Below are 72,089 nucleotides of genomic sequence, written 5' to 3'. Positions count from 1 at the left end.
CACAATATTCTGGAACTGTTTTATCCTTCAACGTTGACTAGACCAAGAACCATACATAGGAGTTCCCTCCTGCGAGGTTTTGGAGGATATAATAACCTTTCACCCACTCCAGACGTCTTTGGAGTATTTGAGAAAAGGGGTCTGAGTGAGAAAGCACGACTGAGTTACTCTAAATGTCTTACGTTAGTTTTATCGCCCTTTCCAAACACGTTGGGCGCCATGTAGTGTAGCTCCTATTTTCCCAATAGGCTCTGCGCATTGGAATAGTACCTACAGCAGTAAAGGCCTAGACCAGACGTTAACTAGGTCTACTACTGTCGATACTAGACTTAATTTTTGGGTTTGCCAGCTAAGCTCAGAGTTCGCTAGAAACTTTCTCGAATGTTCAAGGAAGGAATTAACTCCCCTGATTAGACAAGAAGGGATTTAGTTTCTGACAACCATAGAACATGACAACTTTGCTCTCCCCTAATCAAGAGTCAATCTCATGAGTCGTGTGAGCACAAGGCAATTATTTTACTCAGTCAGTACGTGCATTCTTAGTCTCATCAGAATGTAGAGAAAAGGAAGAGACGGGCGTGTTCAATAAAAGATGTTATTTATTGATCAGTCTCTTTTCTCGTACAAGAGAAATGGATCGATATTATTGCAATACTTATAGTTAAGTAAAGTGCATACATTAGAAGCAATAGTATAAAATAATACTGTAAAAACATTGATATGGTTTCTGAGCCATATGATGTTTAAAATGATTAAAATATATTTACATACACATATACATTTGACTAAACGTACTCAACTGGTGTTTCTAAATACGCCTACCCCGTGTACCTGACCTAAGTCTAATGCGTGGGCGGGAATAGAAAGTTACAGTTTAAGTTAAGTTTGTTTTTGCCAAGTGAATAACTAAAGAATTCTCTAGGAGGGGTTATTCAGTTCTGTACCTGGAATTTAGGATGAATGAGGAATGGTATCTCTTTCTCTGCTCTCGATATTCCAGGCTGCCTGCGAGGGCTGCCCAGAAGCGCCGGTGCTGGGTCTCTCGGCTTGAGATAGCAGCGCGTCTCTCAGCGCGTCAGGAAGGCGGGGCTGCTGCCTGCGGGGTCTGCTTCTGCTCTCGGCTTCGGCAAGTATGGCTGCTCCGTCTTGTCACCACGCGTGTGTTTGCATAGGGCAAGGTCGGCAATATTTATACCTTAAAGGTGCCGAGATTGACGCAAGGATGGACATAGGTACGTCAATAAAGATGTCATACGACTTGCTCGTTAGCACATTCTTTTGCAAAAGTTCTCTGTGAAATCAAAACAATGGCCGCACGGATTTTCCAGGTTGTCATAGGTTTGATTTGTTATGAGAACGTCGTATGCCTTATCAGGGGCTGGAGGAATGTCGCTTGTCTAATTAGATCTCAAGCGTTATGACCTAATCAGATAACACGTTCCTGTGCCGTAGTGTGACTGCGTCAGATAACGGTATCTGCATCATGGGGGATTTCTTGCCTCATGGGCTGACTGTTAGTTAACTTGATAGTTAGTTTAACCAGAATAGGGTCAGGAATAGGGGGATCGATTCAGAACCTATAGAAATACACGACAAGCCTTTCTCTGACCCAGTTACAATGCGAAAAAGGGGCTTCTACATTCACTCACTGTTAGACCTGGCACCATTGGCATTTTTTTGCTGTTGCCTCCTGTATTTTGCTATGTTTTTGCTGGTCTAGATGCTTTGGCCACTTTGCCACTGCTATTCAGTGCCAAAGTGCATGTAAATTGTTGTAATGGATGAGTGACTCCATGATTGGCTTATTTGATTTACTTGTCAGACCCTAGTACAGTGCACCATGTGTGCCCAGGGCCTGTACATCAAATGCTGCTGGTGGGCTTGCAGCGCTGGTTGTGCCACCCACAGAAGCAGCTTGTGAAGTGTGGCTCAGGCCTGCCATTGCAGAGCCTGTGTGCAGTCTGGGACTGCCATGTCGACTTGGCAAGTGCACCCACTTGCCAGTCCCTAAACATTCCATTTTCTACATATTAGTCACCCCTAAGGTAGGGCCAAGGTACTCCTGTGGGCAGGGTGCATTGTATGTATAAGGTAGGGCATGCCCTGATGTGTGTGGCATGTTCTGGTAGTGAATTACAGCCAATTCCGTTTTTCACTATTGCAGGGCTACCTACTCCCATAGGCCAGAATGAGCAGTTTGATTATAATATCTTATAATCCTAACTGACCCAGGGAAAAAGGTAGAAAAACGAATTTAGTATGCCTGAACTCAGAATGTTAAAATACATCTTTTAGTGTGGGTGATTTTTACATTCTGTGTTTGAAAATACCTCTTTTAGATAGTAGGTATTTTCTTGCCTAACCATCCAGTATACCTCTGCTAGGTTTGTATATTACATGTTTGGTTTGTGAGTGACAGGGGGATGGAGAGGGCTTTGGCTCCAGTAGTCTGATGAGCCAGGGCAGGGCTGAATAGGACCTGGGTTGAATAGAGAGTAGGGGGAGGAGATTTCCTTTCACTTGCCTGAGCCTTCATAGAATAGATAGTAGGGGGATGAGACTTCCTTTCCGCTACCTGGGCCAGGTCTGCTTTCAACAATGCTGTCTCCACCTCCTGCCAGGAAGCTGCACCACCAGGGAGGACAGAACTGGTTTTGGCTGGGCACCGACACTCTCTGTCTTCAGAGAACAAAGAATTTTGTAAGGCGAGACCTATTGGCTATGCCAATGCTTGTGTAAAATCGTATCTGTTTTTTAAATGTCTTCAATAGTGAAGCCAAATCGACATCCTAAGAACTCTTTGCACCCACAGCCACCACTAGTCTTCTTTTGATGTCACCGCTTAGTTTACTCCTTTACATCAGCGCTTTCATGTCCCATTCTGTGTTGCCAATTGACGATGTTCATTACAGCGGCCTGCTAGGTTCCGAAAGCAGCCTCTCTGGTTTTAAGTTCATGCTTGCAGGGTGCTGCTTGGAACAGTGACCATGGCGGCAGCCATCTCAGCCCCATCTTCGAACGTTGGTGGGAGGAAGGTGCTCATCCCCACCATTGGGCAGATCAATGCGGAGTTTGTTACCCAGGTACTTGTTTCTATTACAGACCACGTTAAGAGTGCTTATGTTACAATCTCACTGAGCATCAGTTATGAGTAGAGACTCCCATAGAACATAGATAGCTTGTATAAGATGAGGCAGACATTCAGTGAGGCGCAGGAACTCAAATGATGCACCTAAAGTAGCCCAAGATAGCTCTGTGGTGGACATAGGTGTTAATACTGCACTAATGTGCTAGAGCTATCTCCCCTCGATAACTCGCAGGCAGCATGTAAGTGCAGCCTGGCGCTGCTTAATTTGTGTTGGTACATTTGTCAACTTTCCATCCCTAATTTAATTAAGATGTGACAAAACACTTTAAAGGTCCCAAAGCCGAGAACTTTTGGCTATGACAATGCTTGTTCAATATGCATTTGACCGTGCGGCTCATGTTTTTAGGACAACAACAGCTGCAAATGGTCTCTGTGTGAAGTGTGGGTGCTTCACGATTGATATTGCGCACTCTGGGAAGATAAGGTGTCCCCACTCCCCACGTGCATGAACTACGGGGAACACTGGTAGTGACACCGTTGCGCACCGTTACAGTATGTATTTTCAAGGTCGCACTGTGGACGTGATTCCATCCTTTAAAAAAAAAAAAAAAAATAAGAATATATATAAGGCTAAGTCCATTCGAGACCAATTGGTACGTAGCCACTTAGAAAAAGCTACTCCCAAAGTTAACACCCTGAAAAGTATGAAAGGTTTCTTCCCCTGTCACAAATGTAAAGCGTGTTGTAACAGCAAAAGAGCGCTTACATATACCATCCAAGACACTGGTATGGTCAAGAAAATTAACAGGTTTATCACCTGTAGTACACCGTATGTGGTGTACTGTCTTGTCTGCCCATGCGGGCTGTGCTATATAGGCAGTACGGTGCATCCTTTTAAAATCCGGGTACTAGAGCACATGAGGGCAATAGACAAGGCAGACCAAGCATATCCGGTCGCAAGACATTTTGCGGAAAATCACAAGAGTGATCGGAACTAACTACTGTGCTATGGACTTGACTCAGTCCCTGACAATATCAGAGGAGGGGATAGGCTTAAGAAACTTCGAAGACTTGAATCGAGGTATATTATTGACCTCCACACCAAAGCACCTTGGGGTATGAATAGTGGCAAAGACCTGATGGTTCATATTGGTACATAAATGAATGGCAACATCATATGAAGTAGATCTGAAGGATTCATTTGTGTTACCACTATCTGTATAACTGTAGATATGTATATATGTGTATATATATGTATAGAATGACAAGTGTTTCAAGGCTAAATGGGATGAAATAATGTTTTCTTTGGATTTTGGTTTCTCGATTTTTGATTAATTTGTAACTTTGAAATTTATTTTGAAGTTATGAGATGTGCCTTGGTGGACTGGCAACCGTGAAACAATATGAATTTGATAAGATGAACTAGAAAACTATAAAGAAAGTATGAAATGTGATATGAGCTAGAAAAAAAATGATAACATATACAGTGAAGAAAATGCAAATGGTTGATTTGAGTTAAGAAACAGACTTGAATAACATCTAAGGAAGGATAATGGCCGATACACGGCTCAATTTTTTGTTCGAACATCAAGTAATCCAGTTTGGTTTAAAATCGAAAACTGTTTTGGTGGAATGATGGTTAAATTATTTACATTTCACAATTTTTGATTACTTGAATCAACGAGTGGTTTAAAATGTATGTTTTAATAAATAGCGTACATAGAGGTGATTACATCTATAAACAAACACACCACTCTAAGATGGCGCTGATGAATGTCAGCAAACCAGTAGTCCTTCCTTGATTGTGTGGAAAATGTTTAAAAACATGCCGATGTCTAGTGGCTACTGACATCGAGAAAGGCTGTGTGCCGAAACGCGAGGGCGTCTGTCTTGTCTGTGAAATAAAAGCAACCTTGGAAAAATCTGCCCCTTGAGTGCGGATAATTCTTTGTGAAACAGAAGATTTGGAGCATAATATATATATATATATATATATATATATATATGCGGTACGTAACGTCCTCAGCAGTACAGCAGTACAACTAACAACCAATTGAGGTAAAGACGAGACAAGACCCAACTCGTGGTGTTTAGAGTTTTATTGCGCCCAACACCAGTCTGCCACGACGCGTTTCGGCTCCCAAAAACCTTGATCACATGACGCAGTCATGGGGCATGGCCACCATTTTTAAAGTGCAAAGTGTGTGATAGACATGAAAAACATACTATATGCCTGAATGCATTGTAGTTCTAACACATTTTGAAATTAAAACCAACATAAAAAATCTGCCAGTAAAATACAGATCGGAATTCAAATTAGCTGTATGAATACATTTTATCAAGCTGATTAGCACTGATCCTGATACCAAAAACTGTTTGTGCACAAGATAGAAACAAATGAATATGAATAGAGGGGGCCACCAGGTTTGAGAACACATAAGTAAAAAACCCCAATTTCTTAACAATTTATATACATATGTTCATGATTCATATTTAACTCATTTTGCAAATATAATTGTAACATTTGCCAAATTCAAGCACATGTTAGAATTGTCAACCGTGTGTTTGATTAAAACAACAATAAAAACAATTTTAAGACATATGTAAAAAATATGATTTAAAATGAGTTCATAATAATTAAGACAGGTATAAATATATAGTTGATAATACCCATGTGGGCAATGCAATTACTTGTGCAAAAATCGCTAGTAGTTCAGTGCATGTTGGTTGAATGTGCATCATCACGCAGTAAAGTCTTAAAGTGCTACCAATGTGAATTAAAAAAGATAGTGCCCAAAGATAAAAAAGTGATAAAATATCAGAATGATCTACATAATGGCATGTGTGGAGGATAGGGGAATTACATTAAAAAGATAGTTGCTGAATAAGATGGTAATTAGTAAATGCAGAATTGGTTCAAGGTGGAAAAACTCATATTGTGACCTGGTTATAGATAGGTATGGCAATCTTCACTCTTGTTGAGCCCGTTAGGCATCTTGCTGTCCAGCAAGATGATATAACGGGTCTCAAGTTTACGAAGAAGCCCTTCCCTGTCACCTCCCCTGCGTTGGGGCGGGACCCAATCTATGACAAAGTAGGTAAGGCCTTGAGGGTTCTTGTTGTGTACCGTTTCAAAATGCCTGGCCACGGGATATGTGGGGTCTGCGTTGGTAATGGCCCTAAGGTGTTGCTAGATTCTTTTATGGACCTGGGGCCTTGTGCTACCCACATATCTGAGCCCGCAAGGACATTGCAAGACGTAAACAGCAAATTCTGTTTTGCAATTGAGTTTCTCTCCTATTTTTATTGGGACAGGAGAGAAGGGTATTGTATATTCAGATCTGCTGATACCATTTTTGCAGGCCTTGCAGGTTGCGCATTTCAAAAACCCTTTACTCCCTGCTAGCCACGTGCCTGTGGCTACCTCAGGGCTGCTAGAGACCAGACTATTCTCCATAGATCTCGCTTTTCTGTAGGTGATATTGGGCCTAATAGTTACCAAGTTGCCAATAACCGGGTCACTTCTAATGAGGAACCAATTGTACTTCACTATGTTACGGATAGTCTTGTGTTGGTTGCTGAAAGTCATGATAAGTCTTGTTTCATTACTAGCCTCAATGCGAGACACCTTGTCCTTGGCCTCAATGGAAGTAACATTCGCTGTCTGTCAAAAGAGTTAGCCCTCTTTTGTGCAGAGTCAATGGTATGCAGATCATAGCCTCTAGCCAGAAATCTAGATCTGCACTCTTCTTGTGCATTGAGGCAATCAAAATCATTACTACAGATATGTCTGATACGGAGCATTTCCCCGTAGGGGATGCTCTTTATCAGATGGGGTGGATGGTGACTGTAAGCATGTAGTATGGTGTTGCCTGCTGTCGGTTTTCTGTGGAGTTTGGTGTGTAGCTTACCTTGATCTATATAAATCTCCACATCAAGAAACACAATCGATTTAGGACTTACAGTACTGGTAAAGTGCAAGTTCAGGTTATTGGAATTCAAAAGATCAATGAATGCCGCGACATCAACCTCAGAACCATCCCAGATCATACAAAGGTCATCAATATACCTCCACCAGCCTTTGACCTTGGAGTTCATAGTAGCTGCAAAGTTGACCATGAGGACCTGCTCCTCCCAGAAGCCCATATGGAGGCAGGCATAGCTGGGGGAGAAGCAGGCCCCCATTGCCACGCCTCTAGTTTGCAGAAAATGTTGATTAGAAAATAGAAAAACATTGTTCTCTAAGCAGGCTAGGATCATTTCCACCAACATATTAGAATGTTCTGTACAATCACCAGTTCTTTTAGCAAGGTAATGTTTAACCGCCTTTATCCCATCCCTGTGGTGGATACTTGTGTAAAGGGATGTAACATCCAGTGATACTAAAAGAAAATTAGGTTGCCATACAAAGTTGGAAAGTTTGTTTAGAAGGTCCCCTGTATCAAGTATGAAAGATGGTAAGGTCCTAACAAAGTCTTGTAGAAAAAAGTCAATATATTTACTGGTATTTTCCAGGAGGCTATTCTTGGCCGAAATAATCGGTCTCCCTGGCGGTTGCTGTTGATTTTTGTGAATCTTAGGGATGAAATAGATAACAGGGGTGACAGGATGTTCATTTTTAAGGAATTTGAATTCATCCCAGGACAACAAACCCTTGCTCCTCCAGGCCATCAGTTTTGAATAATAGTCATTTTTTGCTGTTTGTACTTCCTGGGCATTTGTTCTCCTATAACAGTCCCTGTCATTCAGTTGTTTTAAAGCCTCTTCCATGTACATCTTTCTGGGCCAGAGCACAACATTCCCGCTCGTGTCGGACTGTCTAATAATCAATTGTTTTTGTACTCTCAGTTTTTTTATGAGTCTGTGATATTGAGTATCACGATGATTGTATTTTTTCTTTTTTGTCACCTTTGCATTTTTGATCTGGAGTTCTTTCAATTCGCTTGAGACTCTATCATGAAAGATATCTAGATTGTCTTTCAGTAAAATAGGGCAAAACTTAGATTTAGGTTTGAAGGTAGTCATAGATGTGGGGGGCACAGGTTCTCCGCCCAGGAATTGTTGTGGGATAGCTTCTTCCTCTTGTTGTATTTCAAAAAGCTCCTGAGTCAAAGATACCCCGAGTTGTGGGGGTCAGTGGGGGGTGAGTTTGGAGTGATTGAGGTAGTCATAGCATTTGATCTGCGTGAGTTATGATGTTTCTTAAGTTTGAGCTTGCGTACGTATTTAAACAAATCAATACGAGTACTGGCATAGTCAAAGTCACTTTTAGGGCTAAAGGATAGCCCCAATGATAATATAGCAGTTTCACTGTCTGTTAACTTTGTATCGCTCAAATTGACCACTGTTTTAGAATCACTTAATTGGTGGATTGATTGTGTTGCCACTTGGACCTCTGCCTCCTCTGTCGCCCTCCTGTGCCCCTTCCTTTTTGAGCATTTCCTCCTATCTGCGCGTTTGGCATTGATTTGTTTGCGCCTGTCCCTCGAATACCTGATCGAGGCGTTTGCTTGCGGTCTTGTTGTACAGCTGCCATTTCCTGAGCAGGAGTGAATTTGCGAAACCCCACTCTTCTCATTCGTGTGGCTTCATTATCTGATTCACTATCGACTTGTGAACTGTTGCCTGATACAGATGAAACCTCCAAAAGGCTGCTGGTATTGGGCTGACTAGATGTTGGTATTGAAATGTTATCATTGCTGTTGATTTGCTGTTGTTGTTTCAAATTATCGAATTTACGAGCAAAGGTGAAGATCTGTTCATGCTCGCAGTCGAGCCTGTCTTGTTGAAATTTATATGCTTTGCGCCGTTTGATGATTTCTTCCTCATGTTTCAAACGTGCTTGCATCTCCTCCCGATATTTAGTAGTGATCGGTGTGCAGGGGATTTTGGCTATTTCTGCTTCCAGCATTTCAATTTTAGTCATCAGTTTCTCCCTATTGCTTTCTGCATATTGTACTAAGATCTGCATAAGGCGTTTGGAAGAGTCAAGATTACAAAGTGCCCAGTCCGTAAGCATTTGGGGATCAGGATCCTCACATGATGGTGCTAACATCAATCGCAAACCTCGAGGTACCCTTCCTACCTCCAGGTAACCGGATAGGGAGCTGTGTTCCCACCATTTCGCCTGCTCGCCTTTGTAGCATTTTTCTAATGCCCTGTACAAATCCTTAACAGTTTTACTCGGTTCCGTCACCGAGGCTGCATTTGCAACTGTGGCGGGCCCCCCAGCCGGGGAGTCCGTAAACATTCCCTTCGAAGCGGCCCTGTACTGCGTCGGCAGACATGGTGTGTCTAACTCGGGGCAAGGTTAATATTGCAAAAAGGTCGTTGGTCTGTAAATCCTACCCGTCAATGCTGGGCAGTCGACCCTCTGCTCCACTCCACACAGGACTTACTGCGGGACTCCGGCGATGGCGATAGTACTCCCGGTGCAGTTCCAGCTCGCAGTCGACCGACGCCGACCTCCGACCCGGAACAGCTTCCGTTCTTCCCGTCGTCGTCACCGAACAGTCTCCGCCTCTCCTGGGGCTCCGGCGGCGTCTCCTTCACGGAGTTGCAGAAATGCTCCAAACAATGGAGCCGTAGCTTCAAGCCGCTCTAACCCAAGCGTGGAGGGGTCTTGTCAGCTCCAGGGAAGCAATCCTGGATATACTTGCGGTACGTAACGTCCTCAGCAGTACAACTAACAACCAATTGAGGTAAAGACGAGACGAGACCCAACTCGTGGTGTTTAGAGTTTTATTGCGCCCAACACCAGTCTGCGACGACGTGTTTCGGCTCCCAAAAGCCTTGATCACATGACGCAGTCATGGGGCATGGCCACCATTTTTAAAGTGCAAAGTGCGTGATAGACATGAAAAACATACTATATGCCTGAATGCATTGTAGTTCTAACACATTTTGAAATTAAAACCAACATAAAAAATCTGCCAGTAAAATACAGATTGGAATTCAAATTAGCATAAATATACATATATATATATATATATATATTTATATATATATATATATATATATCAATGCTCCCAGTCCCACTGGAGAATCAGGGCACTCAAAGGTGGGTGTGGTGTGCGGCGTGCGGTAATGGGTGCCCGCAGAAACACAGCGCTCAGCTTCCAAAATTCCACTTTAGAAGAACCGCACTCGTAAACCAAGGATCGATGCTCACACCATCATTTTATTTTGTTTATCAGAACCAACAGATGCGTTTCAGCATCAAGCCTTCGTCAGTGTTAGTCACGCTCTGCAGGTAAGCCTGGGTATTAACGCAATCACAGGTTTTACTAAACACTGTTGATGGACTATTGACATTGCAAGTAAAAGCGCGCCATCTTTAAACATGCAAATACATCGTTAAATCAGTATTATGGGTACATTTACCCCTCTTTTTGCACGCCAGCGCTCAGTTTAGATGCAGTAGGAGAATTAAACAAAAATCGCCGTGTATCAGCATTGCTCCCCGCATTGTTACCTTTACGGGGAGAATATAGGGGCACAGAAATCGTGCCACCTTCTCCAATTTCGCAACAGTTCATAAGGTCATGGATTGGCCCATATCTTACTTCAGCCAGCAAGTAGGCGCCAAATTCACCATATCACCCGATCTTTTATACAATCAATTAAATCAGCTTAATGGGATTATTCATCATACTGTGTAAGGTTTGTTTACATTTTCATCTTACTTTACATTTCCAATTCTCAATCCAAAATCAGTCCTCTTACATAATTCATTCCACTTTATCAAAGTCTGTGACACTCTTCATATTGGTTCAAATTAGAAAGAATTTTTTGAAAGGTAAGAGAAAAGAAAAGGAAAGAAAAGAAAAGAAAAGAAAGAAAAGAAAGGAAAAGAAAAGAAACGACAATAATAGTACTTTCTTGGAGTCAAAGCATTGTTACTCCTAATGATCATGAGGCTTCAACAAAGCAGTAAAGGTTCCATATAGTTCAATCTTCATTTTCATATCATCTCTACTCATTTTCCCAAATGAACAGCAAGCTCTTCCCCACTGTTCAATCCTAGCGGTACTTTCGTCATCAAATCTATGATGCACCTAGATTCTAGGCGTCTCAGCTTTTTTAGCCTGTCTCCTCCCCTCACACTTTCCGGCACACAATCGAGGCCGAAATATTGCAATTTACTCCTGTCTCTTTTGTGTTTCTGATCGAAATGTCTTGCAACGGGGTAGGAGGGGTCTGCCTTGTCGATCGCCCTAAGGTGTTCCAGGACTCTAACTTTTAACTGATGGATTGTGCTCCCAATATATCTTAGGCCGCACGGACAGACAAGGCAGTATACAGCATAGTTAGTGCTGCATGTCATGAACTTTTCAATAGGTTTGGAGATGCCTGCTCCTGGAACCCCATACGTTTGAACCCTTTTACTACCTGCACAGGCTTTGCATTTGCCACAGGGGTAAAAAAAAAACATCTCTGCTATTTTGCCTGTCTTGGGAGTAGCTTTTTCGAAATGGCTCCTCACTAGTGAGTCTTTTAACCACTTGGCTGCTAAGGCCACCTCTGGCTCTTCAATGTAATTTCCATTGAAATCAATGGAAACTCCATGACGAGTTACCCTTGTCATTAGCATCCAAGTGGTTAAAGATCTTGCCTTTCGAAACGTTACTAGAGGTATAGAAGGAATATCGTCCTTTAATACTGGGTCAGTTTTTAAGATGTGCCAGTTTTTTTGCAATATTCTTTTAAGTTTAAAGGATTCGGTGGTATATGGTGTTATCATCTGAAATTTACCTGCCTTGCTGGATTGGTTATCTGGGGATTTCTGTTTGAGTAGATCGACTCTTTTGATCTTCCTAACCTTTGCTAATGTCTTTGCTAGAGAGAGAGAATCATATCCTCTTTTGCAAAATCTCTCTACACAGCCATGAGCTGCCATTTCGAAGTCCTCCTCTTTACTACTGTTCCTTTTAAGCCTCAGGAGTTCCCCATAGGGGATACTTTGTATCAGCCTGCTGGGGTGATTGCTGTCCGCTCTCAGGATAGAATTCCCTGCCGTAGGTTTGCGGTATAGAGAGGTGTGTAGCCTGCCTTGCTCCACATACACCCTCAGGTCCAGATAGTCCGCTCCCACCGGGCTAACTGTCCCCGAGAAGTGCAGATTGCAGCTGTTATCGTTCAGGACCTCAATATATCGATGAGCCATCTCCATCGGCCCCTGCCACACAATGAAGAGGTCATCAATGTAACGGTACCACCTCACCACCCTTCCTGCCTCATGCCCATCGATCTGGAGCGCCATGGGCACCCACTCCTCCAACCAGCCCACGAGCAAGTTCGCGTAGCTGGGGGCGAAGTAGGTGCCCATCGCGGTCCCAGATATTTGTGCAAAGAGTTGCTCATTAAACAGGAAAATGTTGCTTGTCAGACAAAATTCGATGAATTCAAGCAACATGCAGTTATGTAGTGCAAACCTAGCGGGCCGTTTGTTCAGAAAATGCTCTATGGCAACTAGTCCCAGTTTGTGCCTGATGTTCGTATAAAGGCTCGTTATGTCCAATACCATTATTAGGTATGTGGGGTCCCATGCAATATCTTCAATTTTCTCCCAAAAATCTTTGATGTCTTTTACATGTGATTTCAACTGGGTAACCAGGGGGAATAGAAAACTGTCTATAAACCTGGACATACTCTCAGTTAATCCATTGATTGAGGAGACAATTGGCCTTCCCGGCGGTTCGGTGGCACTTTTATGTAGCTTGAGTAAGTGATAGAAAGCCGGTATTGTTGGATTATTGCTACGTAAGTATAGATTCTCTTCACTTCCCAGGATTGATTTTTTATACCATTTGTTCACCAAATCATCGTACCTGCGGATACTGTCTTTGTATGTCTTCTCATCAGTTTTTTTTATAATATTGGGTGTCCGAGAGTTGTCTTGGGGCTTCTTTCTGGTAATACTCCCTGGTAAGTAGCACCACATTGCCGCCCTTGTCAGAGGGCTTAATGATGATTCTTTCATCTTTTTGTAAATTATGCAGAGCATTCCTTTCTTCTGAGGTGATGTTATCTCTCCCCTCTGTTGTACCCCGTTTACCTCTCAGGGTCACAAGATCTCTCAGGACGGTCTCAGAGAATGCGTCTATCGCATCCCATGGCATCACAGGGCAAAATGTTGAGACAGGTTTAGGTCCGCTTTCTTCCCTGTCTTGTTCTATGTCATTGATCAATGCTCTTGCAATCATGGTATTACCCTGTGAGCTTTGAGTGTCCCGCTCGATTCTAAGGTTTTCCAGGTTTTCAACTCCCCTTAGGTCTTCACAGGATAGTATATCAGTAGCGGTCAGTCTTTTATTTGTTGTTTTCATCCCTTTGTTTTTCGTTCTCAGTTTATGATATTTGTGTAATTTGAGTTTCCTCACAAACGCGTGTAGATCGATTCTTGTCTGTGTGTACTCAATCTTGTTGTTTGGGCAAAAACTTAAGCCCAGACTTAACAGATCTTCTTCTGCCTTCGTCAATGTTCTATCAGACAGGTTTACCACGGTGAGGTTGTCTGTCATCCTTGTTGTTATTGTTTGTTGGTTTTCTTCCTGTTCCTCCAAGATTGGGCCCTTCCTCTTCCTCCCTCCGCCTGTCCTCCGAGTCCTCCTCCTGATTGGCTTTCGGGTGGTTTGTTTTTGTCACCTCGTAGCCAGGCCTGGCGGATTACTGTGCATTCGTCGTGAAAAGGGGGAGGAGGGTTGGTTTGTCCTCTCTCTGATCTTCCCGCAGTGGTTTTCTTTCGCTGCTCTTCCACAGACTCACTATCGGTAGCCTCAGATTCCGATGTGATTACCGGCGATTCCAAGCCCTGCGCCCTTATGCGATCTACCTCTTTTCTTGGTGCGTCGTACTTTTTGGCAAAAGTAAGGACTCGTCCGCATAAATAGTCGTTCTCATCCCTTGTGTATTTCTCCTGTTTCCTTATCTTGATTTTCTCTTTGTATTTAGTTAATCTGGTCTTCATTAAATCTTTCAATGCCGCTAATTTGCTGGCCTCCTCTTCTTTCAGTAGTTCTCCTTCGACTATTTGTATTTCCCCCAGCACCTTATCACGGTCGCTCCAGGCGTATTGGACCAGTATTCGCAATGTGCCCTCACAGTACTGGGCTGTGTGTTCTGCCTTATCCGTTAGAAGCTGAGGGTCCGGATTTTCATAGGAGAGGATGGTATATAATCGTAGACCTCTGGGCACCCTTTTATTGTCTTTATAGCTTTGAAGGCTAGTGGCCTCCCACCACTTGCGCACCTCGCACTCGTAAAGTCTCTCTAATTTCACCAATAAGTCATTCAATTTTGTTTTTGGCTGTGGTACCGGTGCACTGGCGCCTACTGCTGCAGTTTCTTGTTTTTTAAACATTCCCTTGGCTGCATCCCTGAGCTTGCTCTCGCAATACATATCCTCTCATGGATTTCAATTGCCGTTCTGATAGAGATAGGTGTGAGCGTTCCCTTCGGTTTACTGTCACCCTGCTGTTAATGCACCGCTACTCATTCAAATCTGAGCTCGCGCTCTTACCTTGGGGATGTCGTTATCAGAGTCCGTCCCGTCTCCGGGTATGTTATACTTCCGTGAACTTTATCCTCCCCAGGTCCTCGTGTCCTTCTCCTTGCGCGGTGCGGTTTTTCAGTGGTGCCCGTCTCTTTATCCATGCTCCCAAGTTTTAAGTCTATGATTAGAACTTATGATTCTGAAATATACCATTGTGGATGCAGTTTAAACAATTCCTGTCTATATTACTATATATTTCCAGTGAAGAAATAACAGGTGTCCACAGAGAAATCATATCAATTTTTATCGGGAAACATATCCAGAAGTTCGTTGCACTTTAGTTCAGGAAATATTGAGCTATTAAGTAAGTAAATGAACAGACTCTCTCTCTTGAAAGAGGAAACAAAATACATCGGCCAGTCTGTGTTAACAACACTAATGTTCTGTATATTATCCGTCATTTGTTTCTTCTAGATTATCTGTGCCACAACATATGTTTTACCTACTAAAATATTTCTAGTTTATAATATCCTATATATATAGGTAAGTAATTAAAAGCTAGAGATATGGACTGAATAAGATTAGAATAGAATTACCGATATATGGAGATTGTGCCTAACTATATATATGTATTGTGACAAATGAATGGATATAATATATCTGGATAGAAAAAATCAATAGGTCAGTGATTTGTTGAAACAGACCTTAAAATATTTTAGGTAGCTAAGAGGTATACTAAGATGAAGAGATTTAGAAACTAAATAGTTATAAAATAGAAAATAAAATAAAATGGAATATAAACGAATTCTCAATGAAAGAAATCTATGTAAAATTAAAATATGTCAATACTTAAACGAAGTTGTCCAGCATTAGCAACATAGCGTATGAATTAATTTTAAAATTCCTGTTTGTTCCTTGTCTGTCTTTCCCCTCACCAATTCCCTTCCCCCTCTTTTTCTGCCCCCCCCCTTTTTTCTCTCCCCTCCCGTCCTCCCTTCCCCAACCCTTTCCACCCCTATTTCCTTGGGATATTCACTTTATCAGTTTGATCCATTAATCATCTGAATTTTTGCTTTATTCTAATTGTTCTTTATAGTTCACTGATCTTATTTCTCTATATCATTAATACCACTTTATCTTTTTCTTATTCTTTCGTTACATCTTCTCTGTACTTATATTAATTTATTAGGTAAGCTATATAAATATTTGTATTTAGTTTCAACAGACAAGTTTTCAATATAACACTTCTGGTCTAAAAATGTTTAAGTGACATTCAAAATGAACATGTTACATGCAAGGTAACTTGAGAAAATAATTAACAAGGATAAAATCTCAATGTTATGTAAGCCATGTAGATACTGTATATATTTAGTTATAAGTAAAATTTTATACACGTATTATAAATATCTAGGTGTAAATACATTGTATGTATAGTAACGATGGTATAAAATGATATATGTTACATCAATTGTTTTTTTTCCTTTATAGTTACGCAAATAGACGGTGTCCTGATGAAGGCAGCAGTGCCGAAACGCACGTAGTCTTTATTCTGCCACTTGCCATCATCAATTTATCGTTTGTTGTTTCTATTTATGTAGAAAGTGTTTCATGGATTTAATCCAAATTGTATATACACATAATGAATTCGAATATGCACAAAATGTAAATATTATGCACTTATTTATCTATACTACTATTATAAAGGAAGAACTTTGAACCTTTGAGGCGGGTAAACTCGGGAACCACAGCGCCAATCCACACACCCGATACATTGTTGTAATCGTCAGGGTGTGCAGATGGACATAGGCTATATAAACGTAATAAATATACGTAATTTAAAAAATTTACCTAACAAAAAAGTAGTCCCTTGGAAGAAGCGCCGGCCGCGAGGTGCGTGCTGACGTTAGGAGCGCGGGGAGGAGCGGCGTACAGGAGCGCAAAGAGGACAGTGGACATGAGCGCAGGGAGGAGCGACACACAGGCGGGGAGGAGCGGTGAGGAGCGGTGGACAGGCGGTGAGGAGCGGTGGACAGGCGGTGAGGAGCGGCGGACAGGCGGTGAGGAGCGGCGGACAGGCGGTGAGGAGCGGTGGACAGGCGGTGAGGAGCGGCGGACAGGCGGTGAAGAGCGGCGGACAGGCGGTGAGGAGCGGCGGGGAGGAGCGGTGAGCGGCGGATGAGGTAGGTTATTTATTTATTTAGTTTGGAGCGGTGAGCGGCGGCAAAATACAAAAGCAAATGTTACATTAAATGAAGCAAAAATGACAATCGTGAGCCAACAAAATACAAGAGGAAGCAAACGGTGCATTAAAAAAGTGAGCCAAACGGTGCATTACAGGAGGAAAAAGTGACGTGTGCAGGTTACAAAAGCGTACAAAGTAAGCAAACGTTACATTAAATCAAGCAAAAATGACAATCGTGAGCCAACAAAATACAAGAAGAAGCAAACGGTGCACTACAAAAGTGAGCCAAACGGTGCATTACAGGAGGAAAAAGTGACGTGTGCAGGTTACAAAAGCGTACAAAGTAAACAGAGGTATAATACTGCATTACAGGAGGAAAAAGTGACGTGTGCAGGTTACAAAAGTGTACAAAGTAAACATAGAGGTATAATACTGCAATATATGGAGGAAGGCTCCGGGGGACCCACGGACAACGTCGGGCCGGACGGGGGCCCTGAAGCCTAATTGCTCCCAGACAACGTCGGGACAGGCTGCTAGTAAAGATATAAATGAAAAGAAAACTAATGACAAAAATTATAATCATAAAATAAAATATATTTTTGGATTTAATGTGTCTTTGCACCTAGATTTGATCACTGATTTGTCGAAGAAGAAATATATGTTTGCTATATCTTATTTACAAATTTAACGTATCCTGCGAATATGCTTGGTCCGGAGGGGCTGCACTTGGAGCTATGTTTTGTCTATTGAATTCTGCTTCAATACGGCCATGTGGCGATGACTTATTGTGTGGTGAGTTAGGAGTACCTTTGGCGCTCAGCATGTACGTACCCTGCGATGATGCGTGGTCGGGGTGGGGCGCACTCGGAGCAATGTCTTTTGCCTATTGAATTCGGCCTCTATTCGATTTTCGAGTGATAATATGCCTCACTGATCGAAGGGAGTCTGGTGCTGTGGTTGGTGCCACGGACTTGGGGTCACTGCCATTCAGGACTCAGGACACAGTTGCATATGTGGGATCTACTGTGCCGATGATGTGTTGTCTGGGCAGGCCATACTGGTAACAATGTCTATGGCCTACTGGACTGCGTCATCTGCAATCGCGACTCAATTTGAATTGTGAGCCCTACTCACCGCAGTGGAGGCAGGAGGCAGCGGTGAGGAAGGGCCCACAGGCACGTGGCATTGTCTTGAGCAATGTCTGTTGCTTACTGGACTGCGTCATTTGCAATCGCGACTCGATTTGTATTGTGAGCTCTACTCACCGCAGTGTAGGCTGGAGGCAGTGGTCAGGAAGAGCCCACAGGCACGTCGTGTTGACTTAACCAATTTCTGTTGCCTATTGGACTGCGTCATCTTGAATTGCGACTCAATCTGAATTGTGAACCCTACTCACCGCAGTGTAGGCCGGAGGCAGCGGTGAGGAAGGGCCCACAGCCACGTGTTGTTAACTTGAGCAATGTCTGTTGCCTACTAGACTGCGTCATCTGCAATCGCGACTCAATGTGAATTGTGAGCCTTGCTGTCCGCAGTGTATATCGAAGGCAGTAGTTTTACCAGACATAGACATAAGTCTGCGGTGCTGTGCCGCTGGGGGCCTGCGTGGCGGAAGCCAGCCATCGGCTGAGGAGGCTGGCGGTCACAACGGCAGCCTCGTGGTAGGGTGAGGGGCGCTGCCCTGGCAGATGCTTTGGCTTTCCCACAAGTAAACCATGCACAGAGCTCCGGCCTATTTATTCACCCCCTTACGCTGAAGTGGCGTAGGTCGGACCAGCCCACTCCGGTTACGCTTATGCTTACAGGGGACGACAACACAGCTAAGTGACTGACATCTTGCCTACTGTTTGACGTAACATGGTTGGGTCCACTGTCCACAACACAACAAGCACCAGTAGTATTTGTGCACATGGAGAGGTGTGTGTTGTGCATACTGAGATGTGTCCAGCACATCACTGCTACACTTAGCATTGTGTGCATTGTTATTCATGGGTGAATTGCTTCCTTCACATATAGTTTGTTTACACCTGTCCCAATATTCAGCTATTATGTGGCCGAAGGGCCATGCTGTTTTCAGAAAGTTTGCTGTCTTGTTCTGCGCTGCCTCCGTGGTAGAGGGGGGGTTCTGGGGGTGGTGGCGGGTGTTGTCCCGTTCTTGAGTTGTGGAGCTGCTTGATCAGTTGGTCTATGACATGTGTTGGTCTTGAAATGTTGCTATGGGCTGGGCTCCCTTTCATACTGTATGTAGTTGTTTAATAATTTAAAAACAAGAAGACATTATATAGTTTAAATAATACATTAAAAAATTTCAAAAACTACTTTTAGGATATTAAAGTTACAAAATATTTTTTTTTAAAAATCAAAATTACTGAGAAAAACATAGGTTTATTGAACTTTATAATTAGAAATTAGTATTTAAATAACCTTTGAAATTCACACAAAAAATAGGTCTCAGGAACATTAATTTTTAGAAATTAGTATTTTAAAAAAAAATTACAATTTACTGAAAAAACGATTGCCACATTTTCCAACATTGAGCTATTATATGGCTGAGGGACCATGCCGTTTTTGGAGGGTTCGCTGTCCTGTTCTGCACTGTCTTGGTGGTAGTAGGGAGAGGGGTTGTACGGGGGGAGGTCCTGAGGGTTGTGTCAGTGGGTGTTGTGTCCTTCTTAGGTGTCGCAAAAAACTATAGGTTAAAATTAACATTATAATTTGAAGTTAGCATTAAAAAAGACATTGAAATTCAGTGAAAAAAACATAGGTTTCAAGCACACTATAGATAGAAATTAGCTTTTAAAAAAGCTTTGAAATTCACTGAAAAAAACATACGTTTCAGGCATGTTATAGTTAGAAATTAGCATTTAAAAAACTATTGAAATTCACTGAAAAAACCATAGGTTTGAGGCATGTTATAATTAGAAATTAGCATTTAAAAAACTTTAGAAATTCACTGAAAAAATCATAGGTTTCAGACATGTTTATAGTTAGTTGGACATATCACTCGTACAAACCCATTGAAATTCCCCTGTTATAGTTAGTTCAGCTAACTATAACTCGCGCCCCCGCAATGCACTGCTGATGACGTCACATATTACATCATTCATGACATGGTCAGTGACATCACTGGTGACATCACTTATGACATCATCCACGTGACAATCTGATGCACCTCCTCACACTCTAATATAACCTTTGATACATCCACTCTAAAATATAGAGTATCATTTTCAAAACCATCGACACACCAATACCAGTTACTACATACACACTCACTGATTCCTAGGTCTAGACACACATCCACTCATTCATCCATACTGTCCCTCATATATGCAGTCACTCATGAATACAACACTATCACATGCACTCATACACCTATACAGACAATGACACAGCGCCAGTCATTCATGGAGTTACTCACACACCTAGTCAGTCATGCAAAGAATCAATCACACTTCCATTTACTGACCTATAGAGTTATACACACAACAGGTCACTTATTCAAACAGAAACAAACACATATTTACTCTCTTATACAATCACTGATATAAGTAAACACTCATCTATACAGCCACTCTCACAATCACTGACTCTCACATATAGTCATTTATATACTCCAACTCTCACATACACTGCCTTTTACATACGTAGTTACTTGGACATGTACCACTGAGATATACATTCACTCAGTTACACACCCATACACACACTGACCCAGCCATGTAGCTGTTTCCACATGCACTCTTGAACCCGTACACACAGTGAATCAACCACTCAAATATCTATGTGAATCAACCACTCAAATATCTATGCACAGACTCACACACCTCACACCCACCCACACACACACACCCAGGCACCCATACAGATACTCAGACAACCAATCAATAACCAATATAGATCCTCATTTAGCTACTCACCAACCCATGCAACCACTTACACAGCAACTGACAAACTAAACTGTGTGAATGTCTGTATCAGTCACTAACCCGTGCATTTAGTAAGACACATGTAGTCACTCACTTTAACAGTCAGTCACACACCTACTAAATCCTCCATCCAGACACTTATACACCCACTCATCCTTCAATACACCTAGGCATATATAATATATATTTAAACTTTATAGAAACACACTTTCACTGGATGATGCCATCAGTGATGTCATCAGTGATGTCACTGACCATGTCATGAATAATGTAATATGTGATGTCATCAGCAGTGCATTATGGGGGCGCGATTTATAGTTAGCTGAACTAACTATAACAGGGAAATTTCTATGGTTTTGTACGAGTGAAATGTCCAACTAACTATAACATGTCTGAAACCTATGGTATTTTCAGTGAATATATGTTTTTTCCAGTGGAAAAAAAAAATATATATATATACATTCACTGAAAAAAACATAGGTTTCAGGGATGTTATGGTTAGTTGGACATTTCACTTGTACAAAACCAGAGAAATTCGGCCGTTATAGTTATAACATACGAGGAGAGTGCCACATATTTTTTAGTCTGATGAAAAATATTATTGCGGAATTTGGTCCTGGTTTGGCCGTGTGCACCAGCTGGATTACTTGTCCCCCACTGAGGACTGTTTTATCGGTACATATTGTTATCCCGGGGAGCGCCCGGCACAACCTAATAGCCGTTTGTAAAGAGAGGAGGATTATACCTACCTTGCAACAGGCTGGAGACGTTGAAACAAGTTACAACGTAAGGACATTACTGAAAAAACTGGCTGAGACACGAGGCGATATCCTTTTGGCAGGGCGGGTTACATGAAGCCTGATCTTAGGAGGAACGCCAGGTCGAGCGTCGGCGTGCGGGGTCGGAGGACGCTGACACGACTGGGAGGCTCCCAGGTAAGGTTATTGGTGAATGCGCCGCAGCGAGTGTAACGGCTTCACACAGACGGTCTGCATGGAGCTGTAGGGACTGAATAAGTCAAACACTAACTTGTATTTCAATAAAGATTGAACAAATGGAACATTTTTTCATCTGCAATTGAACTCTCTGTCACCCACAAAAGGAAGCAAGTCCGCTTAAAATATTTCTGGGAAGAAGTGCCTCGGAAATTTATCAATAAAAAATTAATAAGAACGTACTGAAACTCAATTACCACCATAATGAAAGAAAGGGCTGCAAAACATTTGCAAAAAGCTGAAACAATGTTTCAAAAGGGTAATCCTGGTGCTTTTCATAAAACGGATGGAGGAAAATCCGTGAATACAGGGGTAAAGGCAATGAAACAGCTGTTCATCCAACTAGAAAGATTGTTACGAAAAGAGATTTCTAAGAGCTGGGAAATCATAACACTTGAGAAATATGTAGAATGTAGAAGGGTGCCAAGAGGGCTTCGCATCTTCACTCTACCAAATCACCCAGACACCCGGCCCGAGATGCTGGAAGAGTGGGGCAAAAACAACATGGAGTTTTCACGTACAATGATGTTGATTATTATTAAATACGCCAAAAGGGATGTTGAAGAACTGCATCTCAACATTGCGGAAATTGAATCACAGATCCAAACATCAAATCAAGATAGTGAGACTATAAAAAAACTGAGAGCTGACATGGATCGTATTCTAGATAAATATGAAAATGAGGTTTAAGAACGGAAACAGCATAAATTCAGGAGTAACAAATGTGATTATGAGTATGGAACTATTCTCACATTCGCGAAGCGATTTGATGCACTAAAACAACAATTGCATACTAAGAAACAGTCTGTATAAGAGTCACCGTATACTACACAGAGTGAGTCAGAATCAGACTTTAGTGAAGGAGAATTAAGATTGTCAACAACACAACACACGTCTTTTTTTAGACGAAATTAAATTACATTACGAAGACCAACAAAATCTGAAAACCAGAGGACGAGGATCTGGATGCACCAGGGCAAGAGGAAGAGGAGCAATGGGCAACAGAGAAGAGGGCGGAAGACAAGGAGAGGATCAGAAAAGAACAAAAACATATCAACTACGAAACCGCACAGTACTGAAGAAATAACTAGCAGTACACAGAAAGAAAAGGAACCAGACCTAATCATCAACCTGTCGAAACATGTATTAATGAACGCAGAAAGAAGCCTATTAAACAAGGGACTAACATTTTGTCCTGAGGGACACCATAACAATGTGGAAACTAGAATAGATATGTATAAATACATACGAAAACTCAAATTAAAGAAATTCTTCAGTAAATCACCTTCAGTAGTGGGTGAATCCCCGCCGGGGACGGATGAGGAAATTTCAATGAGTGAAACCATCAGGACTGAACATGAGAATCCGTACACGATTGCTGAAATACAGAGTCTGAGGACTGCATATGGATTGTCTAATGAAATTGATCAGACAGCAATATCGGATGCACAGATTCTGGAAGTAATGGGAATCAATACCGGTAAACATCCTACAACTGATTTTAAAAATCAGTCAAAATTTTGCCCAGCGTTACATCCTGGCAATCGTGTAGACACCTTCCATGGTCTAGTTGTGGCAGAACTAGATTCAATGGACAATATTCAACACGTCAGCAATAAAAAAGAAAACCTGTCTGCAAGGGAGCAAAAGCATTACAATCATTGAAGGATAACATCTTGATTGAGATAGCATTGTCATTCTGGACAAACAAAATTACATCGAAGAGGCCATGCGTCAACTAAATAATACTGAACATTATCTGGTACTAAAGCGGAATCCTAACAACGCCCTTGCAATTGAACTCAGTAAAAAAATCCAACACTAGTGCTAATTGGGACTACTTAGTGAGGAAGAAGGGAAGTTCCTCGCGAATAAAAATCCAGTGATACCAACCATCTACTTCCTCCCAAAGGTCCATAAAACATGGAACTAGCCTCCAGGCCGCCCCATAATATTAAGCTGTTGAGCGCTATATGAAAATGTGGCATCATATGTGGACCACTTCATTGCGCCAATCTTGGCAACATTAGATTCCTATATCAAGGACACAGGGGATTTCCTGCGTATCTTAATGTAAACTAGCTGGCAGCCGGTCTGCTTACTCGTAACAATAGACGTAGTCTCTCTCTATACCTCAATCAGCCACGACATGGGAATGAAAGCCATATCCTATCGCCTCAAACAACGACCAATAGTAGAATTACAACATGTTATGTTATGGTATGTTATGTTATACTGTATTTGTAAACCACGCGGCTACTCAAAGTACACCGGCGCTGATTCCCAAGAAAGCCCCCCACATAACTATTCAAGGAAAAAAAAACACAGCCACATAACTATCCAGAGGAGAGACAGGAAGAAAGAAGGCCCTCAAAAAAGCATATTTTTTAACTTCTTCTTAAAAGCAACCGAATCCGATACCCTCCGGAGGGCCAAAGGGAGCTCATTCCAGGCAAGACCTGCTTTACGGGTGAAAGAGCAGCCACCCAGCCCGTGGCGACAGAACCAAGGGTTCTGTATCAGGAGTTGGTCAGAGGACCGCAATTGCCTAAAAGGTCTATAAAAGGCAAAGTGCTTCTGAAGATAGAGCTGGCCTAGCCCATACAAAGCCCGTTGGACAATGGACAGCATTTTAAATTTAAGACGGGACTCGACTGGGAGCCAATGCAGATGACGAGGATGGAGCCGCACGCTCTGCCTGGTAGAAAGTCCAAAGAGGAGTCTCGCTGCCGCATTCTGGACTATCTGCAGCTTCCTGGTCAGATAGCCAGGGCAGCCTACCAGGAGAGCATTGGCATGGTCCAGGCAAGAGAGGATCAGCGCCTGGACAACCGTCTCTTTAGCACGGGCTGGCAAGAGGGGAAGGAATTTCCTAAGAATTTTTAGCGTGCCGAAACATGTCCCTGTTAACTTCTTCACATGTGCGGCGAAGTTTACATTTTCCTCAAACCAGACCCCCAAATTTTTTGCGAGGACCTTATTGGATAAAGGGGGCGGGAAGTCAGGCGGCCACAGCCTAGCTCTGAAGTCCACTGGGAACGTGCCAAACAAGAGAACCTCCGATTTTTCTTCGTTGCACTTTAACTGTGCATTCGCCAGCCAGAGAAACACAGCTGCCAAACAGTGCTGCGCCGAGCTGACCGAGTCCTCACCACGCTTCCAGGAGAACAACAGCTGAGTGTCGTCCGCATAGGCCATCACCTTAGACCCCAAAGGACTCCGCCAGATAAACCAGGGGAGTCACGTAGATGTTGAACAGTAGGGGGCTAAGTGAGGAGCCCTGCGGGACGCCGGTGGAAAGGGACCTAGGCGCCGAAGAGCAAGGGGGCAGCCAAACTTGCTGTGACCTCTCCTCCAAAAAGGATCTGAGCCAGCTCCAAGCTGAGCCTACAATGCCAATAGCAGTGAGACGGTCAAGCAGGAGGGAGTGGGGCATCGTATCGAATGCCGCCGAGAGATCCAACATCACCAAGGCTGCTCTCCCGCCGGCATCCAAACAGTCCCGTATAGCTTCTGCCACCTCCAGCAAGGCAGACTCCGTGCTATAAGAGGCACGGAACCCCGATTGTGCCGGGTGCAACAAACCCTCCTTCTCAACAAAGTTGGTAAGCTGAGAGGTAACTGCTTTTTCGCAGACCTTCGCCAGGCTAGGCAGGAGCGAAATAGGCCGGTAGTTGGCGGGAACCAACGGATCCAAGGTAGGCTTCTTAAGGAGGGCAGTATAAAAGCCTGCTTCCAGGACAACGGCACGCAGGCATCGCGGAGTGACTGATTGACCAGAAGGTTAACTTTTGGATTAATCACATCTGACAACTCGGCCAACAGCCTAGCCGCACAAGGATCCTTAGGGGACCCCGATTTCAGTGCTCCTAGGATTCGGCGGGAGGCCAGTGGGTCAATAGGGCTAAAAGCTGAAAGAGAATGGACCAGAGCCCTCTCCGAGCCGCTTGATGGAGCAGTCGGGGTCGGCTTAAGATTTTCCAGGAAAGATTCTTGAATGTCCATAATTTTTTCCCTAACGTGTTTAGCCAAGGTATTGCACCAGGTGTCCGAGGGGGAGACCACCACCTCCTGGGCGCGAGGCGATACAAAACTCTGCACAATGGCAAAGATTTCCTTGGAGTTGTTGTTCGCCCGGTCAATGCACGAAGCAAAATGTTGGCCCTTAGCCATAGCGATGGCTGAGTAATAGGTTTTTTGTTTGACTCTGAGTGCCTGCTTAGCAGTGGGGCAATAGCCGTTAACCCGCCACGCTCTCTCCAATACCTTACAGGCATGCTTGAGAACCCTAAGCTCAGGGGTGAACCAAGGCTTAGAGGGGGCCTCTCTCACCAGTTTGCAGGGAGCTGGTGTCGAGAGGGCACTCACTGAACCATTAATCCAGCTAGAGAATGTAGTGAGATTGTCCTGCAGATCACCTAGGAGGGTTGGGCGAGAGGCCACCAGATGGGTGCCGAAGACCAGTGTCCAACTTCCTGGCTGTAGGCGGGCGGAGGCAGTTGACTGATTGCCGCTGGCTCAGGGCGGTCCATTTAAAGAATATAGGAAAGTGGTCCGACCAGGTGATCGGGAGAGGCTTTCGGACCAGCACCGGGAAGTTGGAGCAAATAGGATCCAAAATGTGACCCCCCTTGTGAGTCGGATTCGTCACCCATTGGGAGAGCATGGCCAACCGGAGATTTTCCATGAAGGCAGCAGAATCAGCAGACTCCAAGGAATCAAGATGTAAATTAAAATCCCCCAGGGAGAAGGTAGTTGGAAAACCTCAAAATTCTATCAGCTAGGGCATCTCCGCAGGCATCCAAGAAGGCGCCCGCTGGGCCCGGAGGGCGGTAAAGTAGTGAGCCCCCAATGTGAAGTGAGGTGACAGTTGGAGATTGAAATCCATAGCCTCACAGCCTCCCCATAAAGTGGAGGACTCACACTGAAGAGCCCAACGTTCTCTATAGCTAATAGCCATGCCCCCCTCTCTCCCCAGTGGGCGGTCAATCCGATGGATTTTATAACCCGAGGGGGTGGCAAGGGCAACGATGGGATTAGAGAACTCATCAAGCCAAGTCTCCATGATGAACAATAGATCGAGATCATTGTCCAACACCAGGTCGGCAATATCAGCATGATGCCGCTTCAGAGATCTGGAATTAATGAGGCAGGCTTTGAAAGAGCCCTGGGGGCAGGAGTCAGCCCTCAGCGCAGCCAAGGGGAGATGTGTGGAAGGCAAAAAGCCACAGTCCGGGCAGGCCAAGGTACTCACGGGGCTGGCAGTACTAGTAGAGTAGGAGGGGCAGAACGGAACTCTCAATGACCTTAAGACAGAGCTAGAGTACTGAATGTGCTTGCCCATGCGACAAGTGGAGGCGAAACCAGCAGCATGGCTCGCCCTGAGCCCTGCCTTGGCGCTGACGGGCGCAGACGGGCTTGCCTTCGGCGCGCCATCGGCGCTCTCGCTGCGCTCGCCCACGGCGCGTTCGGCACAGGCACATTTAAATAAGGTGGGGCCAGTGCTGGGGAGATGCGTTGAACGACTGGACCGCTGACCGCGCCGAGCGCGTGTCACATCCAAGATGGCCACTACCCGGCCGAAAATGAGGACAGGAGTGCTACGGCGCCGTGGCAGCAGGGATAGAGCCTCGAGCAATGCCGAGCACCAAAGGTATTAGCAAACTTTAAAATACAATTTTAGCACATCGAAGTGATGCAAAAATAAAAAGTAACTGGCAAGCACTGCCCCCCAGATTTCCTTCACACACACCAAAAGAAAATGAAATACAGCGGGCAAAGTTAAAAATAGCAACAAGCTAGTAGTGTGGGAGCTAACGGGAGCAGCGATCTCCCGCAATGAGCCTCATTAAATAGATTTGCCCAGTGCCGGGGAGATGCGTGGAACGACTGGACCGCAGACCGCGCCGAGCGCGTGTCACATCCAAGAAGGCCGCTACCCGGCCGAAAATGAGGACAGGAGTGCTGTGGAGCCGTGGCAGGAGGGATAGAGCCCCGAGCAATGCCGAGCACCAAAGGTATTAGCAAACTTTAAAATACAATTTTAGCACATCGAAGTGATGCAAAAATAAAAAGTAACTGGCAAGCACTCCCCCCCAAATTCCCTTCACACACACCAAAAGAAAATGAAATACAGCGGGTAAAGTTAAAAATAGCAACAAGCTAGTAGTGTGGGAGCTAACGGGAGCCACTATGTTAATTCAAATGATGACACTCTGCTTGAACAACATTTCCTGTTCAATAAAAAACTTTATTGCCAGTGCTGCGGTACCGCTATGGGAGTTTCCTTCTCCCCGAGCTATGCGAATATGATGATGGGGTGGTGGGAGAGGAGCATAGCTTGGAGAGAAGAAATGACCAATACACAGCCACAGTAGCACTCTGGCTGCGTTTCATAGATGTCTTGGTCCTTTTATGGAGAGGAACAGAAGCAGAGTTCCTACAATATCTAGCAATTCTCAATAACAATGAAGTGGGGCTGAATTTTACACACAATATCAATTAAAAGGAAATAGATTTTTTGGACACAATAGTATACATCAAATCGAACAAAATCCATACAACTGTATATAGAAAGAGCACTGCGACAAATAGTGTGCATCATGGCTCAAGTTTCCATCTCCAATCTCTTAAAAAGAGTATTCCCTATGGAGAATATATCCACATGAAAAGAAACTGCTCGGAACCTAGGGCAATGGAAGCCAAATTTGCAGAAACAAAACAACTGAATTGCAGATACAAATACAGTGATATCCGGCGAGGTGAAGAAAAAGCTAGAATGATAACAAGGGAACAGACACTAATAAACAAGAGGAAAAGCAAATTGGGGCCACAAGAGTCCACACCACGACTCATACTTACATACAGTAAGGAAATCTTCAAGATACAAATAATTCTCAAAAAGTATTGGAATGTCTTGTAGAAAGATGTGGATATTGGTTCAAGAATTAGAGAGCATCCGTTAATATCCTATAGGAAGGCACCCTCCCTATCGGATACACTTCAGTCAGTCAGTCAGTCAAATTAACTTTATTCGATTTGGTTAAAAATCATACAAAGGACATAGAAAAACATATTATATACAAATAAAATACAATTAAACAATTTCATTTCAATCGAATTTCTTATGACATGGTGTTACAATAAAAACAGTGTTTAAAAATCAATAAAATCAATAAAAACAATTTATACAAAGGGAATTACAATGTTCTTGCGTCTTCTTGATCTAGCTGCTGCCACTAGAAAATTTGCCATGGAGAATGTAATATGTATATTTTCCAATGATTGTAGATAAAACATGGCTGGTCTCACCTGGGAGAAACCAGCATCCCTCAAAACAAGTAACAGACGTTTTTTTCTTTGATCAGAGAAGAAATCGCAAAACCTAATAAAGTGCATGGTGTCTTGAACTGAAAAATTGTCACAAGTACAGGGTGGTGCTAGCTCTGGTTTTATCCAAGAATTAAAACTGCCCAAATAAAAGTGGATAAGGTTAAACCTAAATTTCGTTAACAGGAACCTGTGAAATGGGTTAGTGACAAAACATAAATAGGGTTCCAGTTCAGGAGAGTGAACTAACAAATAATGACGTCTAACTGTGGGCTTTATCAATTCTGTTTCTTCTCGAATCAATCTTTCCCTTAACATGAATTGTTTTTTAATAACAACCACATCTTGTTTTGTAATACCAGAGGGGTCAGTAAATAATTCTGGTCGACCCAGGTCCAAGAAAGATTTTTTTAAATAGGCCAGCCATGGGATTGTACTACTATGCTCCAGACTCATGACATCCTTCATAATCGGGTGATTTAGGTTCAATTCTGTGTTTAACCATGTCTTGAGCCAATATGTTAAGGGCGCCAATCTCAGCCTATCCTGAACATAGTCCAATCCTACCTCTGCATGAGTGGAAAAAGTTGGCGTTGATTGAGGAAGGCACAAAACAGAACGTAAGAATCTATTTTCTGCCTTCTGAATTTTGTCCAAGCATACGTAGCCCCATAAAGGCGCGCCATATAGTGCCACAGGAAGGGATTTGCTGTTATACACCTTTAGGATGGCTTCCATTGGTCTATGACCCAGTCTTTTGGCGAAACCCAGGATGGCCATTGATGTCCTTATCACCGCTAGGCTTTTGGCCCGTACCTGAGGTCCCCAGGTGCCCTTGCTGTCAAAAAGCACGCCAAGGTAGGGGAAGACGGGGACTCTAGAGACTACCTCTCCTTTACACCAAAATGTTTTCACCATGGCCCTTTTCTTATGGGGTCCGATGACCATAGTGTGGGATTTAGTAGAATTAACCTTCAAATCAAGCCGGTCCATGAAGGAGCCAAATGCGTCCAAAAGCTGTTGGAGACAGACGCCAGTACGAGCTATGAGTACTGCGTCGTCCGCGTATAGGAGAGCAGGGATCTTAACTTTTCCTACACGCTGAACGTCTCTCGCAGCCCCCTCTAGGTGGTTGCCTAGGCCGTTGATGTAAATAGTAAATAGCAGGGGTGCTAATATGCAGCCCTGCCTAACTCCCCGCTTCGATTTAAATTGAGACGTGCATCTGCCTTCTTTTGTAACCCTCACTACAGCAAAGAGTTCCCGATGGAGTGAGGCTATGAACCCAACCAGGGCCTCATCAATCCCCATCCTCAGGAGGGTTTCCCATAACTTAGACCTGTTGACCAAATCGAAGGCCGAGGAGAGGTCCATGAACGCTAAGTACAGTGACCCCTCCTTGGCCACCGTGTACTTGTAGATCAACAGGTGTAAGTTTGAGCACTGTTCAATCGTGCTTCTTTTCTCTCTGAAGCCGTACTGGATGTCGGCCAGACCACCACAGCCTTCCAGACTGTCCCTTAACCTAGCCAAAAGGACTCTGCCCAAGATCTTTATAGCAGAGTCCAAAAGGGATATAGGCCGGTAGCACCCCGGGTCATCCCTTAGGCCCTTTTTAAATATGGGAACTATTGTGGAGGTCGCCCATGTGGTTGGAGGTGGGGTACTGTTTGCTGCTATAAACACATTCGCCAGGATACCGGCCCATAATTTCAGCGAATGTATATAAAAGTCAGCCGGTACCCCGTCCGGGCCTGGGGCTTTATTCCTGGTGGTTGCGCGGATTGCTTTCTCAACCTCGGCACTGTTAAAGTGCAAAGGCATGGCCTCTGAAAGGGACATGTTAAGTGGGTGGGTGGTGGTGCTGCTAACTCCATAAACGGAACTAAAATGTGTCAACCACTTATCATCTGGGATGACGCAGTCTGTATCTAGGTTGGATGACTCAGAGAAATAAGGGTGGTTAATTACAGCCCAGAATTGCCTGCTATCCCGCAAGATGTTGGTAGAGATTACATTTTCCCAAGCCTCCTGTTTGATACAATCCTGTCTACTCTTAATAGCTTTCCTATAATCTTTACGCAAAATTGCAACCAAAGCCCTGTCCCTAGGATTTGCTTTAAGAGCCGATTTTAGGGATTTAAGGGCTTTAGAGCAGGAAGGATCAAACCATCGACAATGTTTAAAATCTTCCTTCCTACATTGAGCCGTGAGGTTAGAAGAAACTTTACTGCATATTAATTGAAAGGCATCCACGATGTCATGGCCTTGTGAGGATGGGTTTTGGCAGATCGTGATCTGGTCCTTTATCTGCGGACCAATGTCAGTATAAAAATCAACGGGAACCACATTCGCCCACTTCAGCCGTCTGCCCTTGTCAGTTAAACGTAAAGCAGGTCCAGGACTGACCTGTCACGGCTTGGGGCCCATTGAATCCCCCCAAGCTGCCACCAAGAGGACAGGATTGTGATCACTGAAGGGGGAGGGGACTGTACGATAGGAAATAGTTCGGTTGAGGATAACAGGGGTCACAAAAATGTAATCAATGACAGTCCCAGGCATTGTCCCCTTAAAAGTTGGTATTCTAGATTCCCCCTCCCTCATCTTAAATTCAAAAAGGTTGAAGTTGGCCAGGAGATCTTCCAATTCTTCACCTGCCTTAGTGTGCTCTAAATGAGGGCCCTCCAGGTCCAATGTCTCCATGCAATCGATTTGGCCACAACTAAAATCACAAGGATGAATGTTAAAATCGCCCATTAACACGAGGTCATAGCTAGTATGGGTATTTTGACTGACTGAGTTTAAAAACAAATCCAATCTGGCAATATTGTCACCACCATAATCCTTAAAAATTAATTAACAGGGTGCTCTTCGAGGGGCTAATTTCCCTTTCTACAATTAGACAGTTCGGGGAGTCATATTTAATCTGCTTCAGTGACCCCTTGAGATCAAGTGAAAAAAGAGTCAGGAGGCCCCCCTTGCTCTACCCGTATTACTAGGGCTTGCCGCTACGGCAAAACCTACGAAACCGTCCAACCAAAGTCGGGACGTCGTGTCCCACGTTTCCTGCAAAGCAATGACGTTGTAATCTGAAATAAAACTAACCCATTCAGTGTCACTCATTTTCGAACTAATGCCTGCGACGTTCCAACTAAGAATTTTACAGCCTACACCTCCATTTGCCCTGCTTTCGTCAGTAATCGAAGGTAACTCTTCAATTGGTAGTCAATCCATATCGTCCATACCAGACAGAGGGTCATAATGGTTACTCAAGCTCAGCCCACCCTCCTCGATTGTATCCTGGGAATCCTGTTGGGCCATTATCAAAGGGGCACTTGGAGCTATTGCTGATTGTGTCTGTATGCAAATGTTAGCATTTCTGTGTGCCACTGCTGCCCTCAAACCCTGCCATCTGGCTTGATAATTACTTTTTGGTGTAGGGTAGGCTGGGGGTTGATAGAAGAAGCCTAGGGGAACTGGTCTCAGATGGTCCCCAGACAATATCGCCGAGCCATCCCAAAAAAGTCTATCAGCCACTTCTGACCTGCAAAAATTTATCACCACGCAATCACCGTATACAGTTTTCGGTTGTTTGCCAATCCAACCCACCCTCCTTGCGTGAATAATCAAGTCTGCAATGTTCTCCCCACAACATCTCTCTGCAACCAAGACTTCACTTTGGCCATGAGGTCCCTGGTTGATTCCCGTTCCCCTTCCCTGAGAGGGTCTACCCCAATAAACACCGCTACCAGAGGAGACGCCTCTGGGGGCAGGTTAAGTTTGTATGAACTTGGGGAGACCCTCCTCTGGGGCGGTAGGCACTTCTGGGGCAAGGCCATTGGCTGGGATCCCAAAATGGGGGCATTAACCGACACCTGGGGAGGAACTGTGATTAAAACCTGGGGCCTAATGTCTTTATGCATGGTGCCACTTGTGGGGAGAATATTAGGCAAGTTGCCTGCTGGTACCACACCCCTGCCCACTACCTCAGTTTGACCCTCGCTTGTTTGCACGATGTTGGAAGGTAGCAAGCGTGCAATTCTATCAATGAGGGAACATTTCTTTAAGAGACCTTCCAGGCACGTATTTAAGGTGTCCACAATGTCTTTGGCAATACCCACCAGGAGGGGTTCAATCCTGGCCACAAAAAGTTCTTCTAGTTTGTCCTCCAAACTGGCTGGCTTATCAACGATAACTGGCGTTGTGTAGACTTTTTTCCCTTTCTTGCGTTTGTTTATTTGTGGGGCCAACTGGGGGGGAGCGCTTGGGGGTGTAACAGATGAGGTAGGCACAGTATCATTGTTTGTTTGGGCCAGGGGGGAAGATTAACAATAGTAACGAGGGGTTCCAGAGGGACGCAGGATGTATTAGTAGAGATGGGTAGTACGGCCTCCGGTGTTTGTGATGGTGCTATTATTCGAGGGGAGGTCAGAGCGATGCCCAGTTCTTGCTCAGCGTTGGCAATCTCCTTTGTTAGTGCCCCCACTGCAGAGGAAAGGTATGACATGATAGAATTGGAATGCCTAGGGACCTTAGCATTTTTGCCCCCCTCCTCCATAGTCAGGTTTTTCTTCCTCTTACCCATTTCAAATGGTGGATGTTAGGGGATTGGCCCAGCCCGGCCTCCTTCGGCCCCGGATGGCCACAGACGGCCCGCCCCCTGCCCGGGCTCCATCCGGTGTCGCCCGCGACGCGAGCGTCCTGTTAATATAGCGCCTCCGGGCGCGCAGCGTCAGGAAACAGGAAGTTGGCACTAGGCTCCCTGGGAGCTGTAGTCTCCAGCCACGGTCCGCGAGATGGAGCTGTGCGGCGCAGCGAGACTACAGCGTTTGGCCCCCAGGAGTAGGTGTGCGGCAGGTAGGGAGTCCTCTGTCCTCTGATGTTGCCCCCCGGATACACTTGTCAATAGACATTTTGAACTCAGGAAAGCAGGGAATTGGCTGCAGAGTAGACAAATGGGATTCAGGAAGTGTGTAAGCTGTAAGGCCTGTAAGATCGGAAGAAATTTGAAGTCCTTAAAGGATCCACGAGGTAAAATGTTTACCATTAATGAATCAATCACGTGTGAATCCTCATACGTGGTATATTCAAATGTTTCTGCGGCAAGAGGTGCATAGGAAGTACCATCTGCCCTTTGAAAAAGAGAATATTGGAGCACATAAGGGCAATTCAGAATCATGAATATACCTATGCCATTGCCAAGCATATGAGCACACACAATGCCAAAACATGGATGGACATACATTATTCTGGTTTGGTCAGCATACCACCTCGTGAAACAGGTGGCAATAGAACAGTAAAACTGTGACGTCTTGAATCAAAACTAATAATTAGGTTTAAAACCAAGAAACCGCAGGGCCTTAATGGGGATGGGGAGATGTACATTCACCTATGAAAGACTGACTAATTAAATGAGAGAACTGATTATATATAGGATAACTATGACAGATCTATTTTTGCTATCAATCATGCTATATAGACAATATTTGTGAAATGCAATGCAGCCTGAAGCAGAATGTCTAATATAAAAAAATATATGTGTGGACTTGAATCATTAGAGCTACAGCAGTAATTATGAAACAGCTAGTTATGGTTCAGAGTTGATAGCCATGAAATGCTTGATAGTAGTAAACAGATATAGAGCATAAGGTTGATGACTATTGGGCACTCAGCCCAGTATAATGAACATAGGACACTAAGTTGAGACTTGTCGCAATCGCTAATCTGAGTAATGATTGCCGCACAAACTTATAACACTTTTTAAGACAGTGATGAATATATTGTCTTCTTAACATGACAAAAAAATAATAAGGCGTCAGACATATTCACGATAACCGATAGCGACAGTATGATGCGAACAGATATAGAGTGACAATAATTTATGATTGCGATTGAGTAATTTCAATAGTCATCAAAAGTGTAAATATTACAGAGGCTATGTAATGGGGTCACCCTGATCCGTAAATTGTATGATTTTTCAAAGATTGTGTAATTGATTGAATTTGAAAACTACCAGTCCCACAATGCCTCCTAATGGGCAACGTGGAAACTGAGTATAAGTAGTGGAAACTAAGACTTTGTTTACTGCCAGGATTAAGACCGCGAAGGTCGAAATGCGTAGGAATGAAGAGAGAGATGATTTGAATAAATCCTTATAATATACAAGGAGAGTGCCACGTATTTTTTTGTTTAATGAAAAATATTATTGGGGAATCTGGTCCTGGTTTCGCTGTGTGCACCAGCTGGATTGCGCGCCCCCCACTGATTTCTGTTTTGGTGGTATATATATATATAGTTATAGTTAGGACCTAGTTTCCATAGGAAATCCGCAACATTCTATTTGGAATAACTTTGGCGCCGGTCGACGAATACACGTGAAACTCTCCAAGAAAATGGCCTGCTCTGCTCCGCTCCTTCTCTGAACGTTTAGGGGTGATTCATGAAGCGGGGACTGAGAAAAAAGGAGGGTCCCAGGGGGGTCCCAAAACGTGTTTTCCGGATGCAATTTTCCATATGACCTTTAGACAGGGCTACAGCCCGAACCGCTGAACGGAATTACACGAAATTTGGCAAAAAGGTAGAGTTCGGTTCGCAGATTACGCTTTTTATTAAATGGTGTAAATCCGTTCAGTAGTTCCTGAGAAAATCAAAAGTAAAATCATAGATATATCTATAGACGAAGTTCCGTACGTGTACGGTAAGCGTACTGTAAAACGTACAATTACGAGCACGAGCACGAGCTGCATGCTGATTGGCTGTCAACTGTCTGTCAACACTCGAAACCAGAAAGTGTTGGCAGCCATCTTGTGCCTCGGTAGAACCGAGGCACAAGTAAACAGACAAAGAAACGCGAAAAACGCAAAAAGGGGGCAGGGTAGAAACACCCTGACCCCTTAGGCCTGCTTAGGGGGTCCGACAAGGTCCCCAAGGCCCAAAAAAAATTGTTTTTTTTTTAAAAATTGCGAGATACGCATTGCGAGATACGCATATGGTACGCGTACCCTGCCGATCCCCCCCCAAAAAATTAAGGCACCACTCTGCAAACGCGCCCCCTGGCGCATTTGCAGAGGGGGAAATAATTCCCCTTGAATACTGGGGATCCCTGGGGGCCAAGTAGCCCACCAGGAACCTCCAGTATACGCCAGGGGGCTGCCTTGCAGAGACGTTTTAAGAGGCCCCGCCCCTTTTTATACCTCTGTGCAACGCAGTCCCCTGGCGCATACTGGAGGTTCCTGGTGGGGTAGTTGGCCCCCAGGGATCCCCAGTATTCAAGGGGAATTAGTTCCCCCTCTGCAAACGCACTAGGGGGCTGCCTTGCAGAGACGTGTAAAGAGGCCACGCCCCTTTTTACACCTATCTGCGACGCAGCCCCCTGGCATATACTGGAGGTCCCTGGTGGGCTAGTTGGCCCCCAGGGACCCCCAGTATTCAGGGGTATTAGTTCCCCTCTGCCTTGCAGAGACGTGAAACAAGGCCACGCCCCTTTTTACACCTCTCTGCAACGCAGCCCCTTGGTGCATACTGGAGGTTCCTGGTGGGCTAGTTGGCCCCCGGGGACACCCAGTATTCAAGGGGAATTAGTTCCCCCTCTGCAAACGCGCCAGGGGGCTGAGATGCAGAGAGGTGTAAAAAGGGGCATGGCCTCATTGCACCTCTCTGCAACGCAGCCCCCTGGCGCATACTGGAGGTTCCTGGTGGGCTAGGTGGCCCCCAGGGACCCCCAGTATTCAAGGGGAATTAGTTCCCTCTCTGCAAACATGCCAGGGGGCTGCCTTGCTGAGACGTGAGAAGAGGCCACGCCCCTTTTTACACCTCTCTGCAACGCAGCCCCCTGGTGCATACTGGAGGTTCCTGGTGGGCTAGTTGGCCCCCGGGGACCCCCAGTATTCAAGGGGAATTAGTTCCCCCCTGCGAACGCACTAGGGGGCTGCCTTGCAGAGACGTGTAAAGAGGCCACGCCCCTTTTTACACCTATCTGCGACGCAGCCCCCTGGCATATACTGGAGGTCCCTGGTGGGCTAGTTGGCCCCCAGGGACCCCCAGTATTCAGGGGTATTAGTTCCCCTCTGCCTTGCAGAGACGTGAAACGAGGCCACGCCCCTTTTTACACCTCTCTGCAACGCAGCCCCTTGGTGCATACTGGAGGTTCCTGGTGGGCTAGTTGGCCCCCGGGGACCCCCAGTATTCAAGGGGAATTAGTTCCCCCTCTGCAAACGCGCCAGGGGGTGTGTTTGCAGAGTGGTGCAATCCGTCACCTCAAGCCCCGCCACCTCCCTGCACCACTCTGCAATTCGCCCCCTGGCACTTTTGCAGACGGGGAAGTAATTCCCCTTGAATACTGGGGGTCCCTGGGGGCCAACTAGCCCACCAGGTACCTCCAGTAAGCGCCACGGAGCTGCGTTGCAGTGCTGTAAAAAGGGGCATGGTCTCATTACACCTCTCTGGAATGCAGCCCCCTGGTGCACACTGGAGGTTCCTGGTGGGCTAGTTGGCCCCTAGGGATCCCCAGTATTCAGGGGAAATTAGTTCTCCCTCTGGAAATGCGCCAGGGGGCTGCCTTGCAGAGACGTGTAAAGAGGCAAAACCCCTTTTTACACCTCTCTGCGACGCAGCCCCCTGGCGCATACTGGAGGTTCCTGACGCCCTAGGCCTGCTCAGTGGGTCCCACAAGGACCCCCAAGGCCCAAAATGTCTTTTATTTTTTGAAAAAATCCTGGGATACGCTTAGGGTACGCGTACCCTGCCGATCCCCCCCAAAAATTTAAGACACCACTCTGCAAACGCGCCCCCCGGCGCATTTGCAGAGGGGGAAATAATTCCCCTTGAATACTGGGGGTCCCTGGGGGCCAAGTAGCCCACCAGGAACCTGCAGTATGCGCCAGGGGGCTGCCTTGCAGAGACGTGTAAAGAGGCCATGCCCCTTTTTACACCTCTCTGCAACGCAGCCCCCTGGCGCATACTGGAGGTTCCTGGTGGGCTAGTTGGCCCCCAGGGACCCTTAGTATGCAAGGGGAATTAGTTCCCCCTCTGCAAACGCACCAGGGGGCTGCCTTGCAGAGATGTGTAAAGAGGCCACGCCCTTTTTACACCTATCTGCGACGCAGCCCCCTGGCGTATACTGGAGGTCCCTGGTGGGCCAGTTGGCCCCCAGGGACCCCCAGTATTCAGGGGAAATTAGTTCTCCCTCTGGAAATGCGCCAGGGGGCTGCCTTGCAGAGACGTGTAAAGAGGCAAAACCCCTTTTTACACCTCTCTGCGACGCAGCCCCCTGGCGCATACTGGAGGTTCCTGACGCCCTAGGCCTGCTCAGTGGGTCCCACAAGGACCCCCAAGGCCCAAAATGTATTTTATTTTTTGAAAAAATCCTGGGATACGCTTAGGGTACGCGTACCCTGCCGATCCCCCCCAAAAATTTAAGACACCACTCTGCAAACGCGCCCCCCGGCGCATTTGCAGAGGGGGAAATAATTCCCCTTGAATACTGGGGGTCCCTGGGGGCCAAGTAGCCCACCAGGAACCTGCAGTATGCGCCAGGGGGCTGCCTTGCAGAGACGTGTAAAGAGGCCATGCCCCTTTTTACACCTCTCTGCAACGCAGCCCCCTGGCGCATACTGGAGGTTCCTGGTGGGCTAGTTGGCCCCCAGGGACCCTTAGTATGCAAGGGGAATTAGTTCCCCCTCTGCAAACGCGCCAGGGGGCTGCCTTGCAGAGAGGTGTAAAAAGGGGCATGGCCTCATTACACCTCTCTGCAATGCAGCCCCCTGGCGCATACTGGAGGTTCCTGGTGGGCTAGTTGGCCCCCAGGGACCCCCAGTATTCAAGAGGAATTAGTTCCCCCTCTGCAAACGTGCCAGGGGGCTGCCTTGCAAAGACGTGAAAAGAGGCCACGCCCCTTTTTACACCTCTCTGCAACGTAGCCCCCTGGTGCATACTGGAGGTTCCTGGTGGGCTAGTTGGCCCCCGGGGACCCCCAATATTCAAGGGGAATTATTTCCCCCCTGCGAACGCGCCAGAGGGTGTGTTTGCAGAGTGGTGCAATCCGTCACCTCAAGCCCCGCCACCTCCTGCACCACTCTGCAATTCGCCCCCTGGCACGTTTGCAGAGGGGGAAGTAATTCCCCTTGAATACTGGGGGTCCCTGGGGGCCAACTAGCCCACCAGGTACCTCCAGTAAGCCCCAGGGGGGTGCGTTGCAGTGCTGTAAAAAGGGGCATGGCCTCATTACAACTCTCTGGAATGCAGCCCCCTGGCGCACACTGGAGGTTCTTGGTGGGCTAGTTGGCCCCCAGGGACCCCCAGTATGCAAAGGGAATTAGTTCCCCCTCTGCAAACGTGCCAGGCGGCTACCTTGCAGAGACGTGTAAAGAGGCCACGCCCTTTTTTACACCTCTCTGCAAGGCAGCCCCCTGGTACATACCGGAGGTTCCTGATCCCCTAGGCCTGCTCAGGGGTCCCGCAAGGACCCCCAAGGCCCTCCATTTTTTTTTTAAATCCTGGGATACACTTAGGGTACGCCTACCCTGTCGATCCCCCCAAAAAATTAAGGCACCACTCTGCAAACGCGCCCCCCTGGGGCATTTGCAGAGGGGGAAATTATTCCCCTTGAATACAGGGGGTCCCTGGGGGCCAAGTAGCCCACCAGGAAACTCCAGTATGCACCAGGGGGCTGCCTTGCAGAGACGCTTAAAGAGGCCACGCCTCTTTTTATACCTCTGTGCAACGCAGCCCCCTGGCGCCTGCTGGAGGTTCCTAGGGGGCTAGTTGGCCCCCAGGGATCCCCAGTATTCAAGCGGAATTAGTTCCCCCTCTGCAAACGCACCAGGGGGATGCCTTGCAGAGACGTGTAAAGAGGCCACGCCCCTTTTTACACCTATCTGCGACGCAGCCCCCTGGCGTATACTGGAGGTCCCTGGTGGGCTAGTTGGCCCCCAGGGACCCCCAGAATTCAGGGGTATTAGTTCTCCCTCTGCAAATGCGCCACGGGGTGGCCTTGCAGAGACGTGTTAAGAGGCCACACCCTTTTTTACACCTCTCTGCGACACAGCCCCCTGGCGCATACTGGAGGTTCCTGGTGGGCTAGTTGTCCCCCAGGGACCCCCAGTATTCAAGGGGAATTAGTTCTCCCTCTGCAAACGCACCAGGGGGCACGTTTGCAGAGTGGTGCAATCTGTCACCTCAAGCCCCGCCCCCTCCCTGCACCACTCTGCAAACGCGCCCACTGGCATATTTGCAGAGGGGGAAGTAATTCCCCTTGAATACTGGGGGTCCCTGGGGGCTAACTAGCCCACCAGGTACCTTCAGTAAGCGCCACGGAGCTGCATTGCAGAGTGTTGTAAAAAAAGGGGCGAGGCCTCATTACACCTCTCTGCAATGCAGCCCTCTAGCGCATACTGGTGGTTCCTGGTGGGCTAGTTGGCCCCCAGGGACCCCCAGTATGCAAGGGAAATAAGTTCCTCGTCTGCAAACGCGCCAGGGGCTGCCTTGCAGAGACATGTAAAGAGGCCACGTCCCTTTTTACACCTCTCCGCAAGGCAGTACCCTGGCGCATACTGGAGGTTCCTGACCCCCTAGGCCTGCTCAGGGGGTCCCACAAGGACCCCCAAGGCCCAAAATGTATTTTATTTTTTCAAAAAATCCTGGGATACGCGTAGGGTACGCATACCCTGCCGATGCCCCCAAAAAATTAAGACACCACTCTGCAAACCAGGAACCTCCAGTATGCGCCAGGGGGCTGTGTTGCAGAGAGGTGTAATGAGGCCACGCCCCTTTTTACACCTCTCTACAACGCAGCCCCCTGGCGCATTTGCAAAGGGGGAAATAATTCCCCTTGAATACTGGGGGTCCCTGGGGGCCAAGTAGCCCACCAGGAACCTCCAGTATGCGCCAGGGGGCTGCCTTGCAGAGACGTGTAAAGAGGCCACGCCCCTTTTTAGTTCCCCCTCTGCAAACGCGCCAGGGGGCTGCGTTACAGAGAGGTGTAAAAAGGGGCGTGGCCTCATGACACCTCTCTGCAACACAGCCCCGTGGCGCATACTGGAGGTTCCTGGTGGGCTAGTTGCCCCCCAGGGACCCCCAGTATGCAAGGGGAATTAGTTCCCCCTCTGCAAACGCGCCAGGGGCTGCGTTGCAGAGAGGTGTAATGAGGCCACGCCCCTTTTTATACCTGTCTGCAACGCAGCCCCCTGGCGCATACTGGAGGTTCCTGGTGGGCTACTTGGCCCCCAGGGACCCCCCAGTATGCAAGGGGACTTAATCCCCCAACTTAGAACGCGCTACGGGGCTCGTTTGCACAGTGGTGAATGTAGGGGGCGGGGCTTGAGGTGATATGTGTGCAAACATGCCCTGTGGTGCATTTTAAGTTGGGGAATGAATTCCTCTTCAATCCAAAGGTCCCCTAGGGGCCAACTAGTCCAACAGTTACCTCCACTAAGCGCCACGAAGCTGCTTTAAAGAGTGTTGTAAAAAGTGTCCGTGCCCTCTGAACACCTCTCTGCAACGCAGCTCTCTGGCGCATACTGGAGGTACCTGGTGGGTTAGTTGGCTCACAGGGGACCTCAGGATTGAAGAGGAATTAATTCCCAAACCTAAAATGCGCCACAGGGTGTGTTTACACACATGTCACCTCAGGCCCCACCCCCCTTGCTTCACTATTGAGCACAATATTCCTCTAAACTCAGCGGAACTACGAATTCCGATTTACTCACCTGTTTTCACGAGAGACGTCAGTGCTACATCTTTAAGCCCAGTACAGACCCTGAAAAGTAAATCTAAGTGTACTTACCAGTAACTTGTATTTCCTTCCATAGGAATGTATTGTATGGTTTTCACCAGAAAAGTTTCTAAGTGTCTATTTTTGAATCGTACAAATATTCCTGTAAAATCAGCCGAACTACGAATTCCGATTTACTCACCTGTGATCAGGAGAGACCTCAGTGCTGCATCTTTCAGCCCACTACTGATCCTGAAAAGTAATTCTGACCATACTTACAGTAACTTGAATTTCCTTCCATAGGCTAACATTGACTGGTTTCACTTGGAAATTCTTCTGTGTGGAGTTTTGGAACTTAAAAAAATTCCTCAAAAATCAGCCGGACTACGAAATCCGATTTACTCACCTGTTATCAGGAGAGACCTCAGTGCTGCATCTTTCAGCCCACTACTGATCCTGAAAAGTAATTCTAACCATACTTACAGTAACTTGAATTTCCTTCCATAGGCTAACATTGACTGGTTTCACTTGGAAATACTTCTAAGTGAGGAGTTTTGGAACTTTAAAAAATTCCTTTAAAATCAGTCGAACTACGAATTCCAATTTACTCACCTGTTATCAGGAGAGACCTCAGTGCTGCATCTTTCAGCTCACTACTGTCCCTGGAAAGTAATTTTAACCGTACTTACCAGTAACTTGAATATCCTTCCATAGGATATCATTGCCTGCTATATAAAATATATATAAATTAAAAATATATAAAATAAAAAATTTAAATATTACAATTTCAATAATTTTAAAAACATTTTTTTTCAATTTATATTAAAAATATGGAATGTAATTTAAAAAATAAAATATCTAAAAATAAATACTTTAATACAATGTAGTAAATCAGTAAAACAATATATAACAATTAATACATTTAACCGCATGCGTGCGGCCGTTTTTCCCGCTGTGGTCGGCATTTTTGTAATTACCGCGTTACATGACGAGCTCAGCTCGTCATCCGCACACGGTAGGTAACGCTGATGACGAGCTGAGCTCGTCATCAGCATGGAAGGGGTTAAAAATGATCATTTACAAAACCTTTGAAATTCACTGAAAAAACCATAGGTTTCAGCCACGTTATAGTTAGGAATTAGCATTTAAAAAACCTTAGAAATTCACTGAAAAAAACATAGGTTTCAGCCATGTTATAGTTATTATGTAATATGTGACGTCATCAGCAGTGCATTGCTGTTGCGCGAGTTATAGTTAGCTGAACTAACTATACCGGGGGAATTTCAATGGTTTTGTAGGAGTGAAATGTCCAGCTAATTATAACATGTGTGAAACCTATGGTTTTTTCAGTGAATTTCTAAGGTTTTTTAAATGCTAATTCCTAACTATAACGTGGCTGAAACCTATGGTTTTTTCAGTGAATATATATATATATATATATATATACATATATATAGTCATTACATATTTACTATTTATTTATTTATTTATTAATGCTTATACAATATTTAGCATAAACCTAGACCTAATAAAGTAAAATGTGACAGCACATCAACTCATTAAATTAAATGGGTTATAATTCCGACCCTGATTCAGGCTCTTCAGTCAAGTGTACTATGCAACTTCAGATTAAGGCGAAACTGATCTTGGGTTCCTTGTATTTTGGTTCAGAGAGGACTCACCTTGATCATTTGGGATGACGGTTCTCATTGGAGTAGGACCAAGAGGTGGCATGGTGGGCAAAAGAACGATGGTCAGGAATGCTACCCTAAGCAATTTCCAGTGGTTAGACTTATTGTGAGCATTCTCCCCTCACCTGTTTTTGTGTTTGATATACCGCCTTAAGTGACCATGAGTGTACCCAGATGTTGGTCCCTTGCTCACTGTGCCACTGGAAACATGTTACATGCAATTGAAGAGCTCCAATTAGGACAAAATAGATCTTCGGTTGCTTGTATACCATTTCAATGTCTCAAGCAAATCACTCCTATTTTAAACATATCCAAATTCTTAACAACAGCAGCAGTAATTCCCATACTTAAGCAAATTCCCATGACCTATCCACTAACTTCAACACAGTAGTCTCCGCTGTGATTAAACCAAAGGTCCACCCACATTTAAATCGGACAGGCAAACCACAGTCTTGGCAGAATAGATACTCTGTAGCTGTTGAAATGGAGTAATCTACCTCCAATATATAAATCAGGCAGTTAGTCTTTTAAGTCCCAATCTACCACAGGAATACACTTCTAAAGCCCCCTAAGACCTTGAGGGAGGCACTTAGAGACTCAAAGAGTATAAGGCAGAGGCCGATAGCAGGGTCCAGTCTAGATCCACTTGCCACTAGTTAGCTGGGTATGTTTAGGAAAAGGCCTCTTGTAGCTGGTTTTATCCCTGTAGCTTGAACAGAATGTCAGCCTTATGACCCTTGGGGTCCACTTCTTTGTCCTGGTACAAGAAGGAGCAGGTCCAGTATTTCAGGACTCCTCTCAGGTCACAGACCGTAGATCTACTCCTCTTCTGTTTTTTCTCAAGCCAGGAGTGTTCTAAAGCATATGCCTGGAGATGCCAAGTTTATGCCATGTATGAGTTAGTGGGTGGGAATGACTCCTGGACACACGATAACCAATGAAGTAAAAGTTCACAGGGCCAACACTATCTACTTTGGCCATTTTCAAGGTAGCAAAAGTCCTCGGCCACACTGAACTTGGGCTCTGAAGGTTGGGGTGTGTATGGGGTGTTCACTATGGTAATCCTAGCAGCCTTCCACATCTAACACTAAAATCTAAATTGAAGCAGCCACTGTACCCACAATAAGCCCAGAGACAAAAGTCTGGTAGGACAAAGGAAAGGATACTTCAGCAACCAGACAGTGGATATACAAGATCTGTCTTGGTGTCCTGTTCAGTTCCTTTCAAGAGTGCCACAGTTGTTACATGTAAAACCTAGAAGCAGAAGTCTGGTAGGACAAAAGTAGGATTCTTCAGCAACCGGACAGTGGATTATTTTTCTAGCTAGTCCCATTTCCAAGATACGGTATTAGGATTTTATTCTGTACTCTGGTGTTCTGTATAGGACAGCTAGGACTGCCAAAGTGAAACATAGCTTTTGGGTGCTAATCACTGTAAAGACATTTTAACATTACATTTCAACATATCATACTTTTGAAAAACACAACCTCTGCCTTATGAGCGACCGGGCTACATAGGGGTGACTTATTAATATTTAAAAGGGAGGTTTTGACTTGTCAAAAGGGTTTATTTTGACAGGTTGAATTGCATGTTTTACACTGCTATAGCCAGGCTACAATGGTAGGCCAGAAGCCATATTTGCACTGCCACTGTAGTGGATGGCACAATGGGGGCTGCAGTCCACAAGAGGCATTTAACTTACAGGCTCTGGGCACATTTTCTACCACATAATAAAGACTTATAGGTAAGTTAAAAATGCCATTAAGGAGTAGGTTAATTCAAGCATGTTTAACTGGAGTGCAGGAACTTTACTACAGGGGGTCCTTGTTATTTACGCATTATTTCCCACAGCTTGTCTGTGCAGGGCCGTGTTCTTGTTACTATAAGGTTTATTTAGTTGAGCAGTTGCATTTGATTTAATTTACTTTTTTATCCTGATCACTTCCTTAAAGAATTCCCCTTTTCTATTATGGCCAATTTAAAGACATTTGGATTCACTGATGCCGAATTTGCTTTATTGGTTGGTACTACAGCTACATTTAGTAGCACAAGTTCCAATAATAAGGGCAATGATGAAAAGAATAAACTTTTAGATCTAAAAAAGAAACTCATCCGGATGGAAGTACACGGTGAGTTCATGCTAGCTTATCTAAGAACAGGTATTATTCCTAATGGATTATCCCCCACATGCATCAACCTATTTAGGAAGTGCGAATCGGTAAATTCGGCCGTTTGCACTTCCTAAATACGTTTTTGGGATGCTTCAAACAGAGTGTCAAAATTCGCTATTTTTTGCATTTCTTAAAAATGCAAATGCAATTAAGGAATCGCATTTGTGCGATTCCTTAAAAGCAATGCATCATTTTTTTTTAAATTGCGAATTTTGAATTTGGAAGTGCAAATTAACACGAGGTTGACCCTCGTGTTAATTTGCGAAAAAATTTAAAAAAGCAAAAAAATGCATTTTTTAAACTTGCATGTTACAGACACACATGTCCTTAGGACATGTGTGTGTGAAACATGCACTTGAAAATACATTTCAGGGGTGCAGGGGGGGGTCCTTTGGACCCCCCTCTGCACCCTTGCAATGCATCAACAAATTGCGAGTGCAAAAAAATAAAAAATGCAAAACGGCATTGATTCCTATGGGCCTCTAGGCCCATAGGAATCAATGTAATGCTATTCCTTAATTGTGATTCGCAATTAAGGAATCGCAATTTCCGAAAATTAAGAAATCCTAAAAACTTTTAGGATTTCTTGATGCATAGGATTTTGCATTTCCTAAATAGCGATTCCTTAATTTTCGCTATTTAAGAAATGCAAAATCCTAGATTGATGCATGTGGGGGTATGGGTACGGAATGTACCGGGTCTGTTTGTCCACCACAGACCATTCCTTGAAAGATGGAGTCAAATAGCAAGTAGGTGCTCACGTGACTTGATGATATTAATCGTAGAGACATCAAGAGAATTAGCCGCTACCATCAAAACTGAAATAGATGAGTTAGAAGAGAAGCTCAAACAGTTAAATGGAGTAGAGGAAGCTATGAAAAGAATAGAGGAGTCCAATAAAGAACTTGAATCTTTTAGCAACTACCTAAATAAAAGAAAAACTGATAAATTAAATAAGGATAAAAGATTTTATACCGAAGAAACAGCTTGCCCCTACCTAAGGAAGGAATTTTACCAACAAAATCATTATGTTGACGATACTAGGAGTGCCCCTCAGAGAGTAAATAATTTATCAGAGACATCGGACTCGGAGGGAGAGGGCCCTAGTAACTATTACGAACAAGAAGGAGTCTTTAACTCATATTCAGGCTCTCGACCTCAACAACGGCCTTTTTTATCCAATCGGGGGCCTCGTCGAGGACGCCCGAGAGTGAGGTTCCAAGGTCAAAACAGGGGAAGTTTCCAGATGAACCAGCAACAACATCAACTACAGGAACCCCAGTTTATCAGAGAGACCCGCAACCGTCAATATTGGGGTCAGGGGATGTAATCCCCATCTTTAACTTATCATCTATTATATTAGATAGCCAAAGTGAATCTTTATTATCTAGAGGTCTCTCATATGTGCCCCACGCGCATGTTAACATCTTTTAACTGTAACAGGACATTATTTTATTTTTTCGCAAAATTAGATTAAAGAAATTTTTCCAAGGAAGTGAAGAGATTAATAATGAACTTAATGGCAATGGTGATTTACCATTACCATCAACATTCAGCCCTGGATTGGACCAATTGGGTCCCAAGGTTGCGGCGTTTGAATTGGTGGTCCTTCAAAAACTTGAAAGGACGCTCCGATTTATTCCAAAGCCCACCTATAATCTTAGTAAAGAGGAATCACTAGCCCTTAAAACACTATCAGGAAATAAAGAGCTTGTGATTAAAGGATGTGATAAAGGTGGTGGAATTGTCGTTTTAGATTTTGATACCTATGAACATAACATGATTGAAATGTTAAACGATAATTCCACTTACCGTAAGATTAATTCTAACCCTTCACATCTGATATCTAAAAAGATACAACATTTAACAAATGAGGCATTAGTGAATGGAGAAATTAGCATTAAAGAACATGACTTTCTAAACTCTAACAAGAATAAAACAGCGTGTATCGATGGGTTGCCAAAGATACACAAAGATGTGAATAATCCACCATATAGACCGATTGTTTCAACAATTGGAACCATAACGGAACCTCTATCGAAATTTGTCGATCATCATTTAAGACCTCACATACCAAAGATTAAATCCTATATTAGAGACAGTGGCCACATGATTAATATAGTGGAAAATCTGAGCTTTGTGGCCAATAGAGATATTCTTGTAACCATGGATATCGAGTCTCTTTATAGCAACATCCCTTTAAATTAAGCTATTTTAGCGACTGATTGGTTTATCGACAAACATAACATAAATTGCCCCAAGAGATTCCTGATTGATTGCCTTTTCATTGTTCTAACAGAGAACATTTTTCAATTTGGAGATTTGCTATACCATCAAATAAAGGGAGTAAGCATGGGTGCATCAGTTGCACCATCAATAGCAAACATTTACATGTCTGCTTTTGAGAATAAATTTATCGAAAATGAGATTGCCCCTTTTTTTGAATCTATCTCCCATTGGTCCAGATATATTGATGATATCTTTTTTGTCTGGACCAATGGGAGAGAATCTCTAATGGAGTTCCTGGAGTGGATCAATCTTACCGATGTCAACTTAAGGTTTACTGCACAATATAGTACTGAGCAGGTGGAATTTTTAGACCTTCTAATAAGGAATCAGAACAATAGATTAGAGGTCGACCTATATGTGAAGCCTACGGCACGCAACACGTTGCTACATTTCCAAAGTTTCCACCCCAAGAGTCAACGTGAAAGTATCCCCTTTTCACAATTTCTGAGGGTTCGTAGAAACTGCACGAATCTCAGTGACTATGCTAGGCAGGCGTCTGTTATGAGAAAGAAGTTTCTAGATCGTGGTTATCCACACAGACTTGTCAGAAATTCCTATAAAAGAGTGCGATTTTATGATCGCGATGCTTTATTAAGATTGAAAGTATCAGCTAATAATGACCAACTTGTCTGCGTTACAAGACACTCGACCTTGGATGAACGCATTACACAAATTATCAAAGCCAATTGGCATATCTTGAATTGCAACCCCACCTCTAAGAATAATTTGGCGAAACCCCTTTTTACACATAAAAGGAATACAAATATCAAAGATCATATTGTCCACTCTAAATTTGGAAAGAAATTGACCCCTGTTGTATCAAATCAAAGGTCCTTGTTAAATAACCTTCCGATACGTGGTACTGTTAAGTGTTCGTCATGTAAATCCTGCACCAACATTCTTGGTGGTGAACACTTTTCCCATAATGGTTTCTCCACTAAAGCATACGAAATTTGGAACTGCAAAACAGCGAATGTTGTGTATTTTATGAAATGCCCCTGTGGTCTAGGCTACGTTGGAGAAATCTGTAGACCTATCCAGGTACGCCTTACAGAACATAGATCAGCTATTAAGACAAGTAAACTTACAGCACCTTTAGTGAAGCACTTCCCAGAGAATAATCACAAAGCAGAAGACTTCCAATGGCGCATCCTTGAAAGAATTAGGACACCTGACAGCAAGGGTGGTTGTGCAATCCGTAAAAAGAAAGAAGTATACTGGATTTTCGTATTGAATACTTTCAAGCAGGGATTAAACGGAGATATTCCATGGGAAAATGCGATATTCTAAAACAATCTAACAACATGGTACTTCATTATATGATATGGTTACTGGTTTTCACACAATGACCAGTTTTAACCATGCACTGGACTCAGACTGACCGCTTATGATTTGTGCTTTCGAAGTTCAGTATCCACGAGTCATTTTGAGTTTAATATTAATATAATCGTATTTGCCAATACATATCTAACAAGATATACTAATAAAAAATAATTGGCATCCTTAGTGTAGTATATATTTATATCATTATTTGACGTTTAGTATTAATTAAAGCGTAATAATATTAGATCGCTAGGTGATCAAATACTGTTTAAATAAATTGGGCTATGCTCGTTTTCCTGTCCTTTTATTATAGGATGATAGTATCTTTGATCCACCGCTATGCGTTATCTAATTGACGTTGTCACTTTAAACTTTACCGCGTTGTAAGTCACATGACCATAGTCAGGACGTTAGTCTCTCTGATTCTGCGCTATATTCCATCTAATTGACGCTGTCTCTTTAAACTTTATCGTGAGGTAGATCACATGACCGCTTAGAGAAACGTATTTAAAATCGAGTCAGGCCCAGGGTGGGTGTTGTCGATTTTATCCGCCAAGAGGACGCCGACAGCCATCTTCTGTCCGGGCTCCTGTTAACCTGACTAACGACCGCATCTCGGTAAGTGATTTGTAGCGTAGGGCACCGATTTAACTTACTAGATCTAGATATAGAAACTGTCGGAATCTAAACTGACTACTATTTATATTTTTATTCTTCTTTGTGTATATAGACTCGCATAATTCGAGCCTGCGCCACAGCGGCCGACTACGAAATAGGAAGTCGCGTTTGAATATACATCTTTGTTTGTCCCGTAGAAAGTATCCAAATTCACTACGATCACCTTGGGGATTATATTGAAACCCCCTATGGTGAGTATAGACTGCATTGATATTACTATGTAACTAAAGGGTAACCGTTGTTTATATTAGACACACGCAATTAAGTACCTTTATGCGTTTGTGTCGTTGTTTTTAGATATCTCAGGTTAAGGAGTTCCAATTGAGTTATATGAAACAAGTGCTACCGACTATCTTTTGATTGCACATGATTTTAATTTAAGGAACACATAAAAAGAAAGAAACCATCGTGAGGACAATCGTAATGATTAAGAAGGTAAACTTATTAAGTATTTCTCTTGAATTTAGCCCTCTAGTTGCAACTAGTTTATGACTTGAAAGACTTCAATAATTATTTGTATGCCTTTTAGATACAAGATTGATAATAGTTAAAAACATCACCTCGATGAAAATACATCAGCAAACCGCTGTCGCTTCGTTCCCGTGAAGGACCGTATTTTTAAAGATATTATGACTCACAAGTCCTAATTGGTGAGTGAAGTGTAATAGCCTCATTCCTGTGAATATCGAGTCGCTGTACAGGGTGTTTAGAACTCTTTTTTTTTTTTTAAAACACCCCTTTTTCTATAAATAAAGAAATATAACAATTGCCTTTATTTTTCCATCAATTACAATTAGGTGCAGATTGTGATATCTCCAACAAGGCTGTCTCGGATTCATAAATAAAATCAGGCTATCGTTATCACAATATTGAATATTGATAATTGAAAACAACATCTACCCTTTTTTAAGTAAGTCCTTGATGGTGGTTGTAAATATTCTTTAATAAGTCAAGACCTTGTGACACAACATTGGTATTTTTTTATATAAAAAGGTGTCTCGAAAAATGGGTCTCATCGTTTTGTTTGGCATCATTTATCCATATGCTTTCCCTACCTCAGCTTTATGTGAAGCAAGGCTACATCTACCTCTCCTCTAAATTCCCAACATTATGATTAAGTATTGCTAATACACCCGAATAGGTTACATTGACAATTGGTGTAACTAGAAGATAAGGGTCCCTCAGGTTCCACTAAATGCAACTGCTCATATTTTCTACTAATTTTCGAAATTAAAATTATGTATACCATGTTTGTTGTATATAGAGGGAAAAAGGTTGCAGAGTTATGGGATGAGAACATGTATTTGGAAAAAGAGTTTTATGAATGGTTTTAAACTTATAAAATTGTTTTTTGTAAAAAAAAAAATTGTTATATTCATTTATGTTTTTTTCAGAAATATCTGTGGCTCCTAAAGAAGGCGTTTTTCCAACACCGAAACGCGCGTCGACACTAATGATTGCCACTTTTTGATTTTAAACTGATTATTCTGATAAGTTGTATATGATTTTATGTAATTAATTGTTTATTATTGTAATTTGTCAAATATGTAGTGTATTTTTTATTACATGTATGCCTAATTAAAGAGAATACAGCTTTTTAATAGATTTTGCCTTAATTGTTCTCCTCTTTTGCAATCTTGGTTCCCTCAATGTTGTTCTAAAATGCCTAGGTTTGATATACACATTATGTGCAGGAACTTTACTACAGGTTAGCAGGGGTAAAGGCCACAGTGTTTTAACACCAGCAAAAAACATAGGGCCGAGCAAATAGGCTATAAATCTGGGGTGACTACGCAGAAAAAGCATATTTCCTACCATCTTCATCAACATGTTAAACCACAATCATTTCTTATGTGTTTGTATTCTCCTAGGGCTCTCCATGGAACTTGACATGGTTGACGACCTCATTTTAAATGCCACACTGTCCTTCCTGGGCACTCATGGCACTGTGTTAATTTAGATAATCTCCGGCTTCTCGGATGGCTTCTTCTGGGTTGTATATTTCGTCCCTAGCTATCCCCCTACTCCCCTGCTTCACGGGGTTCAGGTCTTCACCTTCTTTTATTTTGTGTTGAAGAACTTCCCAAGGAAGCTCTTCAGTGGGATCCTATACTGCCTGTTCATAGATAGCATACATACCTTGTTGTCATTCCACTCATTCATCCCCACCTTGCTTAAAATTTAACTTATAAAAAAATGAACCATCAACTCACCCTTTTCTACTGCAGCTACAATACATTCTATTTTTACCCTCATCCTGAACCAGAAACACTGATGTTCGTGTCAACACCCAGGTATGGCCAGCTGCCTCGATATCTCCACAGTAATTATTGGCTACTTCAACCTCGTCAACAGCTAACAAGTCCAGCCACAACGTATCCTCCACTCAGTCAAGACACTGATCAACTCCTGCACCTTGAAATCCCTGGACTATTGCAGCAGTCTAATTATGCCACCAATAATACCCCTGTATCTCTCTGGATAAACATTCACTCTATTGAACCTACCCGGCAGCATCCCACTTGATCCTGCTGTCACCAGTTAGACTGGATAGAAATGCAAAACAGAGCACATCTCAAGTCCTGCACCCTCATCTCCATCACTATTAACAACAACACCAAACAAAATCAACACATATACCCCTAGACCTTCTCTGCACTCGGCAACCCAGAATCTCTTTGCCAGCCCGACGTACCCACCAAATACCATCACTCTTCTAGTCCCCTGCATAGGACCATCCTCTGACAGCGCTTGAGAACAACAATCTCCCTAAAAAACTGATGAAGAATGGCTTCAAAGATTATCTCAAGGCACAGAAAACATACCATAAAGATTTGCTGTACAACCTGATATCTCATCCATGAACCATGGCCCATATACATACACGTCATGTTAATGTTATTAACATATGTGTCTAGCAACATCAAAACAACAAACCCATAGCCCCCACTTGTTATCCTGTGCACACACAACAATATGGCAATAAGTGATACACATTTTAGGTGGAGGTACTTAGGACCCGAATCCCACATGGGGTGCCCTGCAGTACATTAGTCTCACAGTCAAGGTGGGGTATAGTATTGCAACATACACACCCTATGAAATGGTATTTTGTGAAAACCCTCATTTTACAACCAGGCTACCACCCCTCACAAGAGCTATTGGACGGTTGAAATTATCTTTCAGCAAAGGAGACCTTCTATCCAGTAAACCCATAAATTAACTCTGCCTATAATAAAGCAAGGACACAATGTAGTTATCAATCACTGAGCCCTACAAGTACCCAAAGAATGTTATTAATCCCACATGCTATGTAGACTGGAGAGTCAGGGCAACAAGACAGAGACATGCGCATAGGGAGATAAGGGAACAGGTGACACATGGTGAGATAGATTACCAAGATAGTGCCATCATGCACAAATAACAATTAAAGAGACTTACCTTCAGCAACCAACCTAGGCAACAAATTAAAATCCTTACTATAGGATTGCACAGATCAATAACCCAACAGCCTGACATTAGAATCAACACATTTAGCAATTCAATTAACCACATACACCACACACACATAGACACACGCCCCACTAACAACTAAGAAAGTTAAGTTGTACACCAAACAACAAAGTCTCCCAGGTCCTCAGGGAGAGGGACTATGTGATACAAGAGATAAGAATCAAATTACTTGCACCCATATTACAAGACACCCCATAGAGACACACCTAAAAGCACCTCACATGTGTTTGGCATCTATTACCCCCACCTTTGGAATTAAACCGCAAGGAAAACCCAACATCTAACACAACTTTATTCTTTCCATAATGAGCATGGTCTTTCAATTGACAGGCCCTTAGAAGACCCTGGGGTTGTCCCTATGTGGGTAAAAACCAAACCCAGCGGCAAACACATAGGTCTACAAGTTAAAGTGCTATGGAACCAAGTCATTGACGGCGGGCCCTACATAAAGAATGCATAACAACAGACTGAGTTGAGTGGGCCCAGAGTCCCATTGAGTGCCCAGGGCAGTAGTATCCGCGGTTTCACCTAAAGTTCCCGTGTTTGCTAATAAGCCCCCCATATTTCTACAGCATGTCTTCAAGTCTCCTGATTAGCTCACATCTCATTCTGTCTCGTTTAGATTACTCGAATGCGCTATATCTAGGGACCCCGCAGGGGACAATTAAGATCCTGCAGACCGTACAGAATTGTGCGGCCCGGATGTTACTTAACATCCCGCAAAGGACATCGGTCAGACCAGCACTGCGCCAACTTCATTGGCTGCCAGTGCAACAAAGAGTTGAGTTTAAGGCTCTGATCATTGTTCATAAAGCGGTGAACAAGGCGGGACCACCCCTCATCCAACCCATGTTCCATCCCTATCTTACCTGCCGGATCCTAAGATCCAATAATAAGAACCTACTGGTAATCCCCAAAACAAAGAGAGTTCGCATGGGAGGCAGACGCTTCTCCCTACAGGCTACAAAGCTTTGGAATAATCTTCCTGATATCCTCAGACTGGAAGCGAACCATCTTAGGTTCAGGAAGATGTTAAAAACCTTCCTGTTTGCCTAAACCTTCTGGGAATGAATGGGTCCTGGAAGCGCTGGGATGCCCTCGGGTAGCCATGCGCTATACAAATATGCAGTCATTCATTCATTCATTCATCTTCCCATGGGGAAGGGAAGGGAAAGGGGAGGAGGAGGAGGAGGAAAGGAAAGGAAAGGAAAAGAAAAGAAAAGAAAAGAAAAGAAAAGAAAAGAAAAGAAAAGAAAAGAAAAGAAAAAAGGAAAAGAAAAGAAGACAGGTGATAAGAGAGGAAAGGCAGGATGTTGAGGGTGGGAAATGGAGGTAGAGAGGAACGAAGCAAGGAAAGAAACAAAAAAGTATGCAAGGTAAGTAGGTTATGAATGAAGTATGCAAAGAGAAAAGGTACCGAAACACAAACAGCGAGAAAAAGAAAACAGAGAAGGGTGAAATAAGTAAAATAAGTAACGGCCAAGACAACGAAAACGTTTTGTTTTACACGGCGGGGCTGCGCGGGGAGGGGGCAGATAAGAATCAGAATAAAGTTATCTTTGTTCTTTTCTTGCTCTGACAGTGGAACGTACTTAACAAATAATGAATTGAACTGGTTGGTATGGGCTTCAGTTCCTCTACGCTAAGCACAATGCGGCATTGTGAGCCCTTCCTTTCTAGGGATGAATTGCGCTCTTGCTCATAACTGGACACTTTGAAAACCTTGTCCAGAAGGGGGTACAGTTAAATCGGTTGTTCAGCCTGTACTTACTGTAATATACCGAGTATGTCGTCGGGCTCTTACACTCTTCTTGACACGGATTACATTTTCCACTCGCTGATTCTCTTTGTTTGACCTCGTTAAAAACTTCCGTGGGTTTGCCATACCTGTCAGCGAGCCTTTTGAAGATGCCAAGTGTGTGTGCGGAAAGATTAGGGAATCCATTTTTTCAGGAAAGAAAAGTATTCACAATGAAACACATCAAAAGTAAAAATTTGGTGACAAATGTTTAGCTTTTCCGAGTGCCTCGGCTTTGATCCCGCGTTTCTTTTTATGAAACAGCTTGACATGTGCCCTGTGGCCCGGCGTCAACCTCCTTCAGTTTGCACTGTACGTCGCTGCACGGAGGCGGCCATTTGATCTGGCGCGCGCCTTCCGCCCCAAACCGGTAGAACCGCCGAGAACACTGCGGGCGCTTGTCTGCAGGCAGAGGGCCTCGTAGGACGTACGCCGTCTGGTATGCGTCGCTTCATTCCCAGTCTGCTGTGGTTCAGTTTAGGAGGTTGTATTGTACCACTGACATAGCGCTTCGTTCCCCATTATCAGAAGGGGAGCTGCTGACTCCCTGTGGAGTGCGTGGTTGGCAGAGTGTTGTCTGTGCTGTGAACCGGTGTCTGAAGTGTTTTGGTATCATGTGTGAGTGACCAGAGAGGTGGTGTTTTTTGTGTGTTGGGGCACAGGGTCCAGTGGTGCAATTGAGGAGGAGTGAGCAGGGGTTCATTTGTAAAAAAAACAAAAAAACTTGCTGGGGCTCTCTTCAGGAGGCAGCTTGCACCAGCCCATTTCTTCTTTTAGGGTCACCTAAAACGGAACCAACTACTAACCTTGAGAGTGGGGGGCAGATGTGGCATAATGGCCAGAGCTGCCGACTTCGGAGCTGGGGAACCGGGTTCTAGTCTCAGGGTTGGCTGAACATACTGTGATTTAAGCCAAATCATTTACTCTCCCAGTAAATTAATGCGTCCTTAACTGGTGCTCATGAGAAGCACGGGTGTTGATGATTAAGTTTACCATCTGATTCCCTAACCTGCCTCTATCTCAGGAGCAACACTTAGCGCCAGGACACCTACGGGTAACAGAGCGCTGTACAAATGCCAAAAATAAATAAATAAATAAGTGCTGGTGCTGAGCACCTGGAAACCACTGGCTCAAATTAAGCACTGGGAGTGAGAGACAGATGAACAAAGGGAGGAAGAAAGGTGAAAGACACAGATGAAAGTGCAGGAATCTACCTGGATGGTCTGTGTTATAAGTGGTCCAGTTTGGGAGGACGAGGATTAAAAGACATGGATAGTTACGCAGCACCAACCAAGCCAGAAGGGCCGTGGGGTACTATGTGAGTAATTAGAAATGGTCTTGTAATCCAGATGGCAACATGTGCAATCCAGAGATGATGTCAAATAAGTAAAATGATGCCAAAGGGGTAAGAATGGGTGTTGGTGGCATGAACAGTGGCCATGCACCTTTTTAAAGGTGGTTATATTACTTCCTGCTGTACAAATACACTCATGGTGGGAGGGGACATAGCCCTATCCCTTTTTGGATAAGTTCCACCATCTTCAAGATGGTGGGCACTGAAAAGTGTACTTTATCTCGCCTCCAGTACCTGAGGGGTGGAGTTGGCAAAGGAGGGCACACGTCCTATTATTTGTATGTTTTTCCACCTGTCTTCCCGCCAAAAAGAGGGTGAGGACAGGAAGGGTCCCTGCTCCCTCTAACAGGAGGAGAACCCCTCTAGAGTGTCCTCTGTGTGTAATTTTTAATGAATCTGACACTGAATCAGTACAGGTGTATTATGATGAGATATTTGGTACTAAACATCCCACACTTCAGTGAAGCCATCATGGATCTGTGAATCCATGTACTTACTTTGGCTTCCCTGGTCTCCTACAAAATCCAGGAATTGACAAGGTTATTGCAGGGGGATATCTGCTCATGCAGATATGCCCTCACAATATGCCCTTGCAGGAGATATAGTGCACCCTGCCCTAAGGCTAAGGCCTGCGAGAGGGGTATCTAACCTATATCCATTGCAGTGTCTATTGATATGGCACACAGGGATGAGTGTCATGCCTCTTCAGTTTTGTCTGCACCAAGACATGCAGGCTACAGTGGGTGTGTGTATTTGCTTGGTGAGGGATCCCTTAGGGTGGCACAATTTGTGATGCACCCCTTAGGGACCCTCTTTAACCACAAGGCCCTTGGTACCATGCAGTGGTGTAACGGAACTTGAGGGGGTCCCTATGCAAGGTATATGGAGGGGCTCCGCTTTAGATTTAATTAGGAGCTCAGGAGCTCTCATTTGAGAGTACTGTGCTGAGGGTAACCCCTGCAGCTCGGGGGACGCTGCACGGGCCTGTGTTACGCCACTGGACCCCTCAAGGGGTACCTTTTACTATGTGAGCTAAAGTGGTGCCAATTGTGGAAACAATAAGTAAAGTTTAGTGAACGAGCTCTGGCACAGGGGACCTGGTTGGCAGGACCCCTGTGCACTTCCAGTCGAAATTACATACTTTTCCAGGCAAAATGTGGGGGCTAACCAGAGGCACTTCCCCGCATCAGTTCTTAGTGTTTGTGTACAGGTGTGCGAAGATAAGTTAATTACACTGCAACTTTGTTATGTTTTCTTTAAAACTCTGCAATTTTGGTAGACTTCTTAGAGCGTGCAACACTTTTTTAAAATGGGAAAAAACACAAACTAAAATACTTTTTTTTCTTTAAAAAATTGTCAAAAGCCCACATTTAGAGAAAGAGCAAACACATTTATTATCCAAGTGAAGTCCAAATACTTTGCACACTTGTCAGCTTCACAAAACTTTGCAAGTGAAACTTCAATGCTGTCCGTTTTTGGTTGCAAGTTGCTACATGTTTTCTAATGCGCAACAACATCAATGTTTGGAACCATTAGTAGTTCGGAAATTTCATCTGGCTAACAAATAATATTTTATGTTGCGATGGGCCATCTGTAAGCAATTGCCAATAACTTTAATCGAGACAATTATTCAACATCCAGGAAGATTTTAAAGATCTATTTTGATTTTTTTTGGCCTTCTTTTAAGCTTCTTTCTACTTCAGTGACATTGCTCAGTGTCTAGAACATGTTCTGGTGACAGCATTGTCTCCATCTAGCCTTGAACCCTTTGGTGGCTTTGCACCAATACAAAGTTACGCGCATGGCACCCAACACGCTGCTTGTAATATATACCACATTCAGCACTCACTCCAAGATGATCTTATGCAGCACAAACTCAAGCTGGACACGGCATTCAAGTCATTTCCTTCGCGTGTGATTGGTTCATCTGACATTATTTTCATTATAAAGTTCATGTGCATAGTCCTCTTTCAAGTAATATGACGCAGAGATGGTGAGAAGCCGATTAAACATTGAACCCAAGGCAGAGGGTTCTGATCAGCGCGTTTTCAAACAATGAGTTGGTTTACTCAGCACAGAGGGACCTTGGGTTGACCTGCCTCCTCTTGTGCAAGTGTCACTGCGAAGGAAGAGAACCTCTTAGGAAAACGATTACAAGCCGTGAAAAAAAAGATTGAAAAACAAAGGTTTGGCCAAAGATAATATCCTATTCCTCTGCCACTTCTGAACGTGCGTTCTGTCTAGGGCTGGTTCATGCTCCTGACACGCTGCTCACTGCGGGTTACCTCACTCCTTCACAAGATGTCTGTGAATGAGCAGGGCTGGAGCAGCCGAGATAGCAATGGACCTGAATCCCTTTCCTAGGGGTTGTACGACCATATCATCCCTTCTGGAGGGCTGTAGTCCGGAATATCGAGTAGTGAACATTGTCATACCTTAATGCTATATGGAAAATACAGACAACTAAAGAGAGTGCATATAGGGAAGCATAGATTTACAATTTTTAACTCTACATTTACGTATCTTGAATTAGGCAGGGGTGGTGGGTGACATTTCAAAGTGGTGGGGCGCAAAGTGATTTACATACAGCACCGTAGCGAGCGAGCGCAGCGAGCGAGCCTGAACCCCAAAAGGGGGGTTTGGGGGGATAACCCCCCCCAAGAAAATTTTGAAAAAAAGAAGAAAAATCATGCATTTTCAAGCAAATTTGAGAAAGCAGGAAGGTTAATAAAGCAATTGTGAAAGTGCAGTTATTACATTAATAGATGGTATAACATAGGTAGCTGCTTATTCAGTATAACCACAGAGCTTCATACATTTCGCTCAGGTGCTGAATTCAGACTATAAGACTTTCATGAAAATCTCAGCTCTAAGAGTAGAAGAAGTTGCACAGCAGTTGGGAAACAGCCTTCACAAAGCATTAGGAAAATGAGAGGCAATTACTTGAAAGCAAACTGAAAGCAATGCATCAAGTAGTAACTTAAAGCAATGCATCCAGCAAAACAGTGCATGCAGTCAACCATACAAAAGTAAACTAAAGCAAGTGTGAACCTGTGAACCTTCACTTTGAAAGCAGGGTGCTAGTCAACAGGCCAGTCACATACATTCAAACTGAAGAAGAGTACACTTCAGCATGCAGGCACCAACATAAAAGCACCAAGCAAGTCAAACAGTTTAATCAAAGAAAAATTAAAGCAATACATCCAGCAAACTAGACAGTGACTCAAAAAGTAAACTGAAGCAAGTGCACACTGAAAGGAATGCGCATTCATAAGTCAGACAGCTTGATCAAAAGTCCTATTGCCCTTCAAGAATCTAGTCTTAGCCTTGATCAGAAGCCCCTTCCTGAAGGTTCTGGATTACATCACCCAAAGAATTTACCAAGGCAATCCAGGAGTGATATTAGGTAATAATTCACATGATCAAAGACAAGACCTTTATTGCATCTTGAGACAAATTTCCCATCTTTTAAAAGTGTCCTATCAGCACTGAACTATCTACTGGCTCTCATACAACAGACCAGCATCAATGGTGTCAGGCCTTGACGCAAGGACTAGCAGTCTGTCATCCTGCAGTGAAGCTTTGCGAGATGCAATTTCACAGCTCCACACCTTTCTTTAGCACTGCCATCGCCTATCCACTCTGCAAGCACCAGCAGATGCTCATGTTCCTGCATTCCCTGCTAGACAGTCGGCCTCTTACCTATGGGAGATGGGATTGCTCATAAACATCAACAGGATGTTCAATCCTCTTGGGCCCATGCCTCACTTCACTTTTGTGAGTTAAAGATGGACTCTATTTGGGATCTCCCCTGGGTTCCTCTAGGGCTGCACGAAGCTTGGCACCAACCCAAGTGTGTCTAGAGGCCTATTAAATATTCACAAACATATATGTCCATGATCCATGAGTGCAGACTAGGAACAATTGTAAAACAATTGAAGATCCATTGTGGAGTTCAAATTTGAGTTATTGTGCCCTGGCTGGGCTCACAGTTTTAAAATTACTGCAATGACAAGTGGCAGGGAAATGTGATTTGACATGTAGGAAATCTACTTCCATATACCAGCAACGTCACTCCTAACTGTTTTAAGTCCACAGGCATGGGGACCCAATATATAAATACTAGATATATTAAATATCAAGGAAACATTTGTCCCCACAGTCAACAGCTACACAAGGCCTTTTGCCACGCTGTAGTCAAAAACAATCGTCCCTATTAAAAACTGATTAAACATTTGTTTGTTTGAATTTACTCAAGGATTAAAAAAATCCATAAATATGAACCATCATTAAATAACAAGGTGCAGTGAGGTGAACAAGTGTGCTCGGTGCTCAGGCAAAGTGTGACACACATGTAATGTACAACAATATCGGTGTATCACTAATTATGAACTAATGACCCTCATCATTCCTATTGGGAACTCGCAAATTGCGCAAGCAATTCCCATTCATTCCTATAGGACTCTAGGCCCATAGGAATGAATGGGAATTAATTCCTTAATTGCGACTCGCAATTACCGAGTCGCAATTAAGGAATGTGTAGGAATCACACATTTTTATGCGATTCCTATAGGCAATAGCGATTCTTTAATTGCGATTCTTTAAAAATCGCAATTAAAAAAAATCGCTATTGTCTATTTTGATGCATGTGCGCCTAAATCCAATAACCACTGGGATGACCATTAATTTTGGGCTCCAGGGTAGTGTACTACTCGCCGGAAAGCGCTTTTACTCCTAGTCAGGGGTAGTAAGTGCTATATAAATGCAAGTTCAATTATTGCTGCTGGGTCCAGTCTGAACTCTCTCTTCGCCAGCCCTGCCGATTGACATGGCTGGCAAAAGCATGCACTAAGCTGTTTATTCTACCAGGTTAGCAACTTCATCTCAAGAATACAATTCCTGTCTGGTTCTCGGGCTGGCACCAACCCAGAGCTCCAAGACCCATTCACAGCCTGACGTTCTGCATTGGTTGTGAAAGCTTAGCTTGGACCCTTGGCAAGAGGCCAGCTGGCAACAGGTGTAAAGTCAGCAGGGAGGAACTGTAGGCTGCCCCATCCATTCAGACACAGCAGGGAACAAGCAGGAATCATTACTAATAAGAGACACAAACTACCACCCCCACCAAAAGAGAATTTAAAGTCAAATCGATGAAACAAGCTGAAAAGACAAAAGAGTTCTCGTGAAAAAAATTAATATTAATGTGCACTATACTAGACCTTATATATCTTGATTGTGGTTAGTTTTATTTTCTTACCAATATATAAAAATTAAGAGCTGAAGATTCAAGTTAATGTCTGATGCATCCTTTCATCTTTTGAAATAAGGACTGCGCTATACATTATGGTGGCTGATGTACATAATATGCAAACGTATATACAGTTACACCCATCTACTTACGTGAAATAGATTGCTTATTGTATCTTTATGACAGCGTTCCATCCCAGCAGGGCCAACAGAGCATGTTATCCTTTTATGGTTGATTGAAGGATAATGCTTGAGTTGGTGAATAATGATGTGAAGTTATCACATTATTTTGAAAATGCAAGTGCACTCTATAGTGCAGTCACTACATACCCCCCACTACCACTATACATCCGGATTTAGAAATCTGGAGCCGGTCTATGCAGTACTCCCAAATTATCAGGCCTGATATAACAATCGGTTTTCTAGAGCGCTTCGTGCCTCACTTCTGAATTGTCTGCGCGCCATACAGAATAGATGCTGCTGTTATTCTTTCTAACGGTACCGAATTTAAAGCCCCTGGGCGAATGGAAGGTTCTGCTGCCCTTCCCGGAAAACTCGTGACCTTGCAATCACCGCAGATATCAACAGCGAGCGCACAAATCCCTGTGTCATGGTGAAAGCAACTGAGGGAAAGAAAATCTTATTTTGGCGGTGATTAAATAACGACTCGTGAGTTCACGTGCGCTGCGTAGTTTCACATCAGAGGGTAGTGTGTGTGAGTGACACAAAAAAAGCGCATAGTAAACACAGGTAACAAAGGAGAGAAAGTGGCGCACGTGGGCCCCACCTCGCCCGACTCATTTACTTGAGAACGAGCATCACCCTCCCTGGGGCCCCGCATGAAAGGCAAGAGGAGAAGCCGCCCAGTGCCTTACTTTACTACTCTGCCCATTGCTGCGATACATCCAGTTTTGACAATGCTTTTTTTCTTACACTCTTTTGAAATGTTGGACTGCTGAGAAAGTTTCCGTGGGTTTTACTTTCCGAGTCAATCTAAAAAGATGAGCTCACAATGGACATTTTTTACGTGGAGAGGCGAGTGATATTTTATATTTTTGTGTTTCTTGTCTTTTATTTATTAAGACGGGACAAGGATTCTTTACGTGGGCAGGCTACCGAAAACCACGAATTTAGTAAACAGTATAACGACAAGGCGTGGGAGGGAGAAATGGGACTTTCCTTGTTGTTCATGCACTTGAATGAAGACAACCATCTGTCCTTCGACCCATTCACATCATAGTCAGTTGCCCTGGCAATGGGCACGTCAGAGATGGCTACATTAAGCAGTCTGCGCCCCCCTTAATAGGGGTCACCCATCTGCCCAGTTGGTTTACGGGCCCCTCGCAGGATGTCCTCCGCGAGATCAGGGAAAAGGCCCCACTTATCCACTTGTATTTAGATCATTTGCCAGCGGAGAGCCTCAGCCAGACCGACGAACCCACAGCACTTCACAATCCTGGAGCTCCGGATCGAAGCACACCACGCGTCTGGGCCGCTACTCCACCGCAGGCCTCAGCACACAAGTTGAGCACTGCCTGGCTGGTATTAGAAAAGAGGGTGGGTGCTCAAACACATTAAATGTTTTAACAAAATGATGCAACAATGAGCCATACTCTTTGGAAAGGTTTACTGGTCATGTGTCAGTTGCTGTTTGCTATATTGAGTACTTAATGACGCAATGCGTGCAGATCGCATATTCATCATGACTAATGGCAGCAGCGTCATTCCATAAGCACACACATGCATCACCACGGTTGTACATGCCTTGGAATTGGTGTGGGTACTATTATGTTTTTTTTAATTTTATTTACAGATCCAAGGTGGAGCGGTAAATAAAAAAATATCTGCACGAAAGCATTTTTCAAAAAGCAGGGCAGCCCAGTAGCAAATGGCAATCACCGGGCCCTCCAAAAACATTTATTATTTAATGACCATGAGGCGTAGGGGAGCAATGAATGAGTGGGTGGGGAGAAGCCCCATACAGTGGGCATGCGGATCATTAAATGGGGGAAAAATAATTATAACAATTGTTAAAAAAAAGTAAGGAGGACGAAACAATGGACAGAAGTGAAGGGACGAGGGAGGAAGACTGAGCACACGAGGTTATGGGAGAATGGAACAAAAAACAACCTACAAGGTAGAGAAAAAAAGGGGGAGGAGGGAGCAGCACAAAGTGTTCTGGACGTGGACTGAGGAGATTTGGTGTGGAGGGGAGAAGTAGCACCTGATGGAGAGATCCTGAAAACTGATGCTTTCTCATGGAGTAGTTAAAGAAAAAGTAGTTCTGTAAATGTGGTCAGGGGAAGGATATGAGTCAGCCAATCGAAAAGATGATAAAAAGACTATGATCCAGGGGAGGTACAAACAAGGAGAGGTAGGCAAGCCATAGAATAAGAAGTAGTAAATGAATCAATGACTAAAAGTACCAGCGCCAGTCACTCAACACAGCGGGTCAGCAGTTTTACGCAGTGCATCAGGATGAAAATGGCATTGTGCATATCAGTGGCCTATATTAATTCAAGCATTTCCAACCATCACAATTTTGCAGTATATTCTGTAAGAAAAGTTTTAAAAAACGTATTTACTCACAACTTCCTAAAATAAACGTGGTATAGAGTTGAAATGCACAAAATGTTATCTTCGAATGGAAATATGTGAAAAAGAACATGCTCAAAATTTATTCGGATCACTTACTTATGTAAACTGTCCCATATTTCTATAATTAAATGCTAGAGGAAATTTACAAACCGTAGGTCATCATTCTTTTTGTCTTTGTGGTAGCTCTTGTGGATAGGTTTTTCTTTTTTCTCTAGGACACACACCACACGACATGCTCCAATTATATTTTCAATGAGTTGACAGGTACGAATAATGTATGCATTATTTAAAAGGTACTACTCTGCCAGAGGTAAACTTAATTATAGCAAGCATTAGAAAAGCCAATATGTCTGGTTTATTTTAGGTGTTTGTTGTTTGTCGTATTTTTTTTATTTTTTTTATTTAATGCAATATTATATAGCGGGAACTTTACCCGAAGGTGTCAGAGCGCTTTACATAAGAACCAGTTGCAAAACATAAGGACTAAGGATTATATGCGTTATATAAAAGATACAAACAGAAAAAATTGCAAATGTACAAGATGTAAACTCACACAAAGAAGAGACTGTTGATTAGAGTTATCTCTATATACATAGGGAAGGGCTACGGATGGATATACTCTAAGAGTCACATAGAAATGGTAGAGAGTACAAAGGTAAGAACTGCAATGACAAATTCTGCAATTACCCTTCCGAAATGCAGAGTTCTAAAGTTATGGAATTAGGACCTGGAGCAGTGCCAAGAAGCACCTCCACCTCTCGTCGCTTGCTCATCCCATAGCGGGGTAAAAGAATGCCGGTGTTCTGTGCGATGCTGAAACACCATATCTCCTGGAGCCATTGAGAAGCCAAAGCCCAGGCCAAATCCTTGACAGGGAGAGTGTGGCAGGACTTTGTGTGGTTGCCCTGGGTGCTCTGACCCAAAGCACCACCTTGCCAATGAGCAGCCAAACAAAGACTGATCTAGAGTTGCTATCCCCATACGTTGCAACCTCTTAGGTCTGGCGAGGGAATTAGAAATAAGAGCAGTACTGAGCAACTTTCACCATTTGCCCAGGCTTGAGGCCCAAGGTCCACCATTGCTGCTCCAAATACCTAAATGATACCCCTCCATACATCAGCCTGACTTGTTAATGCGGGGTGATGTCAATGCCAATTAAAAGGGTGCATCACCCTCCACGTGTTACCAGGGCAGCCATCTTTGAGTCACGCAGAGGTTGGATGGCTTCTTGGAGTAGGTTTCTCCTGTTTAAGGTTTAAGCCGAGCTCTCTTCAGAACCCTCTGAGAAATTGCAAAAGTGACTATCCTACGCCAGCACTAATGGGTATGCACATGGGCTCAGTAGCACCATCAGATGACTCAACTTGATTATGTATGTGGAGTTTCAATGGGAAAGCGATTTTCAAGATAAGACTTTCTGCACTAAAACTATATAGGCAGGGCCACCAGTTTTATGGAATATTTGAAAGTTCTGCATTTATCTATATATCCTTTCTCATTGTATTGATATTTATACATATTTACTTTTTGCCTAAGAAAAAATAAAGTTGCAACTAGCATTGTTCCTCGATTATGTAAATATGAGTTGTTGTGTATTAGTGTGCTAAGTAAAGGTATACATTAATCGATATATTCACTTGAAAATAGTAAAAGCCCAGCGTCAGCAAATTTATCTTCATCTTGAAAGGTTGTTCTTATCTCGCCTTGTTGTCAGTATGCACCGCTATTGGAATGGCAGTCATGACTGATGGAATGGGAAAGTACACCAAATACCGTCACATTTCTGTATTTTTCAATTTCATTTTTTTATATTTAAATTCAGATGGAGAAACTGAATGTCATCTATATTTAAATGCACAAATCAGTAAAGATGGAAACCCGTGAGCTTTAAATATAATCCATGTGACATTTACTGAAAATGCAACAGAGATAAGAACATTCGATCATTATTATAGTTATCAGGGCATGTTTTACAAACAAATCATTTGTTTTTGATTCCCAAAAATTATTTCCTTGAAAATAAGATTTAATTGTAGCAGTGAATGTCACTTACGCTTATTTGTGCAGATTGTCACTAATTTTACTCAGTAGCCCCCCTAAGCCTCCGATTATATACTGGCACCCGGTTGCAGCCTCGGACAGCAGCGCGCCGAAGAACTCTTCAAAATTGCCCACAGTACAGAAACAAACGTCATGGCGCACGTCCCGAATCGAATGGCCAATCACTGCATGACTTCACTTGCTGAAGTCACAGTGATTGGCCATATGCAGTGCAGTGAGGCAGTGTGCCACCACATTGGATTGCCACGGTGGGACCAGCCAATCCTGGCGGCTAGGGGGGCACGCTGCTGCTCGCCCTGGGCCCCCTTTGAAACCCCGGGGCTGTAAAAGCAGCACCCCCTTGGACCCTCTACTGTCAGGTTAGCAGCGCGCATGCTCAGGCCAGGTGCAAGCCTGGAATCCTCATGCGCCGTACTGCTGCTGCTGGCCTGCAGACTATCACAGCCCCACCCCCTGCCCATGCGCACTCTCCACTGTCTCCGGATTCAATCGGGTGTATCCCGGATTGAAGTGCTGCGCTGCGGCGCTTTATAATATTGTTTGTTTGCAGGCAGAATTCACACAACAATTTTAGGTGCGTCCAGAGCAGCTTAGGGGGGCTACGCCCCTACGCCCTAATGGACGCACCGCTGCTGGAATTAGGGTGGGCGTAGTGCGCGTAGCGGGGCTATGCGAAGCTCCGCAAAGTGGGGGCCCAGCTACGCCCACCCACACACTTCGCTAAGCCCCACTACGCGCCGCCCTCCTTTCGAGAAATGCGCATGCGCGAGTGCCCGCGCATGCGCATTCGTCTGAAGAATTCGTTGCGTCAACAGGAAGAGGAAGCCCCGGGACGCCGCATCCAAGGTAAGTTCCTTTTCTTTTATTTTACTGTATTTAATCCTAAAAATATGGTTGTAGAAGAGGGCGGGAGGGAGGCGGGTTGCTGGCAACTTCGCGCTGCCACGGAGTGGGTGTAGTGTTGCCTACTACACCTACTTTGTGAAGCGCGCAGTAGGCAACACTACGCCCACTCCGTGGGCGGAGCGAAGTGCTATGCCCACCCTTAATCTTGATGATAGTTATATCTTTGAGGTACGAGGACATGGAGTTAATATAGAAAATCTACACATACATATCTCTCAATGTTTTGTCCTTGACAGTCTGGCCAAAGTATAACAATAGTCCCTATTCGATATTCCGAACCCACACCTCCTGGAGGAAGTTGATGAAACATAAAAAATATTATGGCATGCAAGAACAAAAGGCCCTTTTTCATTTTCAGTAGCACGAGCTCCTTTCACAGAGAGGTGTCTAAGAAAATGGCTGCAAAGAGGTTTCCAAAAATAGCCCCACTCCATGTTTTGCACTACTTTCACACCATTGTACAACAAAATCGCCACATGGAATGCAAAATCAGTTACCTAAAAAATCACACTGATTGTGGGGCAACAAAATGACGTCATATGAGACAGATGGCCTTGTTTAGAGTTTGGTAGGCCACAATCTGGGCGGTAAATCGACGGCGGTCTTGCACAGTCAAACTCGTAGTCACTCGATTCATTTAGAGTTAGGGAGATCACTGTGTGAACACCGGCAGAGCCTCTCTGCAATTCTGTCAGTGTACACCTTTCACCTCGCAGCCATCCACTATATGGCCATCAGGTCAAAGTGGTAATCACAGTACTTCAAAGTGATTGAAGAATATCACTCTTTTTCCCTCATATGGCCTTGCACAACATGGTGGCTTGGATAATAAAACACCCCCCCCCCCTCCACCCCATGCACAAGGATAACTCTCCTTGGATGTCAAGGCCATTATTTTTATGTTTTCAAGAGTTTAAATTGCACCTGTCTGGAGTAAGAAGAAATCGACGTGGGCGGGTGGGGGGAGGAGAAGAAACAGTGTCAGGAGGTTATTGGGGAGCTGAAACAGTGACAGGGCGGGTGGAGGATGAGCCGAAACAGGGTGGACGGGGGGGGGGGGCATAAAAAACAGACTGGGGCAGAAGGTTGGAAGGGAAAAGAAGCAACATAGACAGTGGGCGGGGGAATGACCTAAAGAAGCAAAATGGACGGGTGTGGTTAGGAGTAAAAAAAACAACATGGATGGGGGAACATTAAAGAAACAACATAGATGGGGTGTGGTGAAAGAAACTATATAGACGGGAGTAGGAAAAGAAGCAACATAGAAAAGGCCGGGAGGAGGGAAAAGAAGCAACACTGAAGAAGCACATGCTTAAGAAGCGTATATTGGACTCAGCCTGAAAACACAAGCCCTGATATGGAGCGCTTTACTACAAAAAAAGAGTAGCTCCAAAAGATGGGAGCAGTGGAAGGACATAAGTACATGGTCCATGCTCCGGGAGAGGTCTAGACAGAAGAAGATGACATGATGCAAGCATGCCATAATGAAAGACAATAAAGCAAATGAGAGCTACGCTGAAGCTACCAATGGTTAGCTATGGCTGGCCTGTAAGCCCTCTGAATGTAGACCGAATGTCTCAAAGACCTAAAAAGGACTAAAATGTATTGTTGGTGTCTTCGATCAAAGAGACCAAGTTAGTGTTACAATTCATGGTAGCTGGGCATAGCTTTTCCTTGCAGGGAAACTAATGTGATGTGTATCCACTCAACAGAACTTGACAGTATAGGCATTTATTTTAATTAGGATTTTTTATTATTTATGATTTCACAAAGTTATGTTTATTTAATGTTACAAAAGACATAATGGCAAAGTGGTCACTAACCATTATGTATTTTGCAGGCTTGGATTGTGAAGTAGGGCATCCGGCCAGTGCCCAAGGTCCAATGCCAGAAGCCAAAAGTGGCCCATTTTTTTCCTCCTGCATTTCAAATGTTTAGGCCAGCTCTCACTGGTCCTCTCATCTTGAGAGGCTGTGACAGCCCCTCCCCAACCTAGCACGACTACCAGGTGGCCTTTGGCAGATCCTAAATTACAATGACCTATCCTGAACTGTTACCGCATGTGTTGCTCCTCCTTAGAGCAGGGAGGTATCACCACAGGAGATGCTGCTTCTGATCAGCAGAGTCCACGCTCCCCTCCCTAGGACGAGTGGTGGGCACCATTGAGGAGTTCTGTTTTTGTCCTTGCAGGGGGTCGCAACACCTCAATTCACGGTGGTAAGGCGAGGTATCAGTTTTACACTACCATGTCAAATCCAGAAATGAACGGGAAAGTAAACAAATGCTGTACCTGTTATTTGCAATGTTTCCACTTAATGCAGAGACTTTGACATTCAGTATGTGCCATAAGCAGAGTATAGGCTATGCCTTACGGTCGTGGTAGGCCAGCCTTTCAATTACCTGTGTCAAATGAGGGTCCCACAGAACGTGTTTAGGATTTGTCATAGCGATCAGATCTTCCCACTCGAGCCTAGCCAACTGTCGGCTAGGCTCGAGTGTGAAGATCATCACTGAATAAGAAAAATAAATGAAGAACATGAGAAGATCGTGTGGATTTTGACTTATTATAAACGGTTATTGTTGTGTAATTTAGCTCAGGATAAATTAGAGTGTTTTCACTTTTAAAAATGGCAGAACCTTTCTTTAGCTGTACAGACCAGGTTGTCAACCTTAGTGGTGTGGCTAGCCATCTGGGGGTGCACGCCTCCGGACTACCTAATTTTCCTGCCTGCCTGGGTTGCAAATGTGCCTGGGGCGGGGGTTTTGCTTTTTCCTCCAATTGGAGGAAGCCAGGTTAAATATGAGAGGTGGTGGTGGCTTTGAAGCTCACGCCTTGATGTCCCACTTCACCAGCCATCCTGCTACGGAGGGCGGTAACACCTCTCACCCAGGCAGTCCTTTATTTTTGCCTCCTGAGAGATTTCAAACCTCTCAGCAGGGAGTCATATTCCTGACTTGGTGCCAGCAGCTGCAGGCTGTCATTTAAGGCACAGAAAAGGCTGGGGCATCCACGCCGGCAACCACTAAAGTTGCCACCTGGGTAAATGTCACATTAAATCCAACCTTAGAAAAAAGTTGGGTTTGATGAGAGAAGGTATTTGATGCCAAACATGAGACTTTTCAGTGGTAGCATTATGGAGTTGGCCACTTGGGGGTGCCCGGCTGCAAGACCCTTTTATCCTATGGGGCCCTGAACACTTATACTAGCCCCTAATGGAAGGAGTCTACAACAGGGACATATAAGCTTGCATCTATATGTCCACACCTTTAATATAAGGCACACTGCCTTCTAGGCTCAGGAGGCCTACCTTAGGGGTGGTTGGCATACATTATAAATAGTGATTTGACTTTGCCACACATGGTGAGGGCAAAGTCGAGTTCGAGCAGTTTGAAATGCACATGCAGTCTGCAATGGCAGGACTGCTGTCATCTCTTTACTTAAGTCACTAAGTGGCATAAACAGTGCTTCCGGCCCTGTTGACCTCTTTAACTCCCAAACCCAGGGAACCACTGGTACACCTTACCAGGGACTTATAAGGGGTTTCCCTTGCCAATTAGAGTCGCCAATTCACAGCCATCATGTTTAGGGAGAGATCCCTGGCACTAGGGCCTGGGTAGAAGGTTCTAGAGCACTTTCAGAGTCATAACCATCAGCATTAGAGACAAAGGTGTGGGGGTGACCATACAAAAAGGGTTCTTTCCTACAATATCAATACAATTATTGGAAAAAAACAAAAATAATATCTCAGGCATCCCTTCTCATTCACTCAAATCTATTGAATACATCTTAGTAAAGAAAGACAAAAAACAAGGCAATGTGACCATATTGTTTTAGTCTTTACAATGCTGCTGTACTAACCACTTTTTCCAGCTACCTTTTGAACAATTATCAACTTTGTACACCACATTTCAGTGCATCATTTGTTGTCTTCATCAGAAAATGCATAGAGTCCTGCTGTAATAATCTTCATATGCCATATATTTCACAATGTCTTTATATGTGATGGGTCTGGTATATATTGATTTATTCTCATAATATTGTGGTTGATTCAGTAAATATTGACAAAAAATATCCCGGTAGGTAGATCATGTAGAATTTAATCATGTGACTGTGTGCCAACTCATTGCTACTTCGCAACGCCAGTCCATGTGTTCGATATTCTTGGCATGTGAGCGGAGTTATGAAATTGCATTGAGGATGTTATTTGTATTCCAGTGGTCCTAATTCTTCTTTTTGAGCTAGAGATAAATTGATTTTCTTCCCCTGCTCTTCTGTAATTTTTGTTGTCTCTTTTGAAAGGGTGTATGTCTCAGTTCTCTCACTTTCTTCTAATCTCCTACACAGTGGATTCCCAATATATGAAAGTCTATGAATGGTCTTCTATTGGAAAAAAGATTCTAAAAATGTCACTAATTTGTGAGGCATTATATTTGTATATGGAACAATAAAGACAAGAAGATGCCAAATGATTATTTGCCTTTCGAGCACCAATAAGCTGTAACATTTGGGCCTAGTTGCCCGGAGAAGGAGCATGGGCAAAGAGAGAATCATGACCCTGAGGATGAGTGTCAGGAGACCAATGTGTGAGGTACGTTATAATAATGGAGTTATGAGTGCTGAAGTGTTTTACTGACTCTACAAGCTCTAAATGGCTTTATTCAACATAAAGTTCTCCAAAGTTAGCCTCATGATACTAAACAAGCAACACTTCACTTACATTCATGATTTACAAATGTGGG

Source organism: Lissotriton helveticus, chromosome 4_1 (genome assembly GCF_964261635.1).
Source record: "Lissotriton helveticus chromosome 4_1, aLisHel1.1, whole genome shotgun sequence".
NCBI lineage: Eukaryota > Metazoa > Chordata > Amphibia > Caudata > Salamandridae > Lissotriton > Lissotriton helveticus.
Note: the sequence above shows the minus strand (reverse complement) of the source record.